The 70,581-nt window shown below is 61.7% G+C and overlaps 2 protein-coding genes across 2 annotated transcripts; one reads left to right on the plus strand and one right to left on the minus strand.

Moving 5' to 3' along the window:
- The first annotated feature begins 6,642 nt into the window (after window positions 1-6,642).
- LOC149914078 (ETS domain-containing transcription factor ERF-like) lies at window positions 6,643-16,488 on the plus strand. Its single transcript, XM_090128164.1, has 4 exons — window positions 6,643-6,786; window positions 12,377-12,611; window positions 14,912-15,027; window positions 15,936-16,488. Exons 1-4 carry the CDS (start codon window positions 6,765-6,767, stop codon window positions 16,172-16,174), a joined length of 612 nt encoding a protein of 203 aa, XP_089984290.1. The 5' UTR covers window positions 6,643-6,764; the 3' UTR covers window positions 16,175-16,488.
- A 322-nt stretch (window positions 16,489-16,810) lies between these two features.
- On the minus strand, window positions 16,811-32,325 carry ERFL (ETS repressor factor like). The gene is made up of 6 exons (XM_090128087.1): window positions 31,268-32,325; window positions 29,869-30,103; window positions 28,020-28,173; window positions 22,878-22,986; window positions 21,994-22,196; window positions 16,811-16,885 (listed from the first exon to the last, which is right to left on the minus strand). The coding sequence occupies exons 1-6, from the start codon at window positions 31,329-31,331 to the stop codon at window positions 16,811-16,813; spliced, it is 840 nt and encodes a 279-aa protein (XP_089984213.1). The 5' UTR covers window positions 31,332-32,325.
- Between the last annotated feature and the right edge of the window lie 38,256 nt (window positions 32,326-70,581).

Consider the following 70,581-nt stretch of genomic DNA (forward strand, 5'->3'; position numbering starts at 1 on the left):
GGGGAGGAGGGGGGCGAAAAGAGGGGCGGGGGGGGGGCGGGGGGGGGGGCTGAGAGCTTCGGGGTGGGGGTGGGGGGCGGGGGGGGGAGGTTTGGGGGTGCTGAGGTGGCGGCTGCGGGAACGGGGGGGGTGGGGGGGGGCGACGGGGCTGAAAGCGGCGGGACGGAAACCGAATAAAGGGGAGGGGGCTGGGGAGGGGGAGGGGGAAAAAGGGGAGCGGGGGGGGGCGGTGGGGGCGGGGCTGAAGGAAGGGGTGCCGCTGCGGGACCCCCCCCCCAAAGAAACCAACATCACCGCCGCCTCGCATTCGTCGAACTCGAAACGGGACAAATCCCCGGGGGGGGCGTGGGGGGGGGGGTGAGGGGTGAGGGGGGGGCCGCTGCTTCGTCCCCCTCCTCCTCCTCCTCCTCCTCCTCCTCCCCCCCCGCCGCCCCCCCCAGCACCGGAACCGCTTTGGACCCCCCCGGGTTGGGAGCAGCCGCCGCCGCCGCCCCCCCCCCCCCCCCACCTCCCCCTCCCCCGCCGCTGGTTTCGCTCTCGCGAGATGAAGCCTCGTCCCAATCCGGGTCATCGCGGGGGGGGGGGGCGGGGGGATGGGTGGGGGAGGGGGGGGGCACCTGTGGGGGAGAAGGAGGGGGTTAAATTTCGGGGGGGTGGGGGGGAAATGGGGGGGGGGGGGGGAACCTGGGGGGGTGGGGGGGGGGGCTGTGTTTGGGGGGGGGCATTATGGGGGGGGCATTATGGGGGGGGTAATGGGGGGTGGGGGGGGGATGGGGGGTTGGGGGGCTGTGTTTGGGGGGGGGCATTATGGGGGGGGCATTATGGGGGGGGTGGGGGGAGATGGGGGTAATATGGGGGTGGGGGGGCAATATGGGGTGGGGGGCTGTGTTTGGGGGGGGCATTATGGGGGGGGCATTATGGGGGGGCATTAAGGGAGGTGGAATAGGGGGCTGTATGGGGGGTGGGGGGCGATGGGGGGGGCAATATGGGGTCGTGGGGGGGCAATGTGGGGTTGGGGGCTGTGTTTGGGGGGGTATTATGGCGGGTGGGGGCAATGGGGGAGTAATATGTGGGGGGGGGGGCAATATGGGGGGTGGACAGCATGGAACTGGGATGGAAACTGGGATGGCCACTATAGGACTGGGATGGGAACTGGGATGGGGGACACAGAACTGGGCTGGATGATCTGGAACTGGGATGGATGGCATGGAACTGGGCTGGGAACTGGGATGGGAACTGGGATGGACAGCATGGAACTGGGATGGGGGACATCGAACTGGGATGGGAATTGGGATGGACAGTGTGGTACTGGGATGGGAACTGGGCTGGGAACTGGGATGGATGTTATGGAACTGGGCTGGGAACTGGGATGGACGACACGGAACTGGGATGGACGATGTAGAACTCGGACGGATGATGTGGAACTGGGATGGGAACTAAACTGGGATGGGAACTGGGATGGATGTTATGGAACTGGGATGGGGGATGTTGAACTGGGATGGGAACTGGGATGGATGTTATGGAACTGGGCTGGGAATTGGGATGGGAACTGGGATGGGGGACATGGAGCTGGGATGGATGCTATGCAACTGGGATGGGAACTGGGATGGCCACTATGGGACTGGGATGGGAACTGGGATGGACGATGTGGAACTGGGATGGATGTTATGGAACTGGGTTGGGAACTGGGATGGGAACTGGGATGGCCACTATGGGACTGGGATGGGAACTGGGATGGGGGACACAGAACTGGGATGGATGTTATGGAACTGGGACGGATGATGTGGAACTGGGCTGGGAACTGGGCTGGGAACTGGGATGGACGATGTGGAACTGGGATAGGAACTGGGATGGCCACTATGGGACTGGGCTGGGAACTGGGATGGCCACTATGGGACTGGGCTGGGAACTGGGATGGCCACTATGGGACTGGGCTGGGAACTGGGATGGCCACTATGGAACTGGGCTGGATGTTATGGAACTGGGACCGGGGACACAGAACTGGGCTGGACGTTACGAAACCGGGCCGGCAGATCCAGAACTGTGCGGCCCACCGCCACCCACCCTGGGGGTCCCACAGAAGGGCCGTAAGACGACTCAAGACCCCCCCCCCCCCAGCCCCACGTACCCCCCCCCCCCCCAGCCCCACGTACCGCGGGGCGGCCCCCCCTCGAGCTCCTTGGTGCGCATGGAGAGGTGGCGGGAGCAGAAGCCTCGGCGCTGGGACTCCTTGGTGCAGCCGTCCCGGGAGCAGAGGCGCCGCCATTGCTTGCCGTTAAACTTCTTCCTCACCCCGCTGGGGGTGCAGACCACGTCCCCCTTCTTGTAGCGTTGGGCGGGAAGGGGGGTGCGGCTGCCCCCCCCCCCACCACCGGGACCCCCAGCCCCGGTTGTGGGACCACCTGAGGGTTGTTGGGAAGCTGGGGGGGGGCGATTGAGGGACGACACCTCCAGATCTTCGGGTTGGGGGGGGGGAGGAAGAGGAGGAGGAGGTGGGGGTGGTGGTGGGGGGGGGAGGGGGGGAGGAGGGAGGAGGGTGGGGGTGGTGGTGGGGGGGGGGGGGGCGGCTTGAGGCTCGGTTTTGGGGTCCCGGACTTCCGGGTTGGAGACCCCCCCGCCCCCCCCGCCCCCCCCACCTCGGGTCGACCCCCCCCAGCCGCCCCCATCCCTGCTCCCCCCCCTGTATCTCTCCCCGTTGCCGCTCCCCCCCCCTCCCCCCTCTTTCCCCCCCCTATAGCGACCCCCGTTGCCGCCCCCCTCCCCTTCCCCGTCTCCCCCCCCTCCCCCTTCGTACCCCTCCCCTCCCCCCCCCTCTTCGCCCTCCCCCCCCCCCCACCATTTCTCCCCTCCCCCCCCCACCCCCCCGAGCTCGCACTCCCAAGGACCCCTCAATAACCTCAACCCCGAACGCGGGACCCACAGCGGGGGGGCGGCGGGGGGGGCCCGATTTAATTTCACCCTGTAATGGTGGGGGGGCCGCACTTCTTCTACCGTCCCCTCCCTAAAATACAACTGGTCGGGTTCGGGCCGGGCGCACACAGCCGTGCCCACCCCCACGGCCCCCGGGGGGGGGGTGGCATCCAATACGACCCTGGGGGGGTCACCGACCCCTCCTCCCCCCCCCCCCCCCGACACCCCCACCCCCACCGCCGCCCCCCCCCGCCCCCCAAGCCCCCTCTAAGAAAGTCAGCCCCCTCTCCCCAGCAAACTGCACCCCCACGTCGTGCCCCCCCCGCAGCTGTTTGACCACAGCCGGGGCGAAACCCCCCCCCCCACCCCGACGGGCCAAAACCCTTAAAGATCTGGGGGGGCCCCCAGAACCCGAAGGACCCCCCCCGCTGTCTATAAGACCCCCACCCGGAGGACCCCCCCCCCCACCCTCCGTTATGGGTCCCCCCCCCCCTTCGTCCGCCGAGTGTTCGCTCGCTGTATCCGTGCTGGATGAAGGGGGGCGAGGAGGGGGGGCCTGATTCCCACCCCCCCCCACGACCACCCCCCCCCCGGCTCCGCTTTCACCCTCATCGTTGCCCCCCCCCGGCCCAGGGGGGGGTTTCTTACGGGGGGTGCGGGCTTTAAAAGCGGCCGTTTTACGGCTTGGGGGGGGGGGTTCGTCTAAAGGCGGGGGGGTGAAGGAAGGATCCGTCCCCCCCCCTCCTCCCCCACCGTCGCCGGGAATGGGAGGGGATGGGGAAGGGTCCGGGGGGGGGCCGGGGGGGGGGCGGCGTTTAGGGCGGCCCTGGGGGGGGGAGGAAGAGGAGGAGGAGGAGGAGGAAGATGAAGATGAAGAGGAGGAGGTGCCCCCCCGGCGCGCCGATGGCTTCATGGTGCGGGGGGAGACCTGTGGGGGGGGGGGAGGGGGGGGGTTAGGGGGCACTGAGAGCCCCCCCCCCCGGAACGCAGAGACCCCCCCCCACCCATAGAACAGGCGGTTCCCCCTCCCCCCTCCATACTGGGGCAACCGGAGACCCCCAAAGAGCCCCCCCCCCCCAATAGAATCCATGGGACAACGAGACCCCCCCCCCCTCCCCCCCCCCCACCCCATACACGGGCAACTCCAGACCCCCCCCAATAGAATCCATGGGGCAAAGACCGCCCCCCCCCCCGCATAGAACAGAGGAACCCCCCCCATAAAGGGGCAGTTGAAGACCCCCCCCCACTTCCAAACAGGGGCAATTGGAGACTCCCACGGAGACCCCCCCCCAAATAGAATCCATGGGGCAATGCCCCCCCCCCCCCAATGCAAGGGCAACTGAAGACCCCCCCGCCCCCCCCCCCCCCCCCATAGTATCCTTGGGGAAACAGGAACCCCCCCCAGAGACCCCATAGTGACCCCCATGAGACCCACAGAGCACTGACCCCCCCCCCCCATAGAACGCAACGGCAGCCCCTCATTACAAGACCCCCAATTACGCCCCCTAATTACAGCCCCCCCCAATGGGGACAGCCCCCCCCCCGAGGCCGCACCCCCACTTTAGGCTCCCCACCCCAACCCCAAATCCCCCCCACACCCGGAAGCCGCCCCAATTGGGGACCCTCCCCCCCCTTGAAAATATGGGGGACCCCTTCCAACTTCCGGACCCCCCCCCCCCCCAAAATACCTGCAGCCCCCCACTTCCGGCCCTCACCTCCCACTTCCGCTTTCCATCCCTACTTCCGGTATGCACCCCGACTTCCGCAACTTCACCCCGCCCACAATATGGCGCCTCCCTGAGGCAGCGCCCAATCAGCGCCCTTTCCACGGTGACAGACAGCCGCAACGCCCAATCGCGACTCTCCTCCGCAAAACCGACCAATCCCAGCGGCCGAGGGGCGGCGCTCGGCTTACAGTAGCCAATCAACGCGCGGCGCTGCCGTGTTTACCCCGCGCGGGGCACGCTGGGAGCCGTAGTCTTTTCCCAACCCCCCCCGCCGTGCCTCCTCTTCCCGACGTGCCCCGCGAGAACGCGCAATGCCTCAAGGGAGCGGACTCCACCTCCCAGAATGCCCCGCGCGGGCCCCGCCCCCTTCCCCCCCGTCAGCGCTGTGGGGTGGGGGGGGGGGAAACCCCCATAGAACCCCCGGTCGCAGACCCTCCCGACTTGCACCGCGTCTCTTTTGCATCTCATTTGCATGTAAATGAGCTCACCGCGCCGGTCCGCGCCGCTCCGGCCCCGCGCGGGCCCCGCGCGTTCCCCTCAGCAACAGCGGAGCCGCCGCCGGCGGAGCGCAGCCAATCAGCGGCCGCGCCCCCGTCACGTGAGGAGGGAGGAGGGGGGCGGGGCGCCGAACGGCCAATGAGAGCTCGGGGTGAGGTCACCGCGGGGAAAGCGGATTGGAGGAGGCGTTCGTCCAATCGGAGGCGGCGGAGCTGGGAGAGGGGCGGAGCGGGGACGCGGCTGAAGGGGGCGGGGCCGGGGCGGGAGGGGGGCGGGGCCGGAGCTTTAGACACGCCCACCTGGGGGCGGGGCCTGGGAGTAATAGGAATGAATGGGGGGTGACGAAGGGGAGAAAAATAACTCCAGGGCAGTAATTAGGAAAGGGTAATTAATTACAGGGGGTCACTACAGGGAGCTATTTATGGGAGAACGATTATTGGGGTGATTAGGGGGAGTAATGAATGACGGGGAGCAGTTCTCTGGGTAGTTAGCTACGGGAAGTAAATACGAGGCGCAGTTACAGGCGGTAATTAAAAGGTACGTAATTAAGCACGGGAGGTAATGGAGGTAATTAATTACAGGGGACTGACCTGGGGGAGTCAATTCTGGGGGGCAACTGATTACAGAGAAGGAACTTCATTAGGGGGCAGCACTCAATTATGAGGGGGGTGGGGGGGATCATTCAGGGGGTCTCGTTTCGGGCATCGATAATTGGGCGGGGGGGGGCAATAAATCCAGAGGCAATTAATGAAGGGGGGGGGGGGGGGGGGGATGTGGTGTCGGCGCCATCCTCCCCCTTTTCCTCCCCCCACCCCCCCTCAGCCCCCATCGATCCGAATCGATCCCGCCCCGACGGCGCCTGGGTGTGGGGGGGGGGGGGGGGAGGGGCTGAAAAAGGAGGAGGGGGGGGGGGAATTGATGGGGGCGGGGCTTCCCCTCCCCCCTCCCTTCCGCCCACACGTGGCGGCCGCGTGCTGCTCCCCCACGGGGTGACGTCATCGGGGGGCGTGGCCTCACCCCACCTCGGAACGGCCCCTCCCCGTCTCCTCCCATAGGCCACGCCCCCCCCCGCACCGTAGCCACGCGTTCTGCCCCTCCCATTGGACAGGCGTCGTCTTAGACCCGCCCCCTCCGTAGCTTCGCCCAATCCGGAGCCGCGCCTCGTTCGTAGCCCCGACCCTTTCGCAATAAACCCAAACCGTAGCCCCGCCCCCTCCGTAGACACGCGTTCAGCGAAGCCACGCCCCCTCCATAGACACGCGTTCAGCGAGGCCACGCCCCTTGTGTGACGTAACGCACATAGCCCCGCCCCCTCCATAGACACATACGCTCCGTGGCCACGCCTCTCATATGACGTAACACACGTGGCCACGCCCCCAACGTATGAAGAGAACCGACGTGGCCACGCCCCTCTTAAAGCCACGCCCCCTCCTCCATCCACTCCACAGCAGTAGGCGTGGCCAAGCCGGACTGTGGGCGTGGCCTACACGCAGCTCACCGATTTGGCCGGCGCCTCGCTGCGGGCGTGGCGAGAGCCCGGTGGGCGTGGCTATTCGCACGGTGGGCGGGGCTTCGGGGGGTGCAGGGGGCGTGGCTTCGGGTGGGGGGGGTCCCGGCGGCGGCGGAGCGATGAAACCCCCGGCAGAGACAGGTGGGAACGGGGGGGGGGGGGGGGGGCTGGGGGGGTCCGGGGGGGTCGGGGCGGAGCCGGGACACGTGGCGAGGGGGGGGGGAACCCGAAAAAGCCGCAAAACCCCCCAAAATTCCCTTTTTCCCAGCCCCCCCCCCTCAGATTTTGCCCGATTTCGCCCCATTTTTTAACTTATTTTTCCCCTTTCCCCCCCCCTCGGTTTTTCCCCCCCCCGTTTTTTTAACGCCCCCCCCCCCCCCGCCGGTGATCCCCACTTTTTTCCCCCGTTTTCCCCGTTTTTTGCCCCGTTTTTCCCCCTTTCCCCCCCCCCCCCGTTTTTCCCATTTCTTCGCACTTTTGGGGCCACTTTTCCCCCCCTTCCCCATTTTCCCCCCTTTTTCCCCCCAGTTTCCCCCTTTTCTCCCCCCCCATCCCCCCTCCCCCCCCTTCCCTCCCCCATTTCCACCATTTCCCCCCTTTTCCCCCTTCCCTCCCCCATTTCCCCCCCTTTTCCCCGTGTTCCCCCCCCCCTCACTTTTCCCTTCCCATTTCCCCCCCTTTTTCCCCCAAACTTTCCCCCATTTTCCATCTCCCCCCCCTTTTTTCCCCCTTTTTCCCTTTTCCCCCCGATTTCCCCCCATTCCCCCCATTTCCCCCCCCTTTTCCCCCTTTATTGCCCTTTTTCCCCCCTTTTTCCCCCCATTTTCCCCCATTTTTCCTCCTCTCCCCCCCCCCCCCTTGTACCCAATTTCCCCCCTTTTTCCCCCATTTCCCATTGGGGGAGGGGCTGTGGGGGGGGGAGGGGCAGCGCCACGTTTCCCTCCGCCGCCGTTTGGGGGGGTTTTGGTGGTGGGGGGGGGGGGGGGGTGATTTTACCCCGTTTCCCTTTTTTTGGGGCCAATTCTGCCCGTTTTGGGAAATCCCCCCCCCCCGCGGTTTCCCTTTTTTGGGTTCATTTCGGGCGATTTCAGGGTTTGTTTGCGTTTCTTTGGGACTTTTTTTGGGACGCGGCCCCTTTAAGGCCCCCCCCCCCCCGCACCGCGATTGTCCGCGGGAACGCGCGCGCCCCTCCCCCGCCCACGTGACCACGCCCCCCTCCGCCAGGCCACGCCCACTCCCCGCGAGGCCACGCCCACCCTTCCTTTGGCCACGCCCCCTCCCGAGTGGGGGGGCTCAGAGCCGCGGTTCTGGGGGGGGGGTGGGGGGCGTCACTTATGGGGCAGAAATAGGGGTCCTATAGGGCAGCTATGGGGCAGCTATGGGGCTGCAATGGGGGACCTATAGGGCAGCAATAGGGGGGGCCAATGGGGCACTTATGGGGCAGCTATGGGGCACTTACTTATGGGGCAGAAGTTGGAGACCTATGGGGCACTTATGGGGCAGAAATAGGGGACCTATGGGGCACCTACAGGGCAGCTATGGAGCACTTATGGGGCAGCTATGGGGCACTCACTTATGGGGCGGAAATAGGGGACACATGGAGCACTTATGGGGCAGAAATAGGGGACTAATGGGGCACTTATGGGGCAGCTATGGGGGGGCACTTATGGGGCAGCTACGGGGCATCTATGGGGCACTTATGGGGCAGAAGTTGGGAACCAATGGGGCACTTACGGGGCAGCTATGGGGCTGCAATGGAGCACTTATGGGGCAGCAATAGGGGGCCAGTGGGGCAGCTATGGGGCTGCAATGGAGGACCTATAGGGCAGCAATAGGGGCACTTATGGGGCGGCTATGGGGCATCTGTGGGGCACTTATGGGGCAGAAGTTGGGAACCAATGGGGCACTTACGGGGCAGCTATGGGGCTGCAATGGAGCACTTATGGGGCAGAAATAGGGGGCCAGTGGGGCAGCTATGGGGCTGCAATGGAGGACCTATAGGGCAGCAATAGGGGCACTTATGGGGCAGCTATGGGGCATCTATGGGGCACTTATGGGGCAGAAGTTGGGGACCAATGGGGCACCTATGGGGCAGCTATGGGGCTGCAATGGAGCACTTATGGGGCAGAAATAGGGGACCTATGGGGCAGCCACGGGGCATCTATGGGGCCGCAATGGAGGACCTATAGGGCAGCAATAGGGGCACTTACGGGGCAGCTATGGGGCCGCAATGGAGCACTTATGGGGCAGAAATAGGGAACCCATAGGGCACTTATGGGGCAGCTATGGGGCAGCCCCCCCCCCCCTCAGTGCCTGGCGCCGCAGCCCCACAGAACGGAGCAGAACAGAACAGAACAGAACAGAACAGAGCAGAGCAGAACAGAACAGAACAGAACAGAAGCCCCATTGACGGCGCCGATGACGTCACCGCCCCCCCCCCCCCCCCATAGGCGAGAACAGAAACACGCAGTGGGGGGGGGAGGGGCGGCGTCTGTGGGTCCCACTTATGGGGCGGCGTCTGTGGGTCCCATCTGTGGGTCCACCGTATGGGTGACGTCTGTGGGTCCCACTTATGGGGCAGCGTCTGTGGGTCCCACTTATGGGGCGGCGTCTGTGGGTCCCATCTGTGGGTCCAACTTATGGGTGACGTCTGTGGGTCCCACTTATGGGGCAGCGTCTGTGGGTCCCATCTGTGGGTCCACCGTATGGGTGACGTCTGTGGGTCCCACTTATGGGGCAGCATCTGTGGGTCCCACTTATGGGGCAGCGTCTGTGGGTCCCATCTGTGGGTCCAACTTATGGGTGGCGTCTGTGGGTCCCGCTTATAGGGCAGCATCTGTGAGGTCCCATCTATGGGGCAGCACCTATGGGTCCCACTTATGGGGCAGCATCTGTGGGTCCCACTTATGGGGCGATGTCTGTGAGGTCCCATCTATGGGGCAGCACCTATGGGTCCCACTTAAGGGGCAGCGTCTATGGGTCCCATTATGGGACGCTGTCTGTGTGTCCCATCTCTGGGTCCCACTTATGGGGCAGCATCTGTGGGTCCCACTTATGGGGCAGCGTCTGTGGGTCCCATCTGTGGGTCCACCGTATGGGTGGCGTCTGTGGGTCCCGCTTATAGGGCAGCATCTGTGAGGTCCCGTCTATGGGTCTCACTTATGGGGCAGCATCTGTGGGTCCCATCTGTGGGTCCACCGTATGGGTGACGTCTGTGGGTCCCACTTATGGGGCAGCGTCTGTGGGTCCCATCTGTGGGTCCCACTTATGGAGCGGCGTCTGTGGGTCCCGCTTATAGGGCAGCATCTGTGAGGTCCCATCTATAAGGCAGCATCTGTGGGTCCCACTTATGGGGCAGCATCTGTGGGTCCCAGTTATGGGGCAGCATCTGTGGGTCCCACTTATGGGGCGATGTCTGTGAGGTCCCATCTATGGGGCAGCACCTATGGGTCCCACTTATGGGGCAGCATCAATGGGTCCCACTTATGGGGCAGCGTCTATGGGTCCCATTATGGGACGCTGTCTGTGTGTCCCATCTCTGGGCCCCACTTATGGGGCAGTGTTTGTGGGTCCCACTTATGGGGCAGCGTCTATGGGTCCCACTTATGGGGCAGCACCTATAGGCCCCACTTATGGGGCAGCATCTATGGGGCGCTCTCCCTCCCTCCCTCCCTCCCCCCCTCCCCCCCCCCCATGTCGCCCCTCCCCCTCCCCGCGTGGTTATTTTTAGCGTCTGCCGTTGCCATGGAGACCCGGGGGGGGGGGGGGGGCGGTGGCGCCGGGTTCACCTCGTGGGAATTTGGGGAGGGGGGGGAGGAACAGCTCCGCCCCACAGCATCACGGCGCTGCCCCATAGCGCTGCCCCATAGCGCTGCCCCACAGCATCACGGCGCTGCCCCATAGCGCTGCCCCATAGTGCTGCCCCATAGCGTTACCCCATAGCATTACCCTATAGTCCTGCCCCATAGCGCTGCCCCATAGCGCTGCTCTATAGAGCTGCCCCATAGTCCTGCCCCATAGCGCTGCCCCATAGCAGATCAGGATCCCCAGACCTCACATCTCCCCATAGAGACCCCAGCTCCACATCCCCCTATAGGGACCCACAGCCCCATAGAGACCCCATAGAGACCCCATGGAGACCCCAGCCCCATAGAGACCCCATAGGGACCCCAGCCCCATAGAGACCCCATGCAGACCCCAGCCCCACACCCACAGGGCTGGCGTTCCTGGAGTGGGCCTACAAGGCGGAGTCCCCAGCCCCATAGAGACCCCATAGAGACCCCATAGAGACCCCATAGAGACCCCATAGAGACCCCCTATAGACCCCAGCCCCATAGAGACCCCATGGAGACCCCAGCCCCACATCCCCCATAGGGCTGGCGTTCCCGGAGTGGGCCTACAAGGCGGAGTCCCCAGCCCCATAGAGACCCCATAGAGACCCCATGGAGACCCCAGCCCCATAGAGACCCCAGCCCCACACCCACAGGGCTGGCGTTCCCGGAGTGGGCCTACAAGGCGGAGTCCCCAGCCCCATAGAGACCCCATAGAGACCCCATAGAGACCCCATGGAGACCCCATGGAGACCCCAGCCCCATAGAGACCCACATCCCATAGAGACCCCATGGAGACCCCAGCCCCATAGAGGCCCCATAGAGACCCCATAGAGACCCCATGGAGACCCCAGCCCCATAGAGCCCCCCATCCATAGGGCTGGCGTTCCCGGAGTGGGCCTACAAGGCGGAGTCCCCAGCCCCATAGAGACCCCATAGAGACCCCATGGAGACCCCATGGAGACCCCAGCCCCATAGAGACCCACATCCCATAGAGACCCCATGGAGACCCCAGCCCCATAGAGACCCCATAGAGACCCCATAGAGACCCCCTATAGACCCCAGCCCCATAGAGACCCACATCCCATAGAGACCCCCTATAGACCCCAGCCCCATAGAGCCCCCCATCCACAGGGCTGGCGTTCCCGGAGTGGGCCTACAAGGCGGAGTCCCCAGCCCCATAGAGACCCCATAGAGACCCCATGGAGACCCCAGCCCCATAGAGACCCCAGCCCCACATCCCCCATAGGGCTGGCGTTCCCGGAGTGGGCCTACAAGGCGGAGTCCCCAGCCCCATAGAGACCCCATAGAGACCCCATAGAGACCCCAGCCCCATAGAGACCCCATGGAGACCCCATGGAGACCCCATAGAGACCCCATAGAGACCCCCTATAGACCCCAGCCCCATAGAGACCCCATAGAGACCCCATAGAGACCCCATAGAGACCCCCTATAGACCCCAGCCCCATAGAGCCCCCCATCCATAGTGCTGGCGTTCCCGGAGTGGGCCTACAAGGCGGAGTCCCCAGCCCTATAGAGACCCCATAGAGACCCCATGGAGACCCCAGCCCCATAGAGACCCCATAGAGACCCCATAGAGACCCTCTATAGACCCCAGCCCCATGGAGACCCCAGCCCCACATCCCCCATAGGGCTGGCGTTCCCGGAGTGGGCCTACAAGGCGGAGTCGAGCCCTGGCTCCATCAGGGACCCCAGCCCCATAGAGACCCCCTATAGACCCCAGCCCCATAGAGACCCCATGGAGACCCCAGCCCCATAGAGACCCCCATCCATAGGGCTGGCGTTCCCGGAGTGGGCCTACAAGGCGGAGTCCCCAGCCCCATAGAGACCCCATAGAGACCCCATGGAGACCCCAGCCCCATAGAGCCCCCCATCCACAGGGCTGGCGTTCCCGGAGTGGGCCTACAAGGCGGAGTCGAGCCCCGGCTCGCGGCAGATCCAGCTGTGGCACTTCATCCTGGAGCTGCTGCGCCAGGAGCGCTACCGGCACGTCATCGCCTGGCAGGGCGACTACGGGGAGTTCGTCATCAAGGACCCCGACGAGGTGGCGCGGCTGTGGGGCGCCAGGAAGTGCAAACCCCACATGAACTACGACAAGCTCAGCCGGGCGCTGCGGTGAGCGGGGCACAGGGGGCACGGGGGGAACGGGGGGAACGGGGGGAACGGGGGGAACGGGGGGAACAGGGGGCACGGGGGACACGGGGGGCACAGGGGGAACAGGGGGCACAGGGGACACAGGGGGAACAGGGGACAAAAGGGGACACAGGGGGCACAGGGGGCACAGGGGGCACGGGGGGCACGGGGGACAAAAGGGGACAGAGAGGACACAGGGGGCACAGGGGACACAGGGGGCACAGGGGACACAGGGGGAACAGGGGGCACAGGGGGCACGGGGGGCACGGGGCACAGGGGACACAGGGGGCATGGGGGGAACAGGGGGAACAGGGGGCACAGGGGGCGCGGGGGGCACGGGGGACACAGGGGGCACAGGGGACAAAAGGGGACACAGGGGGCACAGGGGGCACAGGGGACACAGGGGGAACAGGGGGCACAGGGGGCACGGGGGGCACGGGGGGAACAGGGGACACAGGGGGAACAGGGGGCACAGGGGGCACAGGGGGAACAGGGGACACGGGGGGCACGGGGGACACAGGGGGAACAGGGGACAAAAGGGGGAACAGGGGACACAGGGGACACAGAGGGCACAGGGGGAACAGGGGGCACAGGGGACACAGGGGGAACAGGGGACACAGGGGGCAAAGGGGGCACAGGGGGCACAGGGGACACAGGGGGCACAGGGGACACAGGGGGCACAGGGGAACCCAGGGAACAAAAGGGAACCAAAGGGAACCAAAGGGAACAAAAGCCCATTGGAAGTGGCCCCAAATTGATCGAAATGGCCCAAAATCCTGATGGAAATGGTCCAAAAGGGACCAAAATTGCGTTGAAAGTGGCCCAAAATGGACCAAAATCCCATTGGAAGTGGCCCCAAATGCACCAAAATGCACCAAAAGGGACCAAAAAGGACCAAAATCCCACTGGAAGTGGCCCCAAATTCAACAAAAGGGAACAAAAGGGAACGAAATCACGTTGAAAGTGGCCCAAAAGGGACCAAAATCCCATTGGAAGTGGCCCCAAATTGATTGAAATGGACCAAAATCACGTTGAAAATGGCCCCAAATGCACCAAAAGGGGTCAAAAGGGAAGAAAAGGGAACAAAATCCCATCGGAAATGGTCCAAAAGGGACCAAAAGGGACCAAAATCCCGTTGAAAGTGGCCCCAAATGCACCAAAAGGGACCAAAATCCTGATGGAAATGGTCCAAAATGGACCAAAATGGACCAAAAGGGAACAAAAGGGAACAAAAGGGAACAAAGGCCTGTTGAAAGTGGCCCAAAATTGATCAAAAGGGACCAAAATCCTGTTGGAAATGGCCCCAAATGGACCAAAATCCCATTGAAAATGGCACAAAATGCACCAAAAGGGACCAAAATCCCATTGAAAGTGGCCCCAAATGGATGAAAATCCCGTTGAAAATGGCCCAAAATGGCTCAAAATGGCCCCAAATGCACCCCAAATCCCGTTGCAAATGGCCCCGAAATCCCATAGGAAACGGCCCCAAAATCCCATTGAAAATGGCCCCAAAACAGCCCCCAAAATCCCATAGGAAACGGCCCCAAATGGCCCCAAAATGGCCCCAAATGGCCCCAAATCCCATTGAAAGTGGCCCCAAATGGCCCCAAATCCCATAGGAAACGGCCCCAAAACCGTGGTGAAAACGGCCCCAAATCGCCTCCAATCTCCCCGTGTCCCCCATAACCCCCCCATAACCCCACATCCCACGACCCCCCCGTGACCCCATGACCCCCCCGTGACCCCATGACCCCCCGTGACCCCATAACCTCCCAATGACCCCAAGCCCCCCCCCATGACCCCCCCATAACCCCATAGCCCCCCATACCCCCCATGACCCTCATAGCCCCCCCATGACCCCATAACCCCATGACCCCATAACCCCATGACCCCCCCTTGACCCCCCCGTGACCCCATGACCCCCCATGACCCCCCATGACCCCCCCGTGACCCCTGACCCCCCTGCCCCCCCCCCGATATCACTACACCAAGCGCATCCTGCACAGCACCATCCCAGCCCCATAACCCCCATAACCCCCCATAACCCCATGACCCCCCCGTGACCCCGTGACCCCATGACCCCCCCGTGACCCCTGACCCCCCCGTGACCCCTGACCCCGTGCCCCCCCCAGGTACTACTACAACAAGCGCATCCTGCACAGCACCATCCCAGCCCCATAACCCCCCACAACCCCCCATAACCCCATGACCCCCCCGTGACCCCATGACCCCCCCGTGACCCCATGACCCCCGTGACCCCTGACCCCCCCGTGCCCCCCCAGGTACTACTACAACAAGCGCATCCTGCACAAGACGAAGGGCAAACGCTTCACCTACAAGTTCAACTTCAGCAAACTGGTGCTGGTCAGCTGCCCCTTCCTGGAGCTGGGGCTGCCAGGTGCGACCCACGGCTGCCCCATAGCTGCCCCATAGCTGCCCTATAGCTGCCCTATAGATACCCCACAACTGCCCCATAGCTGCCCCATAGCTGCCCCATAGCTGCCCCACAGCTGCCCCATAGCTGCCCCATAGCCCCCCATGGGCTCCCTCAGACCCCCACAGCCCCCCATCTGCCCCCAATACCCCCATAACCCCCCTCTATCTCCCCATAGCCCCCCATCTGACCCCCATCTCCCCCCATATTCCTTCTTAGACCCCCAAAGCCCCCCATAGACCCCCCATAGCCCCCCATCTCCCCCCATCTGACCCCAATACCCCCCATAGCCCCCCTGTATCGCCCCATAAACACCCATCTCCCCCCCAATCACCCCATATGACCCCCATTTCCCCCATAGCCCCCCCATCTGACCCCAATGCCCCCATAGCCCCCCATAGAGCCCCCCATAGCCCCCCATATGACCCCAATACTCCCATAGCCCCCATAGCCCCCCCATCTGACCCCCATCTCCCCCCATAGCCCCCCACAGCCCCCCATAGACCCCCCATAGCCCCCCATCTCCCCCCATCTGACCCCAATACCTCCCATAGCCCCCCTGTATCCCCCCATAAACCCCCATCTCCCCCCAATCACCCCATATGACCCCCATTTCCCCCCATAGCCCCCCATATCCCCCCATCTGACCCCAATCCCCCCCATAGCCCCCCTGGATCCCCCCATCTCCCCCCATATTCCCCCATAGCCCCCCCCCCCACGACCACCACTCCCCCCACAACCCCCCATAGCCCCCCCCCATGACCCCATTTCCCACCATAGACCCCCCCCATATCCCCCATAGCCCCCCATAAGACCCCCCCCCCCCACACACACAAACTTCTCAACCCCTCCCCCCCCCCCGCTCCCCCCAGGCCCCCCCGTACCCCACAGCGCTCCCCCCATCCCCACGGGGGGCTCTTCAGGAGGAGGAGGAGGAGGAGGAGGAGGAGCCCCCCCCCACTTCCGCTTCCCCCCCCCGGATGGACTCTCCCCATCTTCCTCCTCTTCCTCCCTTATTGGGGGGGGGTTGGTGGGAGTCGGGGGGGGTGGGGGAGGGGAAGGCGGCCCCCCCCATCGTCGCCCCCCCCCCCACGACCCCGGGGGTCTCTGAGCGACTGCAGCGACGCGGCGTTGGATCCTGACGACCCCCCCGACGTTGGGGTGGGGGGGGGGCCGTCGTTTCGAGGACCCCCCCTCAGGTTGAGCACAGATTCGGGGGGGGGGCCCACGTTGTTACGGTTGTACCCGCGCAGCCCCTTCGGTTCGGGGGGGGCCCTGTTGGCCCCTTTATCCCCACAGCTGCCCTACAGCCCCTCCCCCACCCCCAGCCCACTTTTCGGGGGGGGGTCTCCGCATTTCGGGGGGGGGTCGCCTCATTTCGGAGGGGGGTCGCCACATTTCGGCGGGGGGTCGCCACATTTCGGAGGGGGGTCGCCCCATTTCGGGGGGGGGTCGCCTCACTTCGGCTCGGGGGGGTCCCCTCATTTCGGTGGGGGGGGCGGGGGGAGCGGCGGGGGGGGGTCGCCCCACTTTTCCTTCAGTGCTGAGGATTTGGCCCGCTGTCTGGCCGCCCGCGTCTGCGCTTATCATCTCAGCCCCCGGCCCTTCCTGCCCCCCCCGCCCCCCCCGCCGCCCCCTCCCCACCCACACCGGGACCCCCCCACCCCCCCGCCCCCCCCCTTCGCCTTTAAATTGCAGCCGCCCCCCCCGGGGAGGAGGGGGAGGGGGAAAGGAGAGGGCGGCGGGGTTACTTCGGGTCACGGGGGTGCTTCCGGTCACGGGGGTACTTCCGGTCACGGGGGTGCTTCCGGTCACGGGGGTACTTCCGGTCACGGGGTTACTTCGGGTGAAAGCGAGGCTTGCGGGGTTACTTCCGGTCACGGGGTCACTTCGGGTCGAGGAGAGGCTCCTGGGGTCACCTCGGGTCACGGGGTCACCTCCGGTCGAGAAGAGGCAGCTGGGGTCACCTCGGGTCACGGGCTCACTTCCGGTCAAGAGGTTACCAAAGGTCACGGGGTCACCGCAGGTCACGGGGGGAACCGAAGCGACGGGGTCACTTCGGGTCACGGGAACGTCAGCCCCGGGGTTACTTCGGGTCACGGGGACGCTTCCGGATCAGGGGTTACTTCGGGTCACGGGGTCGCTTCCGGTCACGTGGTCACCTCGGTCGTTCCCGGGGCTTCTTCCCCTCCCCCCACCCCCCCGGGGGGCGATTCGGAGGAGGTGGAGGTCACCGACCTCAGCGATGACGACGCCGCCCCCCCCCTCCCCCCCCAGCCCCCGTCTCCCCGCCCCCACCCCAACCCCGGGGGGGGGGAGGAGGAAGGAGGAGGAGGAGGAGGAGGAGGAGGAGGGGGGGGGGTCGGGGGGGGCCCCCCCAAATTGCGCTTCATGAGGCGCTGGAGGGAGGAAGGGGGGGGGAGGGGCGAGGGGGGGGGACCCCAAAGTGAGGGGGGGGGAGGGGGGGGGAGCTGCAGCGAGCCACTGAGCTGCTCTCCTTGGAGGGGGGGGGCGTTAATTAGCCTTAATTGGGGGGGGGGGGGTGTCTCCTTAATTAATAGGGGGAGCCTCGATGATGTGAGCCTTCATTGTAAGGGGGGGGGGGCACGTAATTGAGGGGGGACCATTAATTGGTGGGGGGGGTCCTTAATGATGTGAGCCCTCGTTATGGGGGGGGTCCCCTTAATTGGGGAGGGGGCCCTTAATGATGTGAGCCCTCGTTATGGGGGGGGTCCCCTTAATTGGGGAGGGGGCCCTTTATTCTGTGAGGTCTCATTGTTGGGGGGGGGGGCTCTTCTTAATTAATGGGAGGGCCCTTAATGATGTGAGCCCTCGTTATGGGGGGGGGTGTCGCTTAATTAGTGGGGGGACCATTAATCGGTGGGGGGACCCTTAATTATACGTGCCCTTATTGTAGAGGGGGGGTCTCCTTAATTGAAGGGGGGACCCTTAATTATATGAGCTGTCATTGGAGGGGGGGGGGGGCTCCTTAATTAGTGGGAGGGCCCTTAACGATGTGCGCCCTCGTTTAGGAGGGGGGTCTGTTTGATTGGGGGGGGAGAGCCTTAATTGTGCCCTCATTATTGGGGGGGGGGGGGGGGTTCTCCTTAATTAGTGGGGGGACCGTTAATTGGGGGTGGGACCCTGTATTAGGTGAGGTCTCATTAGGGGGAGGGGGGGGTCTCTTTAATTAGTGGGGGGGTCCTTAATGACGTGTGCCCTCGTTGAGGGAGGGGGGTCTGCTTAATTGCTGGGAGAGACCCTTAATTGCGTAGAGCCTAATTGTAGGTAGGGGGAGTCCCCTTAATTAACGGGGGGACCCTTAATGATGTAAGCCCTCATTAAGGGGGAGGGGGTCAATTAATTGTTGGGAAAGACCCTTAATTGCATGTAGCCTAATTGTGAGGGGGGAGCCCCCTTAATTGGTAGGGGAAACCCTTAATGACGGAGGGAGCCTTAATGATGGGGGGACGCTAATGACGAGGGGGATCCTCTTAATTAACGAGGGGGTCCCCTTAACGACGGATAGACACTAATTGTGGAGGGAGGAGCCTTAATTGCATAGGGGCCTTAATTATGCAGGGGTTCCCCCTAATAATGAGGGAATCGTGGAGGGACCTTAATTAGCAGAGGGTCCCTTAATTGTGTAGGGGCCTTAATTACGGGTGGGAGGGGCTTGCCTTAGGTGTCGTGGGGACCTTAATTACGGGTGGGGCCTTAATTAACAAGGGGACCCTCATTAACGGGTGTGACCCCTCCTTACGGAAAGGCTTTCGTTGACAAGGGGCCTTAATTAACGAAGGGGCCCCAATTAGCACGGGGTCCCTTTGCTGCTGGGGTGGGGCTGCCTTTAAGGATGCGCATCCCCTTAATTACAGACGGGCTTTAATTACGGAGCGGGTGGGGGGGCGAACGAAGGGCGAGGTCCCCTTCCTTACGGAGGGACCCCAATTAAGAAAGGGGCCTTAATTAGAGGAGGACCCCCACCCCCCTCCATCCCTTCCTCTGCCCCCCCATTCATCTCCCCCTTAATTACATCCCATTAAACCCCGCCCCCTTTCATTGAGCCACGCCCACGTGTCAAACCACGCCCCTTCCATTAAGCCCCGCCCCTCACTAAGCCCCGCCCACTCCATTAAGCCACGCCCCATTACCGCAACCAGCCTGTCCGGTTCATAAGCCCCGCCCCCTGTTCCCCAAGCCCCGCCCACTTTATTAAGCCACGCCCCTTCACCCCCCCCCCCCCGAGAGCAGTTCTCCAAACCGGAAGTCCAGCCCCTCAACTTCCTCCCCGCTGCCCTCGCGGCCACGCCCCCTCTCAGTAGCCCCGCCCCTCTGTCCCAAGCCCTGCCCACTCCATCAAGCCACGCCCCTTTAGCTCACCCAGCCTGGTTCCTAAGCCCCGCCCCTCTGTCCCAATCCCCGCCCACTTCATTAAGCCACACCCCTGCCCCACCCCCGAGAGCGGTTCTCCAAACCGGAAGTCCCGCCCCTGAACTTCCTCCCCGCTCCCTCACGACCACGCCCCCTCTCCGCAGCCCCAATGCCCCAAGCCCCGCCCACTTCATTAAGCCACGCCCCATTAGCTCACCCAGCCTATCCGTTTCCTAAGCCCCGCCCCCTTCATTAAGCCACGCCCCTCCCCCGAGAGCCGTTCTCCAAACCGGAAGTCCCGCCGCTCAACTTCCTCCCCGCTGCCCTCACGACCGCGCCCCCTCTCCGTAGCCCCGCCCCTTCCTCCCTGACCACGCCCCCCTTTAGAAGCCCCGCCCACCGCCAAGCCCCGCCCACCGCGGCCCCCCCGCCGCACCAACACCAAATATGGGGCGGCCCCGGGGGGGGCGGGGCCGAACCCGAGGGGGGGGGAGGGGTCTGTAAGTGCCTGTGGGGGAGGGGAGGGGCGGGGGGCGGGGCCTACCGAAGCCTTATGACGTCATTGTATGTGTATATATATATATATATATGGGGGGGAGGGGCGATGGATGGAAAGAGCCAATAAAAAACGTTTCTCACTTCCGCCCCGCCCTCCTCGTGTGGCCACGCCTCCCCTCCCTACGCCACGCCCCCTTTTATTAGCCCCGCCCCCTTGTTTCCTGGCCCCGCCCATAGCGCGCTCTCGTCATTTCCGGGTTTCTGGGCCCGGATGGAGCGGCGCTTCCCGTTTACGTCATCGCCGCGCGACGCCGCGAACAGGAAGTGCAGGAGCCGTTGCTAAGCGACGCGAGCTCCCTCCCCGTTGCTACGCGACGGCCAATCAGCGCCGCCGTTTCCGAGCAACAGCCAATCAGCGGCCGGTCTTCGATAGTTGTCGCCATGGCAACGACGCTCGTCTCCAACCCCGATTTTTGGGGTCGATTCGGAACTTTTTCGGGGATTTATTATTTTCTTTATTGCTCCAAAATAAAGGAAAGGTTTGGGGAGGGGGGTGGGGGGTGGGTCACAACTCACGAGGGAAAGGGGGTGGGGGGTGTATTGCACGTGTGGGGGGCTGGGGGGCCCCGTTGTGCCCTATGGGGTGGATTTGGGGGCCCCTATTGGCAGCCGTGTTTTGGGGGGGGGGGCGGTTTGGGGAGGGGGGGGGTGGGCGTCCCCTTTGTGCCCTGTGGAGTTTTTGGGGTCCCGCGTGTGGGTCTTCCATGGGGAGTTTGGGGTCCCCGTTTCGCCCTATGGGGGATTTTTGGGGGGGGGGGGGGGTCGGGGTCTCCAATGGGGGTTGGGGTCCCCCCCCCCAATTTTACCCTATGGGACGATTATGGAAGGGGATCTCGGGGGGTCCCCGTTGTGCCCTATGGGGTCTTCCCCCATTCCATGGGGGGGGGAGGGGGGGTTGGGTACCTTATAAGGGGGAGGGGGTTGGGGTCGCCCATTGTTCCCTATGGGGGTCCCAATGGAAGGGGTCTGGGGGTCCCCAATTGTGCCCTGGGGGGAGGGGGGGGATTTTGGGTCCCCCGCAATGCTGTGCTCCGCAGGGGGGAGTTGGGGTTCCTAAGGGATAATTTGGGGTCCCCCTATGGGGTCTCCCTACGGGAGTATTTGGACCCCCCTCCCCATGGGGGTGATTTTGGGGCCCCCCTCCCGGCCTCAATGTAGGACCCATCCTTGGGGCACAAGGGTCCCTATGGGGCTTTTTTGGGATCCCCACCTCATGAGGTCCTTTTGGGGTCCCTATGGGGGCACTGTTGTCCCCTCCATGGGATATTGGGCCCCCCCCCCCATATGGTCCCTATGGGGTTATTGGTGTCCCCATGGGTTATTGGTGTCCCCATGGGGTTCTGGGGTGCACCGTAGGAATATTTGGGACTCCCTATAGGGTTTTCAGGCTCCCCAATGGGGTCCCTATAGGGTTTAGGGGTCCCTATGGGGCTTTACCCCACCCTCCCCCCCCCAATGGGGTCCTTATGGACTATAGGGGTCCCGATGTGGGCACTGGGGTCCCACTATGTGGTCCCTCCGGGGTAACTGAGGTCCTTATGGGGCTTTGCCCCCCCCCTTTCTCCCCCCCCACGGGGTCCCTATAGTGTTTAGGAGTGCCTATGGGGCACAGGGGTCCCACCACGTGGTTCCTTTGGGGTTATTGAGGTCCCTATGGGGCTTTAGCCCCCCCCCATAGGGTCCTAATAGGCTTTAGGGGACCCTATGGGGTTTTGCCCCCCCCCCATAGGGTCCTAATAGGCTTTAGGGGACCCTATGGGGTTTTGCCCCCCCCCCCATAGGGTCCTAATAGGCTTTAGGGGACCCTATGGGGTTTTGCCCCCCCCCATAGCCTCCCATAGGGTCTCCATAGCGTTTAGGGATCCCTATGGGGTTTTGGGCCCCCCCATAGGGTCCCTCTGGGGACATCGGGGTCCCTGGAGGCTTTTAGGGTCCCCCCCGTAGGGCTCAGCTCCTCGCCCCTCCCCCATCCCCTCCATCCCCTCCCCCTCCCCCCACCCCCTCCCCAGGCCCCGCCCCCTCCGTCGCTCCTCCCACCAGGGGCGTGGCCAGAGCCGGGATGGGCGGGGCCAACGCAGGGTGGGGCGTGGTCAGAGCCGGGGGAGGGGCCAAGCAGGGCCCCGCCCACCCCCAGGGGAAGTCGGGCAGCGCGCGGCCGAACGGACCCAGCAGCGGCGGCGGCTTCGCCAATGGGGGCAGCGCTGGTGGGGGAGGGGGCGGGGCTAAGTCAGGTCCCGCCTCCTCGAGCCCCGCCCCCTCCGTAGCCCCGCCCCCTCCACGTTCCCATTTCCCATATTCCGCGCCCTTATGCCACCCCATATCCCCCCATGCGCCCCCCGCGTCCTGATGTCCCCTCCACAACCCCATATCCCCCCCCACGTCCCACCCCACATCCCCATATCCCACCCCACATCCCCATATCCACCCCCATCCCACCCCACAAGCCCATATCCCCCCACATCCCCCCCACATCCCCATATCCCCCCCATCCCACCCCACAACCCCATATCCACCCCACATCCCCCCCACATCCCCATATCCCACCCCACATCCCAATATCCTCCCCCATCCCATCCCATATCCCCCCCCACATCCCCATATCCCCCCCCATCCCACCCCATATCCCCATATCCCCCCCACATCCCCATTTAACCCCCACCCTCAGGCCCCGCCTACCCTCATCAGGCCCCGCCCACAAGCCCCAGGCCCCGCCCATAAGCTTTAAGCCCCTCCCACTCACAACAAACCCCGCCCACTGTCCCCAGCCCCGCCCACCCCCGAGAAACCCCGCCCACTCGTCCAAACCTCGCCCAATTGGTCAAACCCCGCCATTCGCCCCGCCCACCCGTTGGCCACGCCCCCCTCCTTTAGGCCACGCCCACCTGCCCCCAGCACCGCCTCCAGCCGGGCTTTCTCCACTCCGGATTCGAAGAGGGTGGGGCGGGGCGGGGCTTCGGCAGGGCGGGGACCAATCAGCAGCGTCTGCAGCGCCTGGGGGCGGGGCCACGGCATGGGTAACGCCTCCTCACCATATATGGGCATGGAGAGCGTCCCCCTTCCATATATGGGCATTGGTGTGACAGCGGGAGTGCGACACACGTGTCACACACCTGACCCGCCCGTGTCACGTGACCCCCACATCGCACGACACGTATGACACCCAGAAGTCACGTGACCAACACAGGTCACGTGAGCCACACACATCACGTGACCCACGCACGTCACATGACCCCCAACCTGTCATGTGACCCTCCACATCATGTAACCCCCAGATGTCATGTGACCCTCACCCTCCACATATCATGTGTCCCCACATAACACATGTCACGTGACCCACGCACATCACATGACCAACACCTGTCACGTGACCCCCAACCTGTCATGTGATCACCCTTTCCCCCCCCCCAGGTGTCACGTGACTCCGGTCACCTCACAGGCAGCGCAGTCGTGCGCACATGGCCCACACGCATCACGTGACCTCACACATGACACATGACCCACACACATCATGAGACCCCACGCACGTCACGTGACCCCCAACCTGTCACGTGACCACCCCTCCCCCATCAGGTGTCACGTGACCCCGGTTGCCTCACAGGCAGCGCAGTCGAGCGCACATGGCCCGCACACATCACGTGACCCGCACACATCACGTGACCCACACATGTCCCATGACTGCCAACCCGTCACGTGACCACCCGCCGCCCCCCCCCCCAGGCGTCACGTGACCCCAGTCACCATATGGGCAGTGCAGTTGGGCAAACATCACCCAGACACATCACGTGACCCACACATGTCATGTGACCCACACGCATCACATGACCCACACACGTCACATTACCCACAAACATCACGTGACCCCCTGCAACCCGTCACGTGACCACCCCCCCCCAGGTGTCACGTGACCCCAGTCACCATATGGGCAGCGCAGTCGTGCTCACATGGCCCACACGCATCACGTGACCCACACACGTCTCACGACCCCCAACCCGTCACGTGACCACCACCCCCCTCCAGGTGTCACGTGTCCACGGTCCCCTCGTGGGCGGCAGAGTCGGGTGAACATGACCCACACGCATCACGTGACCCACACGCATCCCATGACTCCCAACCCGTCACGTGACCACCCCGCCCAGGCATCACGTGACCCTAGCCACCGTATGGGCAGTGCAGTTGGGCAAAAATCACCCAGACACATCACGTGACCCACACATGTCACATCACCCACACACATCACGTGACCCCCTGCGACCCATCACGTGACCCCCCCAGGCATCACGTGACCCCAGTCACCATATGGGTGGCGCACTCGGGCGAACATGACCCACACGCATCACGTGACCCACACGCGTCCCATGACTCCCACCCCGTCACGTGACCACCCCCCCAGGCGTCACGTGACCGCGGTCACCTCGTGGGCGGTGCAGTCGGGTGAACATGACCCACACGCATCACGTGACCCACACACGCCCCGTGACTCCTAACCCGTCACGTGACCACCCCTCCAGGCATCACGTGATCCCAGTCACCTCGCGAGCGGCACAGTCGGGTGAACATGACCCACGCGCATCACGTGACCCACACGCATCACGTGACCCACACACATCACACTGCCCCCAACCCGTCACGTGACCACCCCCCCAGGCATCACGTGACCCCAGTCACCCCGCGGGCGGCGCAGTCGGGCGGACATGACCCACACGCATCACGTGACCCGCACGCATCACGTGACCCACACATGTCCCATGACTGCCAACCCGTCACGTGACCACCCGCCGCCCCCCCCCCCAGGCGTCACGTGACCCCAGTCACCATATGGGCAGTGCAGTTGGGCAAACATCACCCAGACACATCACGTGACCCACACATGTCATGTGACCCACACGCATCACATGACCCACACACGTCACATTACCCACAAACATCACGTGACCCCCTGCAACCCGTCACGTGACCACCCCCCCCCAGGTGTCACGTGACCCCAGTCACCATATGGGCAGCGCAGTCGTGCTCACATGGCCCACACGCATCACGTGACCCACACACGTCTCACGACCCCCAACCCGTCACGTGACCACCACCCCCCTCCAGGTGTCACGTGTCCACGGTCCCCTCGTGGGCGGCAGAGTCGGGTGAACATGACCCACACGCATCACGTGACCCACACGCATCCCATGACTCCCAACCCGTCACGTGACCACCCCGCCCAGGCATCACGTGACCCTAGCCACCGTATGGGCAGTGCAGTTGGGCAAAAATCACCCAGACACATCACGTGACCCACACATGTCACATCACCCACACACATCACGTGACCCCCTGCGACCCATCACGTGACCCCCCCAGGCATCACGTGACCCCAGTCACCATATGGGTGGCGCACTCGGGCGAACATGACCCACACGCATCACGTGACCCACACGCGTCCCATGACTCCCACCCCGTCACGTGACCACCCCCCCAGGCGTCACGTGACCGCGGTCACCTCGTGGGCGGTGCAGTCGGGTGAACATGACCCACACGCATCACGTGACCCACACACGCCCCGTGACTCCTAACCCGTCACGTGACCACCCCTCCAGGCATCACGTGATCCCAGTCACCTCGCGAGCGGCACAGTCGGGTGAACATGACCCACGCGCATCACGTGACCCACACGCATCACGTGACCCACACACATCACACTGCCCCCAACCCGTCACGTGACCACCCCCCCAGGCATCACGTGACCCCAGTCACCCCGCGGGCGGCGCAGTCGGGCGGACATGACCCACACGCATCACGTGACCCGCACGCATCACGTGACCCACACATGTCCCATGACTGCCAACCCGTCACGTGACCACCCGCCGCCCCCCCCCCCAGGCGTCACGTGACCCCAGTCACCATATGGGCAGTGCAGTTGGGCAAACATCACCCAGACACATCACGTGACCCACACATGTCATGTGACCCACACGCATCACATGACCCACACACGTCACATTACCCACAAACATCACGTGACCCCCTGCAACCCGTCACGTGACCACCCCCCCCCAGGTGTCACGTGACCCCAGTCACCATATGGGCAGCGCAGTCGTGCTCACATGGCCCACACGCATCACGTGACCCACACACGTCTCACGACCCCCAACCCGTCACGTGACCACCACCCCCCTCCAGGTGTCACGTGTCCACGGTCCCCTCGTGGGCGGCAGAGTCGGGTGAACATGACCCACACGCATCACGTGACCCACACGCATCCCATGACTCCCAACCCGTCACGTGACCACCCCGCCCAGGCATCACGTGACCCTAGCCACCGTATGGGCAGTGCAGTTGGGCAAAAATCACCCAGACACATCACGTGACCCACACATGTCACATCACCCACACACATCACGTGACCCCCTGCGACCCATCACGTGACCCCCCCAGGCATCACGTGACCCCAGTCACCATATGGGTGGCGCACTCGGGCGAACATGACCCACACGCATCACGTGACCCACACGCGTCCCATGACTCCCACCCCGTCACGTGACCACCCCCCCAGGCGTCACGTGACCGCGGTCACCTCGTGGGCGGTGCAGTCGGGTGAACATGACCCACACGCATCACGTGACCCACACACGCCCCGTGACTCCTAACCCGTCACGTGACCACCCCTCCAGGCATCACGTGATCCCAGTCACCTCGCGAGCGGCACAGTCGGGTGAACATGACCCACGCGCATCACGTGACCCACACGCATCACGTGACCCACACACATCACACTGCCCCCAACCCGTCACGTGACCACCCCCCCAGGCATCACGTGACCCCAGTCACCCCGCGGGCGGCGCAGTCGGGCGGACATGACCCACACGCATCACGTGACCCGCACGCATCACGTGACCCACACATGTCCCATGACTGCCAACCCGTCACGTGACCACCCGCCGCCCCCCCCCCAGGCGTCACGTGACCCCAGTCACCATATGGGCAGTGCAGTTGGGCAAACATCACCCAGACACATCACGTGACCCACACATGTCATGTGACCCACACGCATCACATGACCCACACACGTCACATTACCCACAAACATCACGTGACCCCCTGCAACCCGTCACGTGACCACCCCCCCCCCAGGTGTCACGTGACCCCAGTCACCATATGGGCAGCGCAGTCGTGCTCACATGGCCCACACGCATCACGTGACCCACACACGTCTCACGACCCCCAACCCGTCACGTGACCACCACCCCCCTCCAGGTGTCACGTGTCCACGGTCCCCTCGTGGGCGGCAGAGTCGGGTGAACATGACCCACACGCATCACGTGACCCACACGCATCCCATGACTCCCAACCCGTCACGTGACCACCCCGCCCAGGCATCACGTGACCCTAGCCACCGTATGGGCAGTGCAGTTGGGCAAAAATCACCCAGACACATCACGTGACCCACACATGTCACATCACCCACACACATCACGTGACCCCCTGCGACCCATCACGTGACCCCCCCAGGCATCACGTGACCCCAGTCACCATATGGGTGGCGCACTCGGGCGAACATGACCCACACGCATCACGTGACCCACACGCGTCCCATGACTCCCACCCCGTCACGTGACCACCCCCCCAGGCGTCACGTGACCGCGGTCACCTCGTGGGCGGTGCAGTCGGGTGAACATGACCCACACGCATCACGTGACCCACACACGCCCCGTGACTCCTAACCCGTCACGTGACCACCCCTCCAGGCATCACGTGATCCCAGTCACCTCGCGAGCGGCACAGTCGGGTGAACATGACCCACGCGCATCACGTGACCCACACGCATCACGTGACCCACACACATCACACTGCCCCCAACCCGTCACGTGACCACCCCCCCAGGCATCACGTGACCCCAGTCACCCCGCGGGCGGCGCAGTCGGGCGGACATGACCCACACGCATCACGTGACCCGCACGCATCACGTGACCCACACGCATCCCGTGACTCCCAACCCGTCACGTGACCACCCCCCCCAGGCGTCACGTGACCGCGGTCACCTCGTGGGCGGCGCAGTCGGGCGCGGGCGCGAGGAGCAGCGGCGGGGCGACGTCGAGCAGCGGGCAGCTGAGCAGCAGAACCTTGCTGAAGTTGAACTTGTAGGTGAAGCGTTTGCCCTTCGTCTTGTGCAGGATGCGCTTGTTGTAGTAGTACCTGGGGGGGGCACGGGGTCAGGGGTCACGGGGGGGTCAGGGGTCACGGGGGGGGTCATGGGGTCACGGGGTCACGGGGGGGTCATGGGGTTATGGGGGGTTATGGGGGGTTATGGGGCTGGGATGGTGTGCAGGACGCGCTTGGTGTAGTGATACCTGGGGGGGGGGGGCGGGTCAGGGGTCACGGGGGGGGTCATGGGGGGTTATGGGATGTGGGGTTATGGGGGTTATGGGGCTGGGCTGGTGCTGTGCAGGACCATTTCCAACGGGCCTTTGGTCCCTTTTGGTGCATTTGGGGCCACTTCCAATGGGATTTTGGGCCATTTTGTGCCACTTTCAATGGGATTTTGGGCCATTTCGATCAATTTGGGGCCACTTCCAATGGGCTTTTGTTCCCTTTGGTTCCCTTTGGTTCCCTGTGTCCCCTGTGTCCCCTGGGTCCCTTTGGCTCCCGTTTGCAGCCCTTTGGTTCCCTTTGGCTCACCTGTGCCCCCTGTGCCCCGTGTGCCCCGTGTCCCCTGGGTTCCCTTTTGTCCCCTGTTCCCCCTGTGTCCCCTGTGCCCCCTGTGCCCCCTGTGTCCTCTCTGTCCCCTGTTCCCCTGTGCCCCCTGTGTTCCCCTGTGTCCCCCTGTTCCCCCTGTGCCCCCTGTGTCCCCTGTTCCCCCTGTGTCCCCTGTGCCCCCTGTGTCCCCTGTTCCCCCTGTGTCCCCTGTGTCCCCTGTGCCCCCTGTTCCCCCTGTGTCCCCTGTGTCCCCTGTGCCCCCTGTTCCCCCTGTGTCCCCTGTGTCCCCTGTTCCCCCTGTGCCCCCTGTGTCCTCTCTGTCCCCTGTTCCCCTGTGCCCCCTGTGCCCCCCGTTCCCCCCGTGCCCCCTGTGTCCCTGTTCCCCCTGTGCCCCCTGTGCCCCCTGTGTCCCCTGTGTCCCCCTGTTCCCCCTGTGCCCCCTGTGTCCCCTGTTCCCCCTGTGCCCCCTGTTCCCCCTGTGTCCCCTGTGCCCCCTGTTCCCCCTGTGCCCCCTGTGTCCCCTGTGCCCCCTGTGCCCCCTGTGCCCCCTGTTCCCCCTGTGCCCCCTGTGTCCCCTGTGCCCCCTGTGTCCCCTGTTCCCCCTGTTCCCCCTGTGCCCCCTGTGTCCCCTGTGTCCCCTGTTCCCCCTGTGCCCCCTGTGTCCCCTGTGCCCCCTGTGTCCCCTGTTCCCCCTGTGTCCCCTGTGCCCCCTGTGCCCCCTGTGCCCCCTGTTCCCCCTGTGCCCCCTGTGTCCCCTGTGCCCCCTGTGTCCCCTGTTCCCCCTGTTCCCCCTGTGCCCCCTGTGCCCCCTGTGCCCCCTGTTCCCCCTGTGCCCCCTGTGTCCCCTGTGCCCCCTGTGTCCCCTGTTCCCCCTGTTCCCCCTGTGCCCCCTGTGTCCCCTGTGTCCCCTGTGTCCCCCGTTCCCCCTGTGCCCCCTGTTCCCCCTGTGCCCCCTGTGCCCCCTGTTCCCCCTGTGCCCCCTGTGCCCCCCGTGCCCCCCATGCCCCCTGTGTCCCCTGTGTCCCCTGTGCCCCCCGTGTCCCCTGTGTCCCCTTTTGTCCCCTGTTCCCCCCGTTCCCCCCGTTCCCCCCGTGCCCCCTGTTCCCCCTGTTCCCCCTGTGCCCCCCGTGCCCCCTGTTTCCCCCGTTCCCCCCGTTCCCCCCGTTCCCCCCGTGCCCCCTGTGCCCCGCTCACCGCAGCGCCCGGCTGAGCTTGTCGTAGTTCATGTGGGGTTTGCACTTCCTGGCGCCCCACAGCCGCGCCACCTCGTCGGGGTCCTTGATGACGAACTCCCCGTAGTCGCCCTGCCAGGCGATGACGTGCCGGTAGCGCTCCTGGCGCAGCAGCTCCAGGATGAAGTGCCACAGCTGGATCTGCCGCGAGCCGGGGCTCGACTCCGCCTTGTAGGCCCACTCCGGGAACGCCAGCCCTATGGAGGGGGGGCTCTATGGGGCTGGGGTCTATAGGGGGTCTCTATGGGATGTGGGTCTCTATGGGGCTGGGGTCTATAGGGGGTCTCTATAGGATGTGGGTCTCTATGGGGCTGGGGTCTATAGGGGGTCTCTATGGGATGTGGGTCTCTATGGGGCTGGGGTCTATAGGGGGTCTCTATGGGGTCTCTATGGGGTCTCTATGGGGCTGGGGACTCCGCCTTGTAGGCCCACTCCGGGAACGCCAGCCCTATAGGGGATGTGGGGCTGGGGTCTCCATGGGGTCTCCATGGGGTCTCTATGGGGGGATATGGGGGCTGGGGTCTCTATGGGATGTGGGGCTGGGGTCTCTATGGGGCTGGGGGTCCCTATAGGGGGATTTGGGGCTGGGGTCTCTATAGGATGTGGGTCTCTATGGGGCTGGGGTCCCCAATGGAGCCAGGGCTCCACTCCGGGAATGCCAGCCCTATGGGGATGTGGGGCTGGGGGTCCTGGTCCACCATGGGGTGTGGGTCTGGGGCCCTGATGCGCTATGGGGTGCTGTGGGGCGCTGTGGTGTGGGGTGCTATGGGGCAGTGTGGGGTGCTGTGGGGGCTATGGGGTGCTGTGGGGTGCTGTGGGGCGCTATGGGGTGCTATGGGTCACAGTGGGGTGCTATGGGGCGCTATGGGGCGCTGCAGGTCACAGTGGGGCGCTATGGGGCACTATGGGTCACAGTGGGGTGCTATGGGTCACAGTGGGGTGCTATGGGGCGCTATGGGTCACAGTGGGGTGCTATGGGGCGCTATGGGGCGCTATGGGGCACTATGGGTCACAGTGGGGTGCTATGGGTCACAGTGGGGCGCTATGGGGCACTATGGGGCACAGTGGGGCGCTATGGGGCGCTGTGGGGCACTATGGGTCACAGTGGGGCGCTGTGGGGCGCTATGGGGTGCTATGGGTCACAGTGGGGCGCTATGGGGCACTATGGGTCACAGTGGGGTGCTATGGGGCACTATGGGGGGCTATGGGGTGCTATGGGGCGATATGGATCACAGTGGGGCGCTATGGGGCGCTATGGGGCACAGTGGGGCGCTGTGGGGCGCTATGGGGGGCTATGGGGGGCTATGGGGCGCTATGGGGCACAGTGGGGCGCTATGGGGCGCTGTGGGGCCACCCCATACCTGGCGTCCATAGGGCGGGCAGTGGGGGGCCCAGCAGCAGTTCGGACCCACACGGACACTCCATAGGGGCGCACCTATAGCGAGGGGGGCGTGGCCACGTGGTGGGCGTGGCCTGCGAGAAACCACGCCCCCCTCTGACCCCCCCCCTCCCCCCCCCAAATCCCCTATAGATCCCTTACGCAGCCCCATAGGGCCCACATCCGCGGTCCTATAGGCCCCTTGTGCAGCCCCATAGGGGGCCTACATGCGGCCCTATAGGATCCTACAGCCCCTATGGAGCCCCATAGACTGTGCGCATGCTGACCCTATAGACCCTTATCCGCCCCACAGATCCCACACACAGCCCCTATAGACCCACATCTGCCCCACAGATCCCTATAGATTCCACACACAGAGACCCTATAGACCCTTATCCGCCCCATAGATCCCTATAGATTCCACACACAGAGACCCTATAGACCCCTGTCAGCCCCACAGATCCCCATAGATCCCACACACAGAGACCCTATAGACCCACATCCGCCCCATAGATCCCCTATAGACCCCACACACAGCCCCACAGACCCCCATCTGCCCCATAGATTCCACACACACCCCCTATAGACCCCTATAGATTCCACACGCAGAGACCCTATAGATCCCCATCCACCCCATAGATCCCTATAGACCCCACGCACGGCCCCTATAGACCCACATCTGCCCCACAGATCCCTATAGACCCCACACACAGCCCCTATAGACCCCCATCCACCCCATAGATCCCCTATAGACCCCACACACAGCCCCTATAGACCCCCATCAGCCCCATAGATCCCCTATAGATCCCACAGCCCCCATAGACCCCCATCCGCCCCATAGATCCCCTATAGACCCCACACACAGCCCCTATAGACCCCTATCCGCCCCATAGATCCCCTATAGACCCCACACACAGAGACCCTATAGACCCCCATCCGCCCCTATAGATTTCCCACACCTATACATTGCACCGACCGCCAGCCCCACAGATCTGCCATACGGACCCCCAGCCCCATATCCCCTATAGACGCCCCCCCCCCCAGCCCCATAGATCCATTCTGGGTGCACCCAGCCCCTATAGAACCCCCCCCCTTCCCCCTATAGGGTCCCAACCCCCCCCCCAACCCCGCGCACGCGGTGCCAGGGCCCCATCCATAATGCAGGGCCCTATAGGGCGCATCCATAATGCAGGGCCCTATAGGGCGCATCCATAATGCAGGGCCCTATAGGGCGCATCCATAATGCATGCGCTGCCGTCCCACACGGGGCCCTATAGGTGCCCGCGGCCCTATAAGCTCCGCGGCCCCTATGGGCACCATCCATAATGCATGGAGCTGCCACAGCCTGTGCAAACAGCCCCCTGCACGCACCCTATAGGGCCCACTTCCCCTATATAAACACCCTATAGGGCCCGCTTCCCCTGTATAAACACCCTATAGGGCCCACATCCCCTATATAAACACCCTATAGGGCCCACATCCCCTATATAAACACCCTATAGGGCCCACATCCCCTATATACACACCCTATAGGGCCCGCTTCCCCTATATAAACACCCTATAGGGTGTGCTTCCCCTATATAAACACCCTATAGGGCCCGCTTCCCCTATATAAACACCCTATAGGGCCCACTTCCCCTATATAAACACCCTATAGGGCCCGCTTCCCCTATATAAACACCCTATAGGGCCCACTTCCCCTATATAAACACCCTATAGGGCCCGCTTCCCCTGTATAAACACCCTATAGGGCCCACATCCCCTATATAAACACCCTATAGGGCCCACATCCCCTATATAAACACCCTATAGGGCCCACATCCCCTATATACACACCCTATAGGGCCCGCTTCCCCTATATAAACACCCTATAGGGTGTGCTTCCCCTATATAAACACCCTATAGGGCCCGCTTCCCCTATATAAACACCCTATAGGGCCCACATCCCCTATATAAACACCCTATAGGGCCCACATCCCCTATATACACACCCTATAGGGCCCGCTTCCCCTATATAAACACCCTATAGGGTGTGCTTCCCCTATATAAACACCCTATAGGGCCCGCTTCCCCTATATAAACACCCTATAGGGCCCACTTGCCCTATATAAACACCCTATAGGGCCCGCTTCCCCTATATAAACACCCTATAGGGCCCACTTCCCCTATATAAACACCCTATAGGGCCCGCTTCCCCTGTATAAACACCCTATAGGGCCCACATCCCCTATATAAACACCCTATAGGGCCCACATCCCCTATATAAACACCCTATAGGGCCCACATCCCCTATATACACACCCTATAGGGCCCGCTTCCCCTATATAAACACCCTATAGGGTGTGCTTCCCCTATATAAACACCCTATAGGGCCCGCTTCCCCTATATAAACACCCTATAGGGCCCACTTGCCCTATATAAACACCCTATAGGGCCCGCTTCCCCTATATAAACACCCTATAGGGCCTGCTTCCCCTATATAAACACCCTATAGGGCCCGCTTCCCCTATATAAACACCCTATAGGGCCCACTTGCCCTATATAAACACCCTATAGGGCCTGCTTCCCCTATATAAACACCCTATAGGGCCTGCTTCCCCTATATAAACATCCTATAGGGCCCACATCCCCCATATAAACACCCTATAGGGCCCGCTTCCCCTATATAAACACCCTATAGGGTGTGCTTCCCCTATATAAACACCCTATAGGGTGTGCTTCCCCTATGCACACACCCTATAGGGCCCACATCCCCCATATACACACCCTATAGGGCGCACATCCCCTATACACACACCCTATAGGGCCATACACGCCAGTCCCATCCCAGTCCCTCCCTCCCCAGCCCCACATCCCACCCCACATCCCCCATATCCCCCCTATATCCTCACCCCACATCCCCCTGCCCCACATCCCCCATATCCCCCCACATCCCCCCTATATCCTCACCCCACATCCCCCCTACATCCTAACCCCATATCTCCCCCCATCCGTATCCCCCATATCCCCCCAACCTACATCCCCCATATCCCCCCATATTCTCACCCCACATCCCCCCCTACCCCACATCCTCCATATCCCCCCCACATCCTCACCCCACATCCCCCATATCCCCCCATATTCTCACCCCACACCCCCCTGCCCCACATCCCCCATATCCCCCCCATATCCCCCCAACCTACATCCCCCACATCCCCCCTATATCCTCACCCCACACCCCCCTGCCCCACATCCCCCATATCCCCCCCACATCCCCCACACCCCCCCTATATCCTCACCCCACATCCCCCATATCCCCCCCCATACCCTCCCTATATTCTCAACCCACAACCCCCGCCCCACATCCCCCATATCCCCCTCACACCCCCCACACCCCCCCTCTATCCTCACCCCACATCCCCCATATCCCCCCCATATCCCCCCATATCCTCACCCCACACCCCCCCGCCCCACACCCCCCACACCCCCCCTCTATCCTCACCCCACACCCCCCATATCCCCCCCATATCCCCCCATATCCTCACCCCACACCCCCCCGCCCCACACCCCCCACATCCCCCCCATAAACCACCTCCCTGCAGCCCATCGCAGCCCCCCATCCCCCCCCCACCCCCCCTTCACATCGCCCCCCCCAGCCCCCACCCCCCACCCCCCCCCCCAACCACCCCCCCCCCCCCCCGCGCCCCCCCCCGGGGTTGGGGCGGAGGATCAAAGCGGCCCCATTGATCCCCGCATCGATCCGGGGGGGTCCGGGGGGGTCCCGCTGCCATCGCCGCGGGTCAGAGAGCGGCGCGGCGGTAATTGGGGCCATGAATAATGCAGGGGGGGGGGGTGGGGGGGGGGAGGGGAGGGGAGGGGGGGGGAGGAATGTGGGGGGAGATGGGGGGAGATGGGGGGGTGGGGGAGATGGGGGGAGATGGGGGATATGGGGGTTATGGGGGATGTGGGGTGGGGGGAGGAGATGGGGGGAGATGGGGGGTGGGGGATATGGGGGATATGGGGGGGTGAGGAACATGGGGGGAGATGGGGGATATGGGGTGGGGGGAGATGGGATATGGGGGGGTGGGGGAGATGGGGGGAGATGGGGAATATATGGGGGGGTGAGGAATATGGGGGGATGTGGGGGGGGGAGGATATGGGGGGAGATGGGGTGGGGGGAGATGGGGGGAGATGGGGGGGTGGGGGAGATGGGGGGTTTGGAGGGGAGATGGGGGGATATGGGGGGCATATGGGGTGGGGGGAGATGGGGGGAGATGGGGGAGATGTGGGGTGGGGGGAGGAGATGGGGGGAGATGGGGGATAGGGGGGGAGATGGGGGGGGAGATGGGGGGAGATGGAGGATGGGGGGGATATGGGGGGTTTGGAGGGGATATGGGGAATATGGGGGGAGATGGGGGGATATGGGGTGGGGGAGATGGGGGATATATAGGGGCGTGAGGAACATGGGGGGATATGGGGGAGATATGGGGGGGTGAGGAATATGGGGGGAGATGGGGGGATATAGGGGGGTGGGGGAGATGGGGGGTTTGGAGGGGATACGGGGGGAGATGGGGGAGATGGGGGGGGAGATGGGGGGGGAGATGGGGGGATACGGGGGGGTGGGGAATATGGGGGGAGATGGGGGATATGGGGGGATGTGGGGTGGGGGGAGGATATGGGGGGAGATGGGGGGTGGAGGATATGGGGGGAGATGGGGGTTATGGGGGGGATATGGGGGATATGGGGGGGGGAGATGGGGGGTTTGGAGGGGAGATGGGGGGAGATGGGGGGTTGGGGGATATGGGGGGGGGAGATGGGGGGAGATGGGGGGTTGGGGGATATGGGGGGAGATGGAGGATGGGGGGGATATGGGGGATATGGGGGGGTGGGGGGAGATGGGGGGATACGGGGGTTATGGGGGGGGAGATGGGGAGGTGGGGGATATGGGGGGATATGGGGGGTGGGGGAGATGGGGGGAGATGGAGGATGGGGGGGATATGGGGGGGATATGGGGGGGTGAGGAATATGGGGGCATATGGGAGAATGTGGGGTGGGGGGAGATGGGGGGATACAGGGGGTGGGGGATATGGGGGATATGGGGTGGGGGGAGATGGGGAGTTTGGAGGGGATATGGGGGGATATGGGGGGCATATGGGGTGGGGGGAGATGGGGGGATATGGGGGGGATGTGGGGTGGGGGCAGGAGATGGGGGGAGATGGGGGGTGGAGGATATGGGGGGGAGATGGGGTGGGGGGAGATGGAGGTTATGGGGGGGATATGGGGGGTTTGGAGGGGATATGGGGGATATGGGGATATGGGGTGGGGGGAGATGGGATACGGGGGGTGGGGGATATGGGGGAGATGGGGGGGATATGGGGGGATATGGGGGATATGGGGGGAGATGCGGTGGGGGGAGATGGGGGGATATGGGGGGGTGAGGAATATGGGGGGATGTGGGGGTTATGGGGGATGTGGGGTGGGGGGAGGAGATGGGGGGTGGGGGATATGGGGGATATGGGGGGATATGGGGTGGGGGGAAATGGGGGGAGGATATGGGGGGGAGGAATGTGGGGGGAGATGGGGGATATGGGGTGGGGGGAGATGGGATATGGGGGGGTGGGGGAGATGGGGGGTGAGGAATATGGGGGGCTATGGGGGATGTGGGGTGGGAAGGATATGGGGGCCATGGGGGGGATATGGGGTGGGGGGGAATGGGGGGCTGAGGGATGTGGGGGTCATGGGGCGGGGGGGTTTGGGGGATATGGGGGGATATGGGGGGATATGGGGGGATATGGGGGGGATATGGGGGGGATATGGGGTGGGGGGGATATGGGGGTTTTGGGGGGGGATGTGGGGTGGGGGAGCGGTGATTTCTGGGGGGAGGAAACGCCGTTTGTCCCCACCGACCCCACGCACGACCCCAGTGCACGGCGCGGCACGCGCGTGTGCAAATCTGCGGGCGCACGACCCACGGCGTCAGTGTGACGGGTGTGCAAAGGGGTGTGGGGGGGAGGGGCTCGTAGTTGTGTGTTGCACGATGGGGTGGGTTTGCACGGGGTTTGCACAAGGATCGCACGGGGTTTGCACACGGATCGCATTGGGTTTGCACGGGGTTTGCACAAGGATTGCACGGGGTTTGCACGGGGTTTGCATGGGGTTTGCACAAGGATCGCACGGGGTTTGCACACGGATCGCATTGGGTTTGCAAGGGGTTTGCACAAGGATCACACGGGGTTTGCACAGGGTTTGCACGGGGTTTGCACAGGGTTTGCACGGGGTTTGCACGCCCGCAGAGCGGCTGCGTGTGCAGGGATCTCACAGCTGCGCTGCTGAGCGGCCGGGCGTGCAAAGCTCACGTGTGCAACGGACGCTGGGAGGGCGTGCAAAGCACAGACGTGCAATGCACCCCCACAGGAGCCCTGCAGCCCCCACAGGAGCAACGCAGACCCCATAGTTGCCATACAAACCCCATAGATCCCCACAGACCCCATAGAAGCCCTGCAGACCCCATAGAAGCCATACAAACCCCATAGGATCACTGCAGACCCCATAGGATCCCCACAGACCCCATAGGGCCATACAGACCCCATAGGATCACTGCAGACCCCATAGGATCCCCACAGACCCCATAGGGCCATACAGACCCCATAGGATCACTGCAGACCCCATAGGATCCCCACAGACCCCATAGGGCCATACAGACCCCATAGGAGCCCTGCAGACCCTAAAGACCATACAGACCCCACAGGATCACTGCAAACCCTATAGTTCCCTGCAGACCCTATACTGCCATACAGACCCCATAGGATCCCCGCAGACCCCCTATAGGAGCCCCGCAGGCCCCATAGAAGCAATGGAAACCCCATAGGATCCCTGCAGCCCCCACTGGAGCAATGCAGACCCTATAGTTGCCATACCGACCCCATAGGTCCCTGCAGACCCCATAGATCCCCACAGACCCCATAGAAGCAATGCAGACCCTATAGATCCCGCAGCCCCCATAGGATCCCCGCAGCCCCCCTATAGGATCCCTACAGACCCCATAGGATCCCTATGGACCCCATAGGATCCCCGCAGACCCCATAGGATCCCCGCAGCCCCTATAGCCCCCCCAGCCCCCATAGGATCCCTACAGACCCCATAGGAGCAATGCAGACCCTATAGCCCCCCCAGTCCCCTTATAGGATCCCTACCGACCCCATAAATCCCCACAGACCCCATAGAAGCAATGCAGACCCCATAGGATCCCTACAGACGCCATAAATCCCCGCAGACCCCATAGATCCCCGCAGCCCCCCTATAGGATCCCTACAGACCCCATAGGAGCAATGCAGACCCCATAGACCCCCGCAGCCCCCCTATAGGATCCCTACAGACCCCATAGGATCCCTACAGACCCCATAGTGTCATACAGGCCCCCTATAGGATCCCTACAGACCCCATAGGAGCAATGCAGACCCCATAGATCCCCACAGACCCCATAGATCCCCGCAGCCCCCCTATAGGATCCCTACAGACCCCATAGGAGCAATGCAGACCCCATAGATCCCTGCAGACCCCATAGTGCCATCCAGCCCCAATAGGATCCCTACAGCCCCCCTATAGGATCCCTATAGACCCCATAGGATCCCTGCAGCCCCCCTATAGGATCCCTACAGACCCTATAGATCCCCACAGACCCCATAGATCCCTGCAGCCCCCATAGTGCCATCCAGCCCCCCTATAGGATCCCCACAGCCCCCATAGGATCCCTACAGACCCCATAGATCCCCGCAGCCCCCCCATAGGATCCCTATGGACCCCATAGGATCCCCGCAGACCCCATAGATCCCCGCAGACCAAATAAATCCGCGCAGACCCCCTATAGGATCCCTACAGACCCCATAGGAGCAATGCAGACCCCATAGATTCCCGCAGCCCCCCTATAGGATCCCCACAGACCCCACAGATCCCCGCAGCCCCCCTATAGGATCCCTACAGATCCCATAGATCCCCACAGCCCCCATAGTGCCATCCAGCCCCCCTATAGGATCCCCACAGACCCCATAGGAGCAATGCAGACCCCATAGATCCCCACAGACCCCATAGGAGCAATGCAGACCCCATAGGAGCAATGCAGACCCCTATAGGATCCCCACAGACCCCATAGGAGCAATGCAGACCCCAATAGGATCCCCACAGACCCCATAGATCCCTACAGACCCCATAGGAGCAATGCAGACCCCATAGATCCCTGCAGACCCCATAGGAGCCCCGCAGACCCCACAGATCCCCGCAGCCCCCCTATAGGATCCCTGCAGACCCCATAGACCCCCGCAGACCCCACAGATCCCCGCAGCCCCCCTATAGGATCCCTACAGAGCCCATAGGAGCAATGCAGACCCCACAGATCCCCGCCACCCCCCTATAGGATCCCTACAGACCCCATAGGAGCAATGCAGACCCCAATAGGATCCCTACAGACCCCATAGACCCCCGCAGCCCCCATAGACCCCCGCAGCCCCCCTATAGGGCCGCCCCCCCGCCGCCCCCAGCCGCTCTGCAGCCTCCGCACGTCCCGGCGGCCGCCGCCCCACAAATCATCGTTAAGTCGGAGCCCCGCGGGGCCGCGGCTGCGCTGCGCCGTTCCCCAACGCCAGCTCCGCTTATAGGGACGGGGGGGGGCACAAAACCCACAGCTCCGCTTATGGGGACGGGGGGGGGGGCACAAAACCCACAGCTCCGCTTATAGGGACGGGGGGGGGCACAAAACCCACAGCTCCGCTTATAGGGACGGCGGGGGGGGGGCACAAAACCCACAGCTCCGCTTATGGGGACGGCGGGGGGGGGCACAAAACCCACAGCTCCGCTTATGGGGACGGGGGGGGGGCACAAAACCCACAGCTTCGCTTATAGGGACGGGGGGGGGGGGAAAACCCACAGCTCCGCTTATAGGGACGGGGGGGGGGGGGCACAAAACCCACAGCTCCGCTTATAGGGACGGGGGGGGGGGGCACAAAACCCACAGCTCCGCTTATGGGGACGGGGGGGGGGGCACAAAACCCACAGCTCCGCTTATGGGGACGGGGGGGGGGGGCACAGAACCCACAGCTCCGCTTATAGGGACGGGGGGGGGGGCACAAAACCCACAGCTCCGCTTATGGGGACGGGGGGGGGGGCACAAAACCCACAGCTCCGCTTATGGGGACGGGGGGGGGGGGCACAAAACCCACAGCTCCGCTTATGGGGACGGGGGGGGGGCACAAAACCCACAGCTCCGCTTATAGGGACGGGGGGGGGGAAAACCCACAGCTCCGCTTATAGGGACGGGGGGGGGGAAAACCCACAGCTCCGCTTATAGGGACGGGGGGGCACAAAACCCACAGCTCCGCTTATGGGGACGGCGGGGGGGGGGGAAAAACCCACAGCTCCGCTTATGGGGACGGGGGGGGGGAAAACCCACAGCTCCGCTTATAGGGACGGGGGGGGGGGGTGAAAAAAAACCCCGACGGGCGGCGGAGCGGAGTGGAAAATGAAGGGGGGGGGGGCGGCCCCAACGCGAGACCCCAAATGCAAGAACCCAAAGAATGCAAAACCCCAAAGAATGCAGGACCCCAATGAGCGACCCTACGGAATGCAAGACCCCAAGGGATGGACGGCCCCAAATGCAAAACCCCAAAGAATGCAAGACCCCAAATGCAAGACCCCAAATAATGCAGGACCCCAAGGGATGGACAGCCCCAAATGCAAGACCCCAAATGCAGGACCCCAAAGAACGCAAGACTGCGAATGCAAGACCCCAAAGAATGAAAGACCCCAAAGAATGAAAGACCCCAAAGAATGAAAGACCCCAAATGCAAAACCCTACAGAATGTAAAACCCCACGGAATGGACGGCCCCAAATGCAAGACCCCAAATAATGCAGGACCCCAAATAATGCAGGACCCTGAATGCAAAACCCCAAATAATGCAACACACCAAATGCAAGACCCCAAAGAATGCAAGACCCCAAATGCAAAACCCCAAAGAATACAAGACCCCAAAGAATGCAAGACCCCAAAGAATGCAAGGCCCTACAGGATGCAAAACCCCAAGGGGCAGACGGCCCCAAATGCAAAATCCCAAATGCAAAACCCTACAGAATGCAAAACCATGAGGGGAGGAACGGCCCCAAAGAATGCAAGACCCCAAATCACGCAAGACCCTAAAGAACGCCAGACCCTAAATGGTGCAAAACCCCAGTGAACGACCCCAAATGATGCCAAACCCCAAAGGAAAACCCCAAATGATGCCAAACCCCAAATGCCAAACCCCATTGCAGATGCACGGCCCCAAAAGGAAAAGGCAAAACCCCCTGCAAGTGTGGGGTCCTGAATGCAAAAACCCCAAATGCAAAAAACCCAAATGCAAAAACCCCAAAATGCAAAAACCCCAAATGCAAAAACCCAAAATGCAAAAAAAAAACCAAAATGCAAAAAAACCCCAAAATGCAAAACCCACAAATGCAAAAAAAACCCAAAATGCAAAAAAAACCAAAATGCAAAAAAACCCAAAATGCAAAAAACCCCAAATGTGAGCAACGGGGCAAATGGAAAATGCACTGAGAATGCAAAACCCACAAGTGAAAAACCCCACAAATGCAAAAACCCCAAATGCAAAAACCCACAAATGCACATGTGAGTAATGGGGCAAATGCAAAACCCCAAACACAAAACCCCAGACACAAAACCCCAAAATGCAAAACCCTAAATGCAAAACCCCAAAATGCAAATGGGGTGAATGCAGACCCTGCTGCAAATGCAAAACCCCAAATGCAAATGTGGGAACCCTCGAATGTAAATGCAAACCCTGCTGCAAATGCAAAACCCCAAAATGCAAACGTGAGCAACGGGGCGATGCAAAACCCGCTGCAAATGCAAAAACCCCAAATGCAAACCTTGCTGCAAATGCAAAACCCCAAATGCAAACGTGAGCAATGGGGTGAATGCAAAACCCTAAATGCAAATGCAAAAACCCCAAATGCAAACGTGAGCAATGGGGTGAATGCAAAACCCTAAATGCAAATGCAAAAACCCCAAAATGCAAACGTGAGCAACAGGGCGATGCAAAACCCGCTGCAAATGCAAAACCCCAAAATGCAAAACCCGCTGCAAATGCAAATTGCTGAACCCCCAAATGCAAACGCAGAGCTTGAGATGCAACGGGGTGAATGCAAAACCCCAAATGCAAAACCCCAAAACCCAAATGTGAGCAATGGGGCAAAAGCAAAACCCCCAAATGCAAACGGGGGCAAATGCAGACCCTGCTGCAAATGCAAAACCCTGAACGCAAATGTGAGCAATGGGGTGAATGCAAAACCCTAAATGCCAACACAAAAACCCCAAATGCAAACGGGCAAATGCAGACCCTGCTGCAAATGCAAAACCCCAAATGCAAATGTGAGCAACGGGGTGAGTGCAAAACCCACTGCAAATGCAGAACCCCAGAATGCAAACCCTGCTGCAAATGCAAATTGCAGAACCCCCAAATGCAAACGCAGAGCTTGAGATGCAACGGGGCGAATGCAAAACCCCAAATGCAAATGGGGTGAAAATGCAAACCTTGCTGCAAATGCAAAACCCCAAATGCAAACATGAGAACCCTTGAATGCAAACGCAAACCTTGCTGCAAATGCAGAACCCTGAATGTAAATGTGAGCAATAGGGTGAGTGCAAAACCCCCAAATGCAAACAGGGCAAATGCAAACCTTGCTGCAAATGCAAAACCCCAAATGCAAATGCGAGCAACGGGGCGAATGCAAAACCCTAAATGCAAATGCAGAACCCCAAATGCAAACGGGCTGAATGCAAAACCCGCTGCAAATGCAAAACCCCAAAACGCAAATGCAAAAACCCCAAATGCAAATGTGGGAACCCTCGAATGCAAACGCAAACCCTGCTGCAAATGCAAAACCCCAGAATGTAAATGTGAGCAATGGGGAGAATGCAAAAACCCCCAAATGCAAACGGGGTGAATGCAAACCTTGCTGCAAACACAAAACCCCAAAATGCAAACGTGAGCAACGGGGCAATGCAAAACCCCCAAATGCAAAACCCCAAATGCAAACCCTGCTGCAAATGCAAAACCCTGAATGCAAATGTGAGAACCCTCGAATGCAAATGCAGACCCTGCTGCAAATGCAGAACCCCAAAATGCAAACGGGGTGAATGCAGACCCTGCTGCAAACGCAGAACCCCAAATGCAAATGTGAGCAATGGGGCTATGCAAAACCCACTGCAAATGCAAAACCCCAAATGCAAACCCTGCTGCAAATGCAAAACCCCAAATGCAAACCCCGCTGCAGGAGCTGCAGCAGCGAAAGCAAAACCTGAGGAGCAAAATGTCGACGGCCGAGCGAAGCTGCTGCAAATGCAAACCCCAAACCTGCTGCAAAACCCCAAATGCAAACCCCAAAACCCGCTGCAAAACCCCACTGCAAAGTGCAAAACCCCAACTGCAAAACCCCAAACCTGCTGCAAAGTGCAAAACCCCAAATGCAAACCCCAAACCTGCTGCAAAACCCCAAATGCAAAACCCCAAATGCAAACCCCAAACCTGCTGCAAAGTGCAAAACCCCAAATGCAAAACCCCAAACCTGCTGCAAAACCCCAAATGCAAACCCCAAACCTGCTGCAAAACCCCAAATGCAAAACCCCAAATGCAAACCCCAAAACCTGCTGCAAAGTGCAAAACCCCAAATGCAAAACCCCAAATGCAAATGCAAAACCCCACTGCGAATGTGAGATCCCACTGCAAATGCAAAACCCCAAATGCAAACATCAGACCCCAAACAGATGCAAAACCCCACAGCAAACGCGAGGTCCTATTGCAGAATGGGAAACCCCAAATGCAAAGCCCCAAATGCAAAGCCCCAAATGCAAAACCCCAAATGCAAATGGAAGAGCTGAGTGTAGGACCCCAAATGCAAATGCAAAACCCCAAATGCAAACATCAGACCCCAAATGCAAAACCCCACTGCAAACCTGAGGTCCTGTCGCAAAATGCAAAACCCCAAATGCAAAACCCCAAATGTGAATCGAAACCCCATTGCAAACGTGAGACCCCAATCGCAAACCGAGACCAGAAAAGCAAATGCAAAACCCCAAATGCAAAACCCCAAATGCAAAAACCCCAAATGCAAAAACCCCAAATGCAAAAACCCCCAAATGCAAAAACCCCCAAATGCAAAAACCCCAAAAGCAAAACCCCATGACGAACACGCGACCCCCGACTGCAGAACCCCATTGCAAACCCCAGACCCCACATCAGACCCCACTGACCCCAAACCCCACTGCAGACCCCATTAATCCCATACCCCATAGCAGACCCCACTGCAGACCCCACTGACCCCAAACCCCACTGCAGAACCCCGTTGCAAACCCCACTGCAAACCTCAAACCCCACTGCAGATCCCATAACAGACCCCATTAATCCCACACCCCAAAGGAGACCCCATAGCAGACCCCACTGATCCCACATCCCACAACAGACCCCATAACAGATCCCACACCCCAGAGCAGACCCCATTAACTCCACACCCCAAAGGAGACCCCATAGCAGACCCCATAACAGATCCCATACCCCACATCAGACCCCATTAACTCCACACCCCATACAGACCCCATACAGTCCCCCCCCAGACCCCACACAGACCCCATTGATCCCATACCCCATAGCAGACCCCATACAGACCCCATAGAGCCCCCCCCACACCCCATACAGACCCCATACAGCCCCCCCCCAGACCCCATACAGACCCCATTGATCCCACACCCCATACAGACCCCATACAGACCCCATTAACTCCACACCCCATACAGACCCCCCCCAGATCCCATACAGACCCCATTGATCCCATACCCCATAGCAGACCCCATACAGCCCCCATAGAGCCCCCCCGCCCCCCCAGACCCCATACAGCCCCCATTGATCCCCCACCCCATAGAGCCCCCACCCCATACATCCCCCACCCCATAGAGACCCCATACATCCCCCATACAGACCCCACACCCCATCGATCCCCCACCCCATACATCCCCCACCCCATAGAGACCCCATACATCCCCCACCCCATACAGACCCCATACCCCATAGAGCCCCCATACAGACCCCATACAGCCCCCATTGATCCCATACCCCATAGAGCCCCCATACATCCCCCATACAGACCCCACACCCCATCGATCCCCCACCCCATACAGCCCCCATTGATCCCCCACCCCATACATCCCCCATAGAGCCCCCATACAGACCCCACCCCATACAGCCCCCATACCCCATTGATCCCATACCCCATACAGCCCCCATACAGCCCCCATAGAGCCCCCCCGCCCCCCCAGACCCCATACATCCCCCATTGATCCCCCACCCCATACATCCCCCATAGAGCCTCCATACAGACCCCATACAGCCCCAAACCCCATTGATCCCCCACCCCATACATCCCCCATAGACCCCCCATAGAGCCCCCATACAGACCCCATTGATCCCCCACCCCATACAGACCCCATACCCCATAGAGCCCCCATACATCCCCCATACAGCCCCCATTGATCCCCCACCCCATACATCCCCCATAGAGCCCCCATAGAGCCCCCATACAGCCCCCATACCCCATTGATCCCCCACCCCATACATCCCCCATAGAGCCCCCATACAGACCCCATACATCCCCCATACAGCCCCCATACAGCCCCCAGACCCCACTGATCCCCCACCCCATACATCCCCCATACCCCATACAGACCCCATACATCCCCCATAGACCCCCCGCCCCCCGCCCCCCCGCCCCAATTAAGCGGCGGCCGCGGGCGCAGCGCAGCGCAGCGGAAGCCCCGGGGCGGCGGGGCGGCGTGCCGCTAATTGGGGGGGGAGGGGAGGGGGGAGCGCCCGCCCCACAGCGGCCCCATAACGGCCCCATAACCGCCCCATAGCCGCCCCATAACTGACCCACAACGGCCCCATAACCGACCCATAACCGACCCATAACCGACCCATAACAGCCCCATAACTGACCCACAACGGCCCCATAACCGACCCATAACTGACCCACAACGGCCCCATAGCCGACCCATAACTGACCCACAACGGCCCCATAGCCGACCCATAACTGACCCACAACGGCCCCATAGCCGCCCCATAACAGCCCCATATCTGCCCTATAACTGACCCATAACTGACCCATAATCGCCCTATAACCACCCTATAGCCGCCCCATAGCCCCCCCATAGCCGCCCCATAACAGCCCCATAATCGCCCTATAACTGACCCATAACTGACCCGTAATCGCCCTATAACCACCCTATAGCCGCCCCATAACTGCCCCATAACAGCCCCATAGCCGACACATAACAGCCCCATAGCCGCCCCACAACGGGCCCATAACCGACCCATAACCGCCCCATAGCCACCCCATAGCCGCCCCATAACGGCCCCATAGCCGCCCCATAACCGACCCCATAACCGCCCCATAGCCGCCCCATAACGGCCCCATAACAGCCCCATAGCCGACACATAACAGCCCCATAATCGCCCTATAACCGCCCTATAGCCACCCCATAGCCGCCCCATAATGGCCCCATAGCCAATCCATAGCCGCCCCATAACTGCCTTATAATGGCCCCATAGCTGACCCATAGCCGCCCCATACCTGACACATAACAGCCCCATAACCGCCCCATAACCACCCCATAACAGCCCTATAGCTGACCCATAGCCATCCCATAGCCGCCCCATAGCCGCCCCATAACCATCCTACAACTGCCCCATAACCGCCCCATAACCGCCCTATAGCTGCCCCATAGCCATCCCACAACTGACCCATAACCAACCCATAGCCAACCCACAACTGCCCCATAACCGCCCCATAACCGCCCTATAGCCGCCCCATAACTGCCCCATAGCCATTCTGTAACCACCCCATAACTGTCCCATAACTGCCCCATGGCCGCCCCATAGCCCCATAACCACCCCGCAGCCGGGGTTCCATCTATGGGGCGGGGGGTGCATCTATGGGGCGGGCGGGGGGACCCATATGGGGGGATCTATGGGGCAGGGGGTCCATCTATGGGGGGATCTATGGGGCAGGGGGTCCATCTGTGGGGGGATCTATGGGGCGGGGGGTCCATCTATGGGGCAGGGGGTCCATCTATGGGGGGATCTGGGGGTCCATCTATGGGGGGATCTATGGGGCAGGGTGGGGCGGAGGTGTCCATCTATGGGGCAGGGTGGTTCCATCTATGGGGGGGATCTATGGGGCGGGAGTCCATCTGTGAGGGGATCTATGGGGCAGGGGGTCCGTCTATGGGGGGATCTACGGGGCGGGGGAGGCGGGGGGTCCATCTATGGGGCGGGAGTCCATGAGTCCATCTGTGGGGGGATCTATGGGGTGGGGCGGGGGGGGTCCATCTATGGGGCGGGGGTCCATCTATGGGGGATCTATGGGGCAGGGGGTCCATCTGTGGGGGGATCTATGGGGTGGGGTGTCCATCTATGGGGCGGGGGTCCATCTATGGGGGATCTATGGGGCAGGGGGTCCATCTGTGGGGGGATCTATGGGGCGGGGGTTCGTCTATGGGGGATCTATGGGGCGGGGGTCCGTCTACGTGGGATCTATGGGGCGGGGGTCTGTCTATGGGGGATCTATGGGGCGGGGGTCCGTCTACGTGGGATCTATGGGGCGGGGGTCTGTCTATGGGGGATCTATGGGGCGGGGGATCCGTCTATGGGGGGATCTATGGGGCGGGGGTCCGTCTACGTGGGATCTATGGGGCAGGGGTCCGTCTATGGGGGATCTATGGGGCGGGGGGTCCATCTATGGGGCGGGGGTCCGTCTATGGGGGATCTATGGGGCGGGGGCTCCCGGGGCTCCGCTGCGCCGCCATCGATCGCAGCGCGGGGCCATAAATAACGGTGACAGCGATCAATGGGGCCGCACGCGGCGTCCCCAAACCCCCCCGGGACCCCCTGTGGGGTGGGGGCAGCCCTGGGGGGGGGGCCTGACCCCTAAGTGGGGGGTCTGACCCCATAGGGGTGGGTCTGACCCATAAGAGGGGGGTCTGGCCCCATAGATGTGGGTCTGACCCCATAGATGTAGAACTGTCATATAAGTGGGGGGCCTGGCCCCATAGATGTGGGTCAGTCCCATAAGTGGGGGGCCTGGCCCCATAGATGTGGGTCTGACCCATAAGAGGGGGGCCTGGCCCCATAGATGTGGGTCTGCCCCGTAAGTGTGGGGTTTGACCCCATAGATGTGATTCTGTCCCATAAGTGGGGGGTCTGGCCCCATAGATGTGGGTCTGACCCCATAGATGTGGGTCTGTCCCATAGATGTGGGGCCTGGCCCCATAGATGTGATTCTGTCCCATAGATGGGGGGCCTGGCCCCATAGATGTGGGTCTGACCCCATAGATGTGGGTCTGTCCCATAGATGGGGGGCCTGGCCCCATAGATGTGGGTCTGACCCCATAGATGTGGGTCTGACCCATAAATGGGGGGCCTGACCCCATAGATGTGGGTCTGACCCCATAGATGGGGGTCAGTCCCTCTACATGGGGGTCCTGAGCCCTAAGTGTGGGGTGCCCCATAGATGTGGGGGGAATGGGGTTGTGCTGTGGGGTCAGGGTGCGCTATAGGGCTGGGATCTATGGGGCGATGGGATCTACGGGGTCTATGGGGCAGTGGGATCTATAGGGCTGGGATCTATGGGGCAACGGGGTCTATGGGGTCTATAGGGATGGGATTTATGGGGTGACGGGATCTATGGGGTCTATGGGGCTGGGGTCTATGGGGCAGTGGGGTCTATGGGGCAGTGGGATCTATGGGGTCTATGGGGCAGTGGGATCTATGGGGCGCTTTGTGATGGGATCGGCTCACATATGGGGTCGGCAGCACCCAAAGACCCTACAGAGCCTATAGGTCCCGCGCCCCATAGGGCCCCCACCCCCTATAGGATCCGTGCCCCACGGGGACCCACGCACCCTATAGGATCCATAGGACCCCCCTACACACCCTATAGGACCCCCCGAAACCCCGCACCCCCCTTATAGGATCCGTAGGATCCCCCCGCAGCCCCTATAGGACCCCATAGGTGCCCCCCACCGCCCCTATAGGACCCTATAGGGCTCCCCACCGCCCCTATAGGAGCCCCCCAAACCCCACAACCCCTATAGGATCCATGGGACTCCCCCACCCCTATAGGACCCTATAGGACCCCCCCCCACATCCCCTATATGCTCCACCCCCCCCCCCCCGACCCTATAGGACCCCATAAGACCCCCCCACACACATACACCCCCTATAGGATCCATAGGACCCCCACCCCAGAACCCCACATCCCCTATAGGAAGGAGCAGGAGCCACCGGACCCCACATCCCCTATATGCCCTATATGTTCCGTCCCGCTCCGACCATATAGGACCCCCCCCCCGACCCTATAAGACTCCCCCGACCCTATAGATCCCCCCCCACACCCTATAAGACTCCCTCTTCTCCTATAGAATTCCCCCGTCCCTATAGGAATCCCCCGTTCCCTATAGGAACCCCCTTCCACTGTAGGAATCCCCCGACCCTATAAGATCCCCCCGACCCTATAGGACCCCCCCGACCCTATAGACCCCCCCCCCGACCCTATAGGACCCCCTCTTCTCCTATAGAATCCCCCCGTCCCTATGGACCTCCCCATCCCTATAGGAATCCCCCGTTCCCTATAGGAACCCCCTTCCACTATAGGACTCCCCCGACCCTATAAGATCCCCCCGACCCTATAGGACTCCCCCCATCCCTATAGGACCCCCCCGACCCTATAGGACCCCCTCTTCTCCTATAGAACCCCCCCATCCTTATAGGAATCCCCTTCCACTGTAGGACTCACCCAACCCTATAAGATCCCCCCAACCCTATAGGACCCCCCCGACCCTATAGGACCCCCCCCCCGCCCCTATAAGACAGCCCCGACCCTATAGACCCCCCCCCCGACCCTATAAGATCCCCCCGACCCTCTAGGACCCCCCCGACCCTCTAGGACCCCCTCTTCTCCTATAGAATCCCTATAGGAACCCCCTTCCACTATAGGACTCCCCCGACCCTATAAGATCCTCCCGACCCTCTAGGACCCCCCCGACCCTATAAGACCCCCCCCCCGACCCTATAGACCCCATAGGGTCCCGGCACTCACCGCGGGCGGCTCCGGGCGGCGCCGAAAGGCTCAGAGCCACCGGGGGGGAAACATCGGGGGAGGGGATCCTATAGGGGCGGGGGGCTTATAGGGCGGGGGGCTTATAGGGCGGGGGGGCCTGCGGGGTTTTGGGGGTTTTGGGGTGGGGGTCCTTATGGGGGATGTGGGGTCGGGGTGGGGGTCCGTAGAGGGGGTTTGGGGTGGGGGGATTTGGGGTGGAGGGTGCGGGGTGGGATTTGGGGTCTGTATGGGGGATTTGGGGTGGGGGTCCGTATGGGGTTATGGGGTGGGGGATTTGGGGTGGGGGTCCGTATGGGGTTATAGGGTGGGGGATTTGGGGTGAGGATATGGGGGTGGGGGTCCGTATGGGGGATATAGGGTCGGGGTTTGGGGTTCGGGATATGGGGTGGGGGGTTTGGGGTCGATGAGGGGGTTCTTATGGGGGATTTGGGGTCCGTATGGGGGATATGGGGTTTGGGATATGGGATTTGGGATATGGGGTTTGGGATATGGGGTTTGGGATATGGGGTTTGGGATATGGGGTCGGGGTGGGGGTCTGTATGGGGGCTTTGGGGGTTTAGGATATGGGGTGGGGGATTTGGGATCCGTATGGGGGATTTGGGGTGGGGGATTTGGGGTGGGGGTCCGTATGGGGGATTTGGGGTCGAGGATTTGGGGGGGGGTCCCGGAAAAAGGGTCGGGGGACCGGGATTGGGGTTGGGGGGGGGGGGGTCGGGATTAATGGGACCGGGATGGGAGCGGGGAACCGGGAGCGGGGGCGGGACGGCGGATCCGGAACGGGAAAACGGATCGGACCGGGACCGGGGGGAACCGGGGGGGGGGGGGAACCGGAGCGGGATGGGGGGGAACCGGGACCGGGGGGGGATGGGGGGAACCGGGACCGGGATGGAACCGGGACCGGGGGGGAACCGGGACCGGGATGCAGGGAGGGGAACCGGGACCGGGATGGAACCGGGACCGGGGGGGGGTGGGGGGATGTGGGGAACCGGGACCGGGATGGAACCGGGACCGGGGGGGAATCGGGACCGGGATGCAGGGAGGGGAACCGGGACCGGGATGCGGGATCCGGGGAACCGGGATGGGGGGAGCGGGATGTGCGGCAACCGGGACCGGGAGAAAAGGAGAACCGGGACCGGGAGAAAAGGAGAACCGGGACCGGGAGAAAAGGAGAACCGGGATGCGGGAGGACCGGGACCGGGGAACCGGGATGGAGCGATCCGGAGAGGGAGAAAAGGAACCGGGACCGGGGGAGGGGAGCGGGGATCGGCGGAACCGGGACCGGACCGGGAGGAGGGAGAGGAGATCGGGATGGAGGAGAACCGGGACCGGGAGGAGGAGGAGAACCGGGACCGGGGCGGAGGGAAGCGGGGGGAGAACCGGGACCGGGAGGAGGGAAGCGGGGTAAAGGGGGAGGGATGGGGGGGAACCGGGACCGGGATGCGGAATGAAGGGACCGGCAGGAGGAGAACCGGGACCGGCAGGAGAAGAACCGGGAGAGGGGGAACCGGGACCGGGATGCGGGGGAGAGGGATGCGGCGGAACCGGGACCGGGATGCGGGGACCGGCAGAAGGGGAACCGGGACCGGGAGAAGGGAGCGGGGAGCGGGGTGGAGGGAGCGGGATGCGGCGGAACCGGGACCGGGGTGAACGGAGCGGGATGAGGCGGAACCGGGACCGGGATGGAGGGAGCGGGATGCGGGGATGCGGGGAAACCGGGATGGAGGGATCCAGAGAGGGGAACCGGGACCGGGATGCGGGAGAACGGGTCGGGATGGAGGGAGCGGGATGGAGGCGGAACCGGGACCGGGATGAACGGAGCGGGGTGAAGGGGTGAGGAGGAACCGGGACCGGGATGTGGGGGAACCGGGACCGGGATGGAGGGAGCGGGATGCGGGGATGCGGGAACCGGGATGCGGGGAAACCGGGATGGAGGGGAAACGGGAGAAGGGAAGCGGGACCGGGATGGAGGGGGAACCGGGCTGCGGGGAAAAGGGGAACCGGGACCGGGAGAGGGGAAGCGGGACCGGGATGGAAGGGAAACGGGAGAAGAGGAACCGGGACCGGGGTGAGGGGGAACCGGGAGAAGGGGAACCGACGCCGGGATGGAGGGAGAACCGGGACCGGGAGAAGGGAAGCGGGACCGGGATGGAGGGAGAACCGGGCTGCGGGGAAAAGGGAAACCGGGACCGGGAGAGGGGAAAGCGGGACCGGGATGGAGGCGGAACCGGGACCGGGAGAGGGGAACCGGGACCGGGAGAGGGGAACCGGGACCGGGAGAGGGGAAGCGGAACCGGGATGGAGGGAAAACGGGAGAAGGGGAACCGACACCGGGGTGAGGGGAAACCGGGACCGGGAGAAGGGAAGCGGGACCGGGATGGAGGGAGAACCGGGCTGCGGGGAAAAGGGGAACCGGGACCGGGATGGAAGGGAAACCGGGAGCGGGGTGAGGGAGAACCGGGACCGGGATGGAGGGGAACCGGGAGCGGGAGAAGGGAAGCGGGCCGAGGAGCGGAGCGGGGACGGGGTACCTTGGCGGAGGTGGAGGGATGTGGGGCTGGGGGGGAGGGGGTGTGGGGTGGGGGATATAGGGCCGGGGGGGGGGGTTATAGGGCCGGGGGGAGGGGGGTTATTATAGGGACGGAGGGGGGGGTTATAGGGACGGGGGGGAGGGGACGAACCGGAGGGGAGGGGAGGGGAGGGGGGGTCGGGGAGGTCCGACCCGGGAGGGGAGGGGAGGGGGAGGAGCGGGGGGGGGGGATTTGGGGCGGGGGGAGACGGGGTGTGGGGTCGGGATGTGGGGTGGGATATGGGGTGGGATATGGGGCGGGGGGAGAGGAGATATGGGGTCGGGATATGGGGGTGGGATATGGGGCGGGGGGAGAGGAGATATGGGGTCGGGATTTGGGGTGGGATATGGGGCGGGGGGAGAGGAGATATGGGGTCGGGATTTGGGGTGGGATATGGGGATGGGATATGGGGTCGGGATATGGGGGTGGGATTTGGGGTCGGGATATGGGGTGGGATATGGGGCGGGGGGAGAGGAGATATGGGGTCGGGATATGGGGTGGGATATGGGGTGGGATATGGGGCGGGGGGAGAGGAGATATGGGGTCGGGATATGGGGTGGGATATGGGGTGGGATATGGGGCGGGGGGAAAGGAGATATGGGGTCGGGATATGGGGGTGGGATTTGGGGTCGGGATATGGGGTGGGATATGGGGCGGGGGGAGAGGAGATATGGGGTCGGGATATGGGGTGGGATATGGGGTGGGATATGGGGTCGGGATACGGGGGTGGGAGTATGGGATGGATGTGGGATCGGGATATGGGGGCGGGGGGAGACGGGGTGTGGGGTCGGGATGTGGGGATGGGATGTGGGGTGGGATATGGGGTCGGGATACGGGGGTGGGATATGGGGTCGGGATATGGGGCGGGGGGAGAGAGGGTGTGGGGTCGGGATGTGGGATCGGGATATGGGAGTGGGCATATAGGGGTGGGATTTGGGGTCGGGATACGGGGCTGGGGGTATGGGATGGGATATGGGATGGGATATGGGATCGGGATATGGGGCGGGGGGAGACGGGGTGTGGGGTCGGGATATGGGGTGGGATGTGGGGTGGGTGGGATATGGGGATGGGATATGGGGGGGTATAGGGATGAATATGGGGCGGGGGGAGAGGGGGTGTGGGGTCGGGATATGGGGTCGGGATATGGGAGTGAGGATATAGGGATGGGATTTGGGGAGGGGATTTGGGGTCGGGATTTGGGGGTGGGGGTATAGGGATGGGATTTGGGGATAGGATTTGGGGTCGGGATATGGGGGGGGTATAGGGATGGAATATGGGGCGGGGGCAGAGGGGATGTGGGGTCGGGATATGGGGTGGGATACGGGGATGGGATTTGGGGTGGAATACGGGGGTGGGATATGGGGTCGGGATATGGGGTCGGGATATGGGGTCGGGGAGTATAAGGCTGGAGATATATGGACCGGGATCTGGAGATGGGGGCGTTATAGGGACGGAGGTATAGGGCTGGGGGTGTGGGGTATTGGGGTCGGGTATGGGGCACAGGGACCGGATACGGGATATTGGGGTCGGATGTGGGATTTAGGGACTGGATATGGGGTATTGGTGTCAGATATGGGGTATTGGGGTCGGATATGGGGTATTGGGGTGTAGGATATGGGGTATTGGGGTCGGATATGGGGTACAGGGACGGATATGGGGTATTGGGGTCGGATATGGGATTTAGGGACTGGATATGGGGTATTGGGGCCAGATATGGGGTATTGGGGTCTGATATGGGGTACAGGGACCGGATATGGGGTATTGGGGTCGGGTTTTGGGGTCGGATATGGGGTATAGGGACCGGATGTGGGGTACTGGGGTCGGATGTGGGGTATTGGGGTCGGATGTGGGATTTAGGGACTGGATATGGGGTATTGGGGCCAGATATGGGGTATTGGGGTCGGATATGGGATTTAGGGACTGGATATGGGGTATTGGGGCCAGATATGGGGTATTGGGGTCGGATATGGGGTACAGGGACCGGATATGGGGTATTGGGGTCGGATATGGGATTTAGGGACTGGATATGGGGTATTGGGGTCGGATATGGGGTCGGATATGGGGCGCACCAGAAGGGGGGGGGGGGGGACCAGTATGGGGTAGGGAGCTACCAGTAAGGACCAGTACACACCAGTAAGAGCCGGGGGGCACCGCTGGTGACCACCAGTACGCACCAGTAAGGACCAGTAACAAACCAGTACGCACCAGTAAGGACCAGTACGCACCAGTAAGAGCCAATGGGCAGAACCAGTACAAACCAGTACGCACCAGTATGCACCAGTACGCACCAGTTGCCCTCCGCTCACCTCCCAGTGCCCCCCCCTCCCCTCCCAGTACCCCCCAGTTTGCCCCCAGTGCCCCCCCAGTTACATCCCAGTGCTCCCAGTTACATCCCAGTAACCCCCAGTTCGCCCCCAGTTTGCCCCCAGTGCTCCCCCTCCCCTCCCAGTATCCCCCCAGTGCCCCCCCCAGTCACATCCCAGTGCCCCCCCTCCCCACCCAGTATCCCCCCAGTACCCCCCCAGTTACATCCCAGTGCTCCCAGTTACATCCCAGTGCCCCCCCCTCCCCTCCCAGTACCCCCCAGTTTGCCCCCAGTGCCCCCCAGTGCCCCCCAGTGCCCCCCCCAGTTACATCCCAGTTACCCCCCCTCCTCCCAGTACCCCCCAGTTTGCCCCCAGTGCCCCCCCAGTTACATCCCAGTGCTCCCAGTTACATCCCAGTAACCCCCAGTTTGCCCCCAGTGCCTCCCAGTGCCCCCCCAGTTACATCCCAGTTACCCCCTCCCCTCCCAGTACCCCCAGTTTGCCCCCAGTGCCCCCCCTCCCTCTCCCAGTATCCCCCAGTGCTCCCAGTTACATCCCAGCCCCCCCCCCTCCCCCCCCAGTCCCCTCCCAGTTTACTCCCAGTTTCCCCCCCCCCAGGATTTTGGGGGTCTCCCATCCCCACCTTGGCGCCCCCCCCCCAATTTTGGGGTCCGTTCCCCCCCCCCTGCAGACCCTGACCCCATTTTGCCCCCCCCCCCTCCCAGTTTGGAGACCCCCACCCCTTTTTTGAGACCCCCGTTCCCCATTTGGAGCCCCCCCCCCCATTTTTAGGGTCTCCCTCCCCCTTTTGGGGTCCCCTCCCCATTTTGATGCCCCCCCACCCATTTTTGAGGACCCCGTCCCCATTCCGACCCCCCATTCTGGGGGTCTCCGTCCCCATTTAAGGACCCCACCCCCACTTGGAGCCCCCCACCCCCATTTTGAGGGGGGGTCTGTATCCCCATAAAGGGGTCCCCAGATGGGGGGGGGGGTCCTATCCCCATTTTGAAGCCCCCCTACCCCCACTTCGGGGGGTCCCGCTCCCCACATAAGGGTCCCCATCCTCATTTGGGTGCCCCCAGCCCCATTTTGACCCCCCACCCTGGTTTGTCCCCATATAAGACCCCAGCCCCATTTCCCCCCCCCCCCAGTCTGGGGTGTCCCCATCCCCATACAAGACCCCCCAGCCCCATTTTGACGCCCCCAGCCCCATTTTGACCCCCCACCCCCACTCTGGTTTGCCCAGAGACCCCCCCCATCCCATTTTGACGCCCCCATCCCCACTCTGGGGGGGGGTCCCATCCCCATTTCGACGCCCCCCCCCCCAAATAAGGGTCCCCGCCTCCAGATAAGAGCCCCCATCCCCATTCAGACGACCCCCCACCCTCACTCTGGGGGGGTCTCCATCCCCATATAAGAGCCCCCATCCCCATTTGGACGCCCCCCACCCCCACCCCAAATCCAGACCCCACCGACCCCCCCCCAGCCCCCCACCCCCCTCACTCTGGGGGGTCCCTATCCCCATTTTCACCCCTCTCATCCCCATTTGGACGCCCCCAGCCCCATTTAGATCCTCAATCTGGGGGGTCCCCACCCCCATATAAGAGACCCCAGCCCCATTTGGACCCCCCCACCCCCACTCCCATCCCTCCCCCCTCAACCCCCCAATCCCCCCCCACCACCTCGGGGGTCCCCATCCCCACATAAGAGCCCCCAGCCCTATTTAGACCCCTCCCACCATCAATCTGGAGGGTCCCCGTGCCCATTTTGATGCCCCCAGCCCCACTTAGACCCCCACCCTCAATCTGGGGGGTCCCCATCCCCATATAAGACCCCCTATCCCCACTCAGACCCCCTTACCCTCAATCTGGGGGGGTCCCAACCCCCATCCAAGACCCCCCATCCCCATTTAGAGCCCCCTACCCTCAATCTGGAGGGTCCCCATCCCCATCCAAGACCCCCCCATCTCCACCTAAGACCCCCCAGCCCCATTCTGACGCCCCCAGCCCCACTCACACCCCCTCCACCCCCCTCCCACCACCACCTCGGGGGTCCCCATCCCCATTTAGAGCCCCCTACCCTCACTCTGGGGGGTCCCCAGCCCCATTCTGACACCCCCAGCCCCACTCAGACCCTCCATCCCGCAATCTGGGGGGTCCCCATCCCCATATAAGGGTCCCCATCCCCATCCAAGACCCCCCCATCTCCACCTAAGAGCCCCCATCCCCATTCTGACGCCCCCAGCCCCACTCAGACCCCCCTCCACTCCCCTCCCACCTCCACCTCGGGGGTCCCCATCCCCATCTAAGAGCCCCCAGCCCCACTCAGACCCCCCCTACCCTCAATCAGGAGGGACCCCATCCCCATTCTGACATCCCCATCCCCATTTAGAGCCCCCTTCCCTCAATCTGGGGGGTCCCCATCCCCATTCCGACGCCCCCATCCCCACTCCCACCCCTTCCAGCCCCCTCCCACCTCCACCTCGGGGGTCCCCATCCCCATCTAAGAACCCCCAGCCCCACTCAGACCACCCCTACCCTCAATCTGGGGGGTCCCCATCCCCATTCTGACACCCCCATCCCCATCCCGACGCCCCCATCCCCATCCAAGACCCCCCATCCCCATTCTGACGCCCCCAGCCCCACTCAGACCCCTTCCACCCCCCTCCCACCTCCACCTCAGGGGTCCCCATCCCCATTTAGAGCCCCCTACCCTCAATCTGGGGGGTCCCCATCCCCATTCTGACATCCCCATCCCCATTTAGAGCCCCCTTCCCTCAATCTGGGGGGTCCTCATCCCCATCCAAGACCCCCCATCCCCATCCCGACGCCCCCATCCCCAACTCCCACCCCTTCCACCCCCCTCCCACCTCCACCTCGGGGGTCCCCATCCCCATCCAAGACCCCCCATCCCCATTCTGACGCCCCCATCCCCATCCAAGACCCCCCATCCCCATCCCGACGCCCCCATCCCCACTCCCCCCCCTTCCAGCCCCCTCCCACCTCCACCTCGGGGGTCCCCATCCCCATCCAAGACCCCCCATCCCCATTCTGACACCCCCATCCCCATTTAGAGCCCCCTACCCTCAATCTGGGGGGTCCCCATCCCCATCTAAGACCCCCCATCCCCATTCTGACACCCCCATCCCCATTTAGAGCCCCCTACCCTCAATCTGGGGGGTCCCCATCCCCATCTAAGACCCCCCATCCCCATTCTGACACCCCCATCCCCATTTAGAGCCCCCTTCCCTCAATCTGGGGGGTCCCCATCCCCATCCAAGACCCCCCATCTCCATTCTGACACCCCCATCCCCATCCCGACGCCCCCCATCCCCAACTCCCACCCCTTCCACCCCCCTCCCACCTCCACCTCGGGGGTCCCCATCCCCATCTAAGAGCCCCCATCCCCACTCAGACCCCCCTACCCTCAATCTGGGGGGTCCCCATCCCCATTCTGACACCCCCATCCCCATCCAAGACCCCCCATCCCCATTCTGACGCCCCCAGCCCCACTCAGACCCCCCCTACCCTCAATCTGGGGGGTCCCCATCCCCATCCAAGATCCCCAATCCCCATCCAAGACCCCCCATCCCCATTCTGACACCCCCATCCCCATTTAGAGCCCCCTTCCCTCAATCTGGGGGGTCCCCATCCCCATCCCGACGCCCCCATCCCCAACTCCCACTCCTTCCACCCCCCTCCCACCTCCACCTCGGTGGTCCCCATCCCCATCTAAGACCCCCCATCCCCATTCTGACACCCCCATCCCCATCCAAGACCCCCCCGTCCCCACTCCCACCCCTTCCACCCCCCTCCCACCTCCACCTCGGTGGTCCCCATCCCCATCCAAGACCCCCCATCCCCATCCCGACGCCCCCATCCCCACTCCCCCCCCTTCCAGCCCCCTCCCACCTCCACCTCGGGGGTCCCCATCCCCATCCAAGACCCCCCATCCCCATTCTGACAACCCCATCCCCATTTAGAGCCCCCTACCCTCAATCTGGGGGGGTCCTCATCCCCATCCAAGACCCCCATCCCCATCCCGACGCCCCCAGCCCCACTCCCACCCCCCTCCCACCTCCACCTCGGGGGTCCCCATCCCCATTCTGACACCCCCATCCCCATTCTGACACCCCCATCCCCACTCAGACCCCCCTTCCCTCAATCTGGGGGGTCCCCATCCCCATCCAAGACCCCCCATCCCCATTCTGACACCCCCATCCCCATTTAGAGCCCCCTTCCCTCAATCTGGGGGGTCCCCATCCCCATCCCGACGCCCCCATCCCCACTCCCCCCCCTTCCCCCCCCTTCCCACCTCCACTTCCAACCCCCCCCACCCCCACCCCCCCCTCCCTCCCGCCCCCCGCCCCCCCCCCCTCCGTCCCGATTCCCCCCCCCCCCCCCCATGTTTTCGTATCTGTCGGCCGCGGCGGAATTATGAAAAATACCCCCATCGACAGCGCGCCTCAGGTTCGATTAAGGCAGATAGGACATGACAGGCCCCGATCAATACGCGCCCGCCCTATAAAGTGTCAAGTAATGAATCAATTTCGACTAAATTTTCCATTTTTCAGCGCCCGTTCGCCGAGAGAAGAATATCCTCTTTTGTAAAGATATTATTATCGATTGCGGCGGCAATTTGACATCAGGGGTAGTTAATTCCACTCAGAATAAAATTGAAAACACTTGAGATGGGGAGGAAAAAAAAAAATATATAACTGGGGGGGGGGTGGGGGGCTTGGGGGGGGGGGGATGGGGGGGGCAGGGATGGGAGACAAAGGGAGAGGGGGAGGGGAGGGGGGGTGGGGGGATGTTGGGGTTATGGGGGGAGATGGGGGTGTGGGGGGGAGATGGGGGGATATTGGGGTTATGGGGGCAGATGGGGGGTGTGATGGGGGGTGGGGGGATGTATTGGGGTTATGGGGGGAGATGGGGGGGAGATGGGGGGGTGTTGAGGGGGTATTGGGGTTATGGGGGGGATATTGGGGTTACGGGGGGGGATATTGGGGTTATGGGGGGAGATGGGGGTGTGGGGGGGAGATGGGGGGATATTGGGGTTATGGGGGGGATATTGGGGTTATGGGGGGGAGAGATGGGGGGATATTGGGGTTTATGGGGGGAGATGGGGGGTGAGATGGGGGCTGGGGGGATGTTGGGGTTATGGGGGGAGATGGGGGGATGTATTGGGGTTATGGGGGGAGATGGGGGGTGAGATGGGGGCTGGGGGGATGTATTGGGGTTATGGGGGGAGATGGGGGGGAGATGGGGGGGTGTTGAGGGGGTATTGGGGTTATGGGGGGGATATTGGGGTTATGGGGGGAGATGGGGGGAGATGGGGGGGGAGATGGGGGGATATTGGGGTTTATGGGGGGAGATGGGGGGGGTATTGGGGTTATGGGGGGAATATTGGGATTATGGGGGGAGATGGGGGGATGTTGGGGTTATGGGGGAGATGGGAGGTGAGATGGGGGGTGGGGGGATGTTGGGGTTATGGGGGGGAGATATGGGGGGATATTGGGGGGATATGGGGGGGATATATTGGGGTTATGGGGGGAGATGGGGGGTGAGATGGGGGGTGGGGGGATGTATTGGGGTTATGGGGGGAGATGGGGGTGTGGGGGGGAGATGGGGGGATATTGGGGTTTATGGGGGGAGATGGGGGGTGAGATGGGGGCTGGGGGGGATATGGGGGGGATATATTGGGGTTTATGGGGGGTGATGGGGGGATATTGGGGTTATGGGGGGGGATATTGGGGTTATGGGGGGAGAGATGGGGGGATATTGGGGGGAGATGGGGGGATATTGGGGGGAGATGGGGGGTGAGTTGGGGGTGTATTGGGGTTATGGGGGGGATATTGGGATTATGGGGGGAGATGGGGGGATGTTGGGGTTATGGGGGGGAGATGGGGGGTATTGGGGTTTATGGGGGGATGTTGGGGTTATGGGGGGAGATGGGGGGTGAGATGGGGGGTGGGGGGATGTATTGGGGTTTATGGGGGGAGATGGGGGTGTGGGGAGGAGATGGGGGGATATTGGGGTTATGGGGGGGATATTGGGGTTATGGGGGGAGAGATGGGGGATATTGGGGGGAGATGGGGGGAGATGGGGGGTGAGATGAGGGCTGGGGGGGGATATGGGGGGGATATATTGGGGTTATGGGGGGAGATGGGGGGATGTTGGGGGGTGAGATGGGGGGTATTGGGGTTATGGGGGGCAATTTGGGGATATAGGGGTTATGGGGGGGAGATGGGGGATGAGATGGGGGGTAGGGGGGATGTTGGGGTTTATGGGGGGAGATGGGGGGTGAGATGGGGTTATGGGGGGAATACTGGGGTTATGGGGGGAGATGGGGGGATGTTGGGGTTATGGGGGGCAATTTGGGGATATTGGGGTTATGGGGGGATATTGGGGTTGTGGGGGGGATATGGGGTGGGGGGGCAATTTGGGGATATTGGGGTTATGGGGGGTAACGGGGGGGTAATGGGGGCAGATGGGGGATAGAAGGGGGGTGGGGGGCATATTGGGGTGATGGGGGGAATGGGGGGATATTGGGGGGTAGGAGGGGGGGATGGGGGGATATGGGGGATATGGGGGGGATAGGAGGGGGATATGGGGGGGATATTGGGGTTATGGGGGGAGATACTGGGGAGGTGGGGGGATGGGAGGGGGTGTGGGGGGGGTAGGGGGGATATTGGGGTTCTGGGGGGAGATATTGGGGGTCTGGGGGGGGTAGAAATGGGGCCATGGGGGGATTTGGGGTTTAGGAGGGGGGTTGAGGCAAGATGGGGTGACAGGAAGGTGCTACGGGGGGGGGAAACGGGGGGAGATGGGGGTTATGGGGTGGCAGGAGGGGGAGATGGGGGGGCTGGGGGGGGACAGGAGGGGAGATATTGGGGCTGGGGGCTTCTGGGGGGGAGTAAAGGGGGGCTGTAGGGGGCAGCAAGGAGCTGGGGGGGGGGGATAAAGGGCGATCGAGGGGAGAGAGGATTGGGGGGGGGGGGCATAGGGAACTCCAACGCCCCCTATTTTGGGGGGGGGCCCTATGGGGGGGGATTCCCTGTGTGGATGCCCCCCCCCCCCCCAAAATTGCGGACCCCCTCCTCATTTCCGGACCTCCCCTGCCCCCCATTTCCGAAGCCCCCCCTCATTTCATAGAACACCCCTCTATTTCCAGGACCCCCCCCCTTCCCTAATTTCCCCCCCCCGAATTCCAACCCCCCCCAAATAATTCCCAGGACCCCCCTCCTTATTTTCAGGTACCCCCCCCCCCATCCCCATCTCTATTCCCAGAGCCCCCCGCCCCCCATTTTCGGGACCCCCTCCCCTCTGTTTTCCTTCCCCCCCCCATTCCCCACCCCCACCTCCACGGGGGGGGTCCCTCAGCCCCCCCCCTCGCCCCCCCCCCGCCCGCATCCATCACACTGACAGCGGCGGGCGGCGAATTAGCACCGAAATGGAGAATCGACCGCCGCCGCCGCCGCCCCCCCCCTCATTCCCCCCCCCCTTCATCTCCCCCCCCCCCCAACCCCGGGACCCCCCCCCCCCCACACACGTTCACAGACATCGCCTCCACAGTGCGGGGGGGGGGGAGCGAAAAATATGGGGCTACGGCTGGAAATCGGGGGGTCCCGGCAATGGGGGGGGGGCTGGAAATAGAAGGGGGTCCTGGAAATGAAGGGGGGGGGCGAAATTGGGGTGGTGGTCCTGGCAATGGGGGGGGGAAGGGATAACGGGGGGGGTCCTGGAAATAGGAAGGGGGGTCCCGGCAATCGGGGTTGGGATCTGGGAATAGGGGGGGGTCCCGAAATTGGGGTGGGGGTCCCGGCAATGGGGGGGGAAGGGATAACGGGGGGGGGGCTGGAAATAGGAAGGGGGGTCCCGGCAATCGGGGGGGGGGGATCTGGGAATAGGGGGGGGGTCCTGGAAATGAAGGGGGGGTCTCGAAATTGGGGTGGGGGTCCCGGCAATGGGGGGGGAAGGGATAACGGGGGGGGGGCTGGAAATAGGAAGGGGGGTCCCGGCAATCGGCGGGAGGGGATCTGGGAATAGGGGGGGGGTCCTGGAAATGGGGTGGGGGTCCCGAAATTGGGGTGGGGGTCCCGGCAATGGGGGGGGGAAGGGATAACGGGGGGGTCCTGGAAATAGGAAGGGGGGTCCCGGCAATCGGGGGGGGGGGGATCTGGGAATAAGGGGGGGGGTCCTGGAAATGAAGGGGGGGTCCCGAAATTGGGGTGGTGGTCCCGGCAATGGGGGGGGGGGGAGAGGTCTGGAAATGGGGGGGGACTCCCGGAAATTACGGGGGGCTGCAAGTGGGTTGGGGGGGGGGCTTGAAATATAGGAGTGGGGTCAGGAAATTGGGGGGGGGGCTGGAAACTGGGGGGGGGTTGCAAAAATTGGGGGGGGGTCCCGAAATACGGGGGTGGGGCCGAAAATTGGAGTAGGGGGGGAAGAGGAGGGTCCCCAAAATGGGGGGGAATGGAGAAAGAATAAAGGGGGGGGGGTCGTGGAAATGGGGAGGACCCCCCCCAAAAAAGGGGGGCCTCATAAGGGGGGGTGGGGGAGTGGGGGGGGGGACCCTAAAAGCGGCGGAATTGACCCCAAAATGAGAACGGAGACCCCAAAAGTGGGGAATCCCAAAAGCGGCGAAATCGACCCCAAAATGTGGTCAGAAATCCCCAAATCGGCGGACCCCAAAAACGATGGAATTGACCCCAAAAATGGGAATGGAGACCCCGAAAGTGGCGGAAATGACCCCAAAATGAGAGCGGAGACCCCAAAAATGGGGCACGGATCCCCCGATGGAAGAAATGACCCCAAAATCGAGAGAAATGACCCCAAAATTTGGGAAAGGACCCCCAAAATCGAGAGAAATGACCCTAAATTTCGGGAAGGACCTCGAAATCGACAGAAATGACCCCAAAACTTGGGGAAGGACCCCAAAATCGGGAGAAATGACCCCAAAATTTCGGGAAGGAACCCAAAATTTGGAGGAATGACCCCAAAATTTCGGGAAGGACCCCGAAATCCGGGGAAATGACCCCAAAATTTGGGGAAGGACCCCGAAATCGGGAGAAATGACCCCAAAATTTGGGAAAGAATCCCAAAATCGGTAGAAATGATCCCAAAATTTCGGGAAGGACCCCGAAATCGGGAGGAATGACCCCAAAATTTCGAGAAGGACCCCAAAATTTGGAGGAATGACCCCAAAATTTGGTAAAGGACCGCAAAATCCGGGGAAATGACCCCAAAATTTCGGGAAGGACCCCAAAATTTGGGAAAGAACCCCAATATCGGGAGAAATGATCCCAAAATTTGGTAAAGGACCCCAAAATCGAGAGAAATGACCCCAAAATCGCCACAGTTTGTGTCAAAAAACCCTAAAATCCTGGGAAACGGCCAAAAAATTGGACGATGGAGCCCCAAACCATCACATTTTCATCCTAAAAAACCCCAAATCCAGGGAAACGACCCCAAAATTGGAGGAAATTGCCTCAAAGTTTCCAACGCGGGGGGGGGATCCCCAAAATCGCCGGTTTTGCACCCAGAAATAAACCCCAAATTGTGGGGAAATTGCCCCAAAACTGCGAAGCCCCGAATGGGGTCGGGGATCCCAAATGGAAAAACCCCAAAATTGGGGATTGGAGCCCAAAATTCCATCGGGGAGCCCCAAAAATGTCATTTTTTTGGACATCGAAAAGCCCCAAAACTGGGAGAATAAACCCCAAAATTGGGATTGCCCCAAAAATGGGGGAACCGACCCCAAAATGAGAGCGGAGGAACAAAAAGCGGGGAAGGGAGCCCCAAAATTGGGAGAAATGACCCCAAAACGGCGCCCGGACCCCAAATCGAATGGAATTACCCCAAAAATGCTCCTGGACCCCAAACTGCCTCAAATTGCTGGAAATCACCCCAAAATTGGAGGCGGGGAAACCCCAAATCTGAGCCTTTTTGCCCCAAAATGCCCCAAACAGGGACCCAAAATGGGCGGAATTTCACCCAAAATGGGCGGAATTCAGCCCCAAAATGGCCGAATTTGGCCCCAAATCTACAGAAATCCACCCCAAAACTGCCAGAATTTGCCCCAAAATTGACAGAATTTGACCCAAATTGGAGGAATTTGGCCCCAAATTCACAGAATTTGCCCCAAAATTGGAGGAATTCGGCCCCAAATCCCCAGAATTTGCCCCAAAATTGGCGGATTTTGCCTCCAAACCGTCAGAATTTGGCCCCAAAATCATCAGAATTCACCCCAAAACCGCCATCACTTCTCACACCCCCAAAACAGCCCCAAAATTGGGAAAAATGGCCCCAAAATCGGGATTAAAAAAAACCAAAACAACTCAAATTGATGCAAAGAGCCCCAAAATGAGCGCAGGGAACAAAAATGGCACTTTTTGCTCCCCCCAAAAAACCCCAAAATGGTGAGAAATGGCCCCAAAATGGGGCTGCTGTGCTCTGAACGGGGGGGGGGGGGGTAAAATGACCCCAAAAATCGCCACCAAAAATGCCCCAAAATGCCCCAAAATGACCCCAAAAATGGTCCAAAATGAACCCGAAAAAATGGCCCCAAAAATGTCCCAAAACGACCCCAAAAATGGCCACCAAAAATGCCCCAAAATGACCCAAAAATGGTCCAAAATGAACCCCAAAAATGGCCACCAAAAATGCCCCCAAATCACTCAAAATGACCCCAAAAATGGGCCAAAATGAACCCCCAAAAATGGCCCCAAAAATGGCCACAAAAAATGCCCCAAAATGACCCAAAATGACCCCAAAATGATCCAAAATGACCCCAAAAATGGGCCCAGAAAATGGGCCCCAAATGACCCCAAAATGGCCCAAGATGAACCCAAAAAATTGCCCCAAAAATGCCCCAAAATGACTCAAAATGACCCCAAAAGTGGCCACAAAAAATGCCCCCAAATGAACCCCAAAAATGGCCCCAAAATGACCCCAAAAGACCCCAAAAATGGCCACAAAAATGGCCCCAAAATGACTCAAAATAACCCTAAAAAGGGTCCAAAATGGCCCCAAAAAATGGGCCAAAAAAATGGGCCAAAAAATGTCCCAAAATGACCCCAAATGACCCCAAAAATGGCCCCAAAAATGACCCTAAAAAGGGTCCAAAATGAACCCCCAAAAATGGCCCCAAAAAACGTCCCAAAATAACCCAAAATACCCCAAAAATGACCCCAAAAATGCCCCCAAATTACCCCAAAAATGACCCCAAAAATGGCCCGAAATGACTCAAAATGACCCCAAAAATGAACCCAAAAAATGGGCCCCAAAATGCCCTGAAACGACCCCAAAAATGGCCCAAAATGGTCCAAAATGAACCCCCCCAAAATGGTCCCAAAATGCCCCAAAATGACTCAAAATGACCCCAAAAATGGACCAAAATCAACCCCCAAAAATGGGCCCCAAAATGTCCCAAAATGCCCCAAAATGACCCCAAAAATGGTCCAAAAAGAACTCCAAAAAATGGCCCCAAAATGGCCCAAAACGACCCCAAAAATGGCCACAAAAAAATGCCCCAAAATGACCCAAAATGACCCCAAAAATGGGCCCAAAAACGGCCACCAAAAATGCCCCAAAATGGCTCAAAATGACCCCAAAAAGGGTCCAAAATGGCCCCAAAAAAAGGTCCCAAAAAATGGGCCAAAAAATGTCCCAAAATGACTCAAAAATGACCCCAAAAATGCCCCAAAATGAACCCCCAAAATGGTCCCAAAAATGACCCAAAATGACCCCAAAAATGAACCCAAAAAATGGGCCCCAAAATGCCTCGAAAAGACCCCAAAAATGGCCCAAAATGAACCCAAAAAAGGTCCCAAAAAATGGCCCAAAATGACCCCAAAATGACCCCAAAAAAATGGTCCCAAAAAATGGGCCCCAAAATGTCCCAAAATGCCCCAAAATGACCGCAAAAATGGTCCCAAAAAATGGCCCAAAATGACCCCAAAAATGGCCCGAAATGACTCAAAATGACCCCAAAATGTCCCCAAAAAAGAACCCAAAAAAGAACCCAAAAAAATGGGCCCCCAAATGTCCCAAAATGACTCAAAATGACCCCAAAAATGGTCCAAAATGAACCGAAAAAAATGGCCCCAAAAAATGGGCCCCAAAATGACCCAAAATGACCCCAAAAATGTCCCAAAAATGACCCCAAAAATGGCCCAAAATGGTCCCAAAAAAATGGCCCCAAAATGCCCAAAAATGACCCCAAAAAATGGCCCCAAAAACGGCCATAAAAGCCCCAAAACGGCCCCAAATGACCCCAACCCCCCCCAGTTCCCCCATAGGACCCCAAAACCCCCCGAATTGGCCCCAAAAGGAGCCCCGAACCTCTGATTAACCCCTAATTAACACACGCCGTTAATTGGGACCTTAATTGGGACCTGGGGGAACGAAGTCAAAAACCCCAAAACGCCCCAAAACGGCCCAAAACGGCCCCAAAACGCCACAGTTCCCCCATAAGACCCCAAAAACGCCCCTAAAACGCCCCCACCGATTGCTCATTAACCCCTAATTAATTAATAACGCTAATTGGGACCCCCGTTAATTACCCCACCCTCCCCAATCAGCCCCAATTCCGCCTCATTTCACCCCAAATCCCCCCCAAACCGCCCCCAAAATCCTTTTATTTCACCCCAAAAACGCCCCCCCCCCCTTAATCTCTCATTAACCCCTAATTAATTAATTAACGGCGCTAATTGGGACGCGAGCTAACGAGGGCAGAAACCCCAAATCTCCCCAAAACGACCCCAAAGCCCCCCCATAAAACCCCAAAAACGCCCCTAAAACGCCCCCACCCATTGCTCATTAACCCCTAATTAATTAACAACTAATTAATAACGCTAATTGGGACCCCCGTTAATTACCCCCCCCAATCAGCCCCAATTCCGCCTCATTTCACCCCAAATCCCCCCCCCCAAAATCCTTTTATTTCACCCCAAAACGCCCCGCCCGTGCCTCGTTAACCCCTAATTAACAGCCCCTATTAATTACCCCTAATTACCCCCCCCCCAACCAGCCCCAATTCCGCCTCATTTCCCCCCTCCCACGCAGATGAATGGCGCCGCCGCCGCCGCGCGGTAATTAATTAATGAGGATCGCCGCGCGGTAATTAATGACGGGCGCCGCGCGGTAATTAATTAATGAAGATCGCCGCGCTGTAATTAACGCCGCCGTTAATTGGTTCGGGCCCATTGGCGGAGCGCCGCGTCTGCGAGGCGGTGATGGATGGGGGGGGGTTGGGGGATTTTGGGGTGAATTTGGGGGATTTTGGGGGCGGATTTGGGGTGAATTTGGGGGATTTTGGGGGCGGATTTGGGGTGGATTTGGGGGATTTTGGGGTCGGGGTTTGGGGTGAATTTGGGGGGGTTTGGGGTCGGGGTTTGGGGTGGAATTGGTGGATTTTGGAGTCGGATTTGGGGGATTTGGGGTGGAATTGGGGGATTTTGGGGTCGGATCTGGGGGGAATTTGGGGGATTTTGGGGTCAGAGTTTGGGGGGGTTTTGGGGTCGGGATTTGGGGGCGGATTTGGGGTGGAATTGGGGGATTTTGGGGTGGGAATTTGGGGTGGAATTGGGGGATTTTAGGGTCGGGGTTTGGGGGGAATTGGGGGATTTTGGGGGGATTTGGAGGCGGATTTGGGGTGAGTTTGGGGGATTTTAGGGGATTTTGGTGGGATTTGGGGTGGAATTGGGGGATTTTGGGGGCGGATTTGGGGTGGATTTGGGGTGGAATTGGGGGATTTTGGGGTTGGGATTTGGGGTGAATTTGGGGGGGTTTGGGGTTGAGATTTTCGGGTGAGTTTGGGGGATTTGGGGGCCAGCATTTGGGGTGAATTTGGGGGATTTTGGGGTGGGATTTTGGGGTCGGGGTTTGGGGTGAATTTGGGGGATTTTGGGGGCGGATTTGGGGAGAAATTTGGGGATTATGGGGTCGGGATTTGGGGTGGAATTGGGGGATTTTGGGGTTGAGATTTTGGGGTGACTTTGGGGGATTTGGGGGCCAGGATTTGGGGAGAATTTGGGGGATTTTGGGGTGGGATTTTGGGGTCGGGGTTTGGGGTGAATTTGGGGGATTTGGGGGGCGGATTTGGGGTGAATTTGGGGGATTTTGGGGTCTGGATTTGGGGTGGAATTGGGGGGTTTGGGGTGAATTTGGGGTGGAATTGGGGGATTTTGGAGGCGGATTTGGGGTGAGTTTGGGGAATTTTGGGGTCGGGATTTGGGGTGAATTTGGGGGATTTTGGGGGCGGATTTGGGGTGGAACTGGGGGATTTGGGTTCGGGATTTGGGGTGAAATTTGGGGATTTTGGGGTCGGGGTTTGGGGGGAATTTGGGGGGGTTTTGGGGCGGATTTGGGGTGGAATTTGGGGGATTTTGGGGCGGATTTGGGGTGAAATAAAGGGATTTTGGGGTCGGGGTTTGGGGTGAATTTGGGAGATTTTGGGGTCGGGATTTGGGGAGAAATTGGGGGATTTTGGGGTCGGGGTTTGGGGTGAATTTGGGGGATTTTGGGGTCAGGGTTTGGGGTGAGTTTGGGGGGGTTTTGGGGTCGGGATTCGGGGGCGGATTTGGGGTGGAATTGGGGGATTTTGGGGTCGGGATTTGGGGTGGAATTGGGGGATTTTGGAGGCGGATTTGGGGTGAGTTTGGAGGATTTTGGGGTCGGGGTTTGGGGTGGAATTTGGGGGATTTGGGGGTCGGGATTTTGGGGGGAATTTGGGGGATTTTGGGGGCGGATTTGGGGTGAATTTGGGGGATTTTGGGGGTCGGGGTTTGGGGTGGAATTTGGGGGATTTGGGGGTCGGGATTTTGGGGGGAATTTGGGGGATTTTGGGGGCGGATTTGGGGTGAATTTGCGGGATTTTGGGGGTCGGGGTTTGGGGTGGAATTTGGGGGATTTGGGGGTCGGGATTTTGGGGTTGGGCTTTGGGGTGGAATTGTGGGATTTGGGGGCCGGGATTTGGGGGCATTTTGGGGTCGGGCTTTGGGGGAAATTTGGGGGATTTTGGGGTCGGGAATTTGGGGTGAGTTTGGGGGGTTTTGGTGTCGGAATTTGGGGTGAAAATGGGGGGGTTTCGGGGCCGGGATTTGGGGTGAATTTGGGGGATTTCGGGGTGAGTTTGGGGGATTTGGGGGCCAGGACTTGGGGTGAATTTGGGGGATTTTGGGGACGGAGTTTTGGGGTCGGGATTTGGGGTGGAATTGGGGGATTTTGGG

This window comes from Phasianus colchicus, chromosome 32 (assembly GCF_987193195.1).
Source record: "Phasianus colchicus chromosome 32, bPhaCol1.hap1.1, whole genome shotgun sequence".
Classification (NCBI taxonomy): Eukaryota; Metazoa; Chordata; class Aves; order Galliformes; family Phasianidae; genus Phasianus; species Phasianus colchicus.

What these genes read in the sequence shown, in the direction of transcription:
- LOC149914078 (XM_090128164.1), top strand. Translation starts at nt 6,765, where the DNA reads ATGAAACCCCCGGCAGAGACAG. An exon ending in AAGCTCAGCCGGGCGCTGCG is followed by an intron (nt 12,612 to 14,911) that starts GTGAGCGGGGCA and finishes GTGCCCCCCCAG; the next exon opens with GTACTACTACAACAAGCGCA. An exon ending in CCTGGAGCTGGGGCTGCCAG is followed by an intron (nt 15,028 to 15,935) that starts GTGCGACCCACG and finishes CGCTCCCCCCAG; the next exon opens with GCCCCCCCGTACCCCACAGC.
- ERFL (XM_090128087.1), bottom strand. Translation starts at nt 31,331, where the DNA reads ATGGAGTGTCCGTGTGGGTCCGAACTGCTGCTGGGCCCCCCACTGCCC. An exon ending in AAGCTCAGCCGGGCGCTGCG is followed by an intron (nt 28,174 to 29,868) that starts GTGAGCGGGGCA and finishes TGCCCCCCCCAG; the next exon opens with GTACTACTACAACAAGCGCA. An exon ending in CCGACTGCGCCGCCCACGAG is followed by an intron (nt 22,987 to 28,019) that starts GTGACCGCGGTC and finishes CCCCGCCCCCAG; the next exon opens with GCGCTGCAGACGCTGCTGAT.